This window comes from Triticum dicoccoides, chromosome 3B, assembly GCF_002162155.2.
Source record: "Triticum dicoccoides isolate Atlit2015 ecotype Zavitan chromosome 3B, WEW_v2.0, whole genome shotgun sequence".
Taxonomy (NCBI): Eukaryota; Viridiplantae; Streptophyta; class Magnoliopsida; order Poales; family Poaceae; genus Triticum; species Triticum dicoccoides.
Genome location: NC_041385.1, coordinates 514,884,579 through 514,956,506, shown reverse-complemented (window position 1 = coordinate 514,956,506; position 71,928 = coordinate 514,884,579). Strand labels below are relative to the sequence as shown.

General features: G+C 45.4%; 2 protein-coding genes and 1 non-coding gene across 5 annotated transcripts; 2 read left to right on the top strand and 1 right to left on the bottom strand.

Moving 5' to 3' along the window:
• The first annotated feature begins 23,939 nt into the window (after positions 1 to 23,939).
• Positions 23,940 to 32,427, top strand: LOC119276828 (nuclear pore complex protein NUP85-like). The gene is made up of 18 exons (XM_037557993.1): positions 23,940 to 24,471; positions 24,880 to 24,982; positions 25,089 to 25,199; positions 25,306 to 25,389; positions 25,586 to 25,657; positions 25,739 to 25,795; positions 26,585 to 26,704; positions 28,455 to 28,655; positions 29,338 to 29,448; positions 29,535 to 29,572; positions 29,669 to 29,825; positions 30,713 to 30,814; positions 30,894 to 30,950; positions 31,130 to 31,276; positions 31,411 to 31,481; positions 31,573 to 31,660; positions 31,794 to 31,850; positions 32,006 to 32,427. Exons 1-18 carry the CDS (start codon positions 24,050 to 24,052, stop codon positions 32,201 to 32,203), a joined length of 2,196 nt encoding a protein of 731 aa, XP_037413890.1. The 5' UTR covers positions 23,940 to 24,049; the 3' UTR covers positions 32,204 to 32,427.
• Positions 32,428 to 33,042: 615 nt separating this feature from the next.
• LOC119276827 (dolichyl-diphosphooligosaccharide--protein glycosyltransferase subunit STT3A-like) lies at positions 33,043 to 46,428 on the top strand. 3 transcript variants are annotated; one of them, XM_037557990.1, is made up of 25 exons: positions 33,043 to 33,410; positions 33,484 to 33,546; positions 33,940 to 33,995; positions 34,083 to 34,154; positions 34,249 to 34,354; positions 34,443 to 34,493; positions 35,459 to 35,554; positions 35,650 to 35,709; positions 35,791 to 35,904; positions 41,528 to 41,614; positions 41,859 to 41,962; positions 42,116 to 42,211; positions 43,295 to 43,415; positions 43,499 to 43,579; positions 43,659 to 43,787; positions 43,883 to 44,131; positions 44,208 to 44,351; positions 44,428 to 44,614; positions 44,708 to 44,805; positions 44,977 to 45,056; positions 45,139 to 45,226; positions 45,335 to 45,427; positions 45,556 to 45,722; positions 45,807 to 46,018; positions 46,142 to 46,428. In XM_037557990.1, the coding sequence occupies exons 1-23, from the start codon at positions 33,273 to 33,275 to the stop codon at positions 45,610 to 45,612; spliced, it is 2,370 nt and encodes a 789-aa protein (XP_037413887.1). In that variant the 5' UTR covers positions 33,043 to 33,272; the 3' UTR covers positions 45,613 to 45,722; positions 45,807 to 46,018; positions 46,142 to 46,428. The 3 variants fall into 3 exon arrangements, with proteins under 3 accessions (XP_037413887.1, XP_037413886.1, XP_037413889.1); XM_037557989.1 differs by having other exon boundaries at positions 45,556 to 46,018; XM_037557992.1 differs by lacking the exon at positions 41,528 to 41,614 and having other exon boundaries at positions 45,556 to 46,018.
• Positions 46,264 to 46,460, bottom strand: LOC119282852. The gene has a single exon (XR_005138895.1). It is a non-coding gene; the product is annotated as a U2 spliceosomal RNA (small nuclear RNA).
• Positions 46,461 to 71,928: the final 25,468 nt, after the last annotated feature.

The following is a 71,928-nucleotide window of genomic DNA, read 5'->3' as shown; positions in this document are numbered from 1 at the left end:
CTACACTTCAGTCGACTGAATCGACTGTTGGGTCAGTTGATTTTCGGGGGGGGCTCACCAGAGTTAAGGAAGAACCACCCGCAGAGGGGACGGGGGCTCGTCGGAGAGGTACCCCACTGTCTATCTTAGGGTTCAGGGTGGGGGCAGGGGACCTAGAGGGCTGGCCGGGGCGGCGGCGGACCGGCGGTGGGGAGTTGTTTCGTGGCAGCGAGGCGGCGGTGGGGAGTTGTTTCGTGGCAGCGAGGCGGCGCTGAGGCCAGCGGTTCGGCCGATTGTGGCTGGCGGCTCAGGGGGGTGCAGGTTGAAAATGAACTGCAGGCCCTCCCTAAACTACATGTCAAGTGCCTCTCTGCTACCATTGCATTCAGTTTCAACAGTAACATTCAGATTCCACAGTAAATTTCAGTTTCGACAGTTAAGTTCAGAGTCAACAGTTTTTACCTCATCTGTGTTAGTCAGGTGGTTTTTGGTGATGTAAATTTTACATCTATTTTACATCATCTATTGGAGATGCTATTAGAATCCCACTTGAGATTGACGATGTTTGTCTTGTGCTGCTTCAGCCTTGACGTCTTACGGCTCACCGGAGCTGCTCCAACGACAGAACGATCCATCACAACAGAGCAGTGCCCTGGACTCCGTCTACAGATTCCTCAGATCTTCCTCCACACCTCCGACAGCCACCTCTGCCTCAACTGCTTCAGCGACCAACCCAATGATGCTGAGGTCATCACGGCTACGACAAAGAGGTTGTACACTTGTTGCTTCACTTATTACTATACATTCATGTTGGTCCATTAGGCTATTTTGGTTCAACGGAAAAACATAGCAATAGGGAATTTTCCAATGGCACTCTACTATTCAATTATTCATGCATTTTGTTGAAAGGAATTAAGCAAAACATCCACCTGGACCTAATTTTCAAAATCCTATGCATGAAAACAAGACCAAGTGCATTAGTGACAAAATAACATTCTAACTGTACACGCTTTCATATGGTTTCACTTTATTTTGGCCATGTTTCTTTGCATTCCTATGCTCTTCCAATTCCTATAAACCAAACATCCAAGTTGACAGAAATCCTGTGTTTACAAATGCTCAGTTTACCATGTGCATTCCTATCCTATTCTGATGTTTTTACTATCTCTGGGTTTTTAGAATCATGCAAGCCAAATGAGCCCTTACAGAATTACTTCAGTTACAGGTAGGTGTCGAAGGGAACTTTGTGTGGTTTGTCCTGCTCCTGCCGCAACGTCGTCCACCTCACCTGAGCTGCTCCATCAACAGAAGCATCCACCAAACTAGACATCACGACTCTTGACCGTCTTTCGCCGCCTCAGATCTCCTTCCCTGCGTCCGGCACCCACCGCAACGGCATCACCATCATCGACTCAGCAGATGAACCTGAGGAATAGACGGGTCCACAAGAGAGGTTGCACTCATTTGTTTCTGCTTATGTTATGCATTGCTTAAAATTACCTGCTACTTTATCGTCCTGTTCACCTCTTGGACTCCAAGTCAGGTCCAAATTAATGTTCAAACTTGAGTTCTAAATAGTTGTGGGGCACATATCGAGGCAGCAATGAATAGTATGTCTGTCTAATATCTGGTATGCCTATGTTGTTCATCTTGGGTGGGAAACAAATAGAAAAGCAATCATCATCTCTCTTTTTATTAAATTAAAGCAATCATCAGCCTAATATCATTATTTTTGGATCCATCCACTGGTTGTTACCATCACTCTAAATTTCTTCATGCTCTCCTTATATAATCTCACCATTTTTTTTGTATGCATGTCAGATATTGTACATAGTCATGCTGAACATGTAGAGAAAAAGAGAAGAGTTTTGCGTGGCAATACAATGTCATGCACACATCGCTCCATGGTGGGTTCAATGGCAAACCCTCCCCACCCCTCTCCAGATTGTAATCCAGAGGAAGATATCTATTCTGAGGCGGATTCAAACACCGCTGACCACTCCTATTTACCCCCAAGGTGTTTGCTCTACCTTGCCATGATGATGTTAGTCATATGATGCATATGTTGCCTTGTAGTGCCTACTTTTGACATCATATATGTCATCTGCTTAGTTTAGACATGTTCTGTAATGCCACCTGTTTAGTTTTTGTATCATATATGGGAATTATGCAGTCTCATGTCTTTTAGCCAGCCATAATATATGTGAAATGTGCAATGCCATCTTGTTTAACCAGGCATCATATATTTGAATGATATCTTGCCCATCCTTTTCTTCATTACATTTCCATTTGTCGACAATGTTTGTACATTAAACTACTCTTCCTGTGAATCAGCCATTTGGGTGGGAGATGGAAAAATCTGGAGTGAAAACAAGGCCTTCAGAGCAGACAGTGTTACCTGTCGAAGCAGATCTCTTGTTGGGTCCCGATAGCTCCTTAGAGATGGATTCAAAGACATATGACCAGTCATATTCCCCCACCGAGGTGTATGATTTAACTTGGCACAATTATACTGCTCATATCATGCATATGGTGTCTTGCATTGCATAGTTTAGACATCATATACACAATATTCAACACCATGTTCTTAGTTCAGACATCATATCGAATGCCCTCTGTTTAGCATATAAATCACATATGTGAATTAAATGATGCGGTCCTGATTACTTGGATAACATGTAGGTGAATTATGTCATGCGATCCTGTTTAGTTATTCATCATATCTTTGAATTATGTTATGCTATGCTATCCAGTTTAGATAGACATCATATATGTGAAATTATGTTATGCTATATGTTTTAGTTAAACCATATACATGTCAACTATTTCATGCCCTTTTTTTCCACACTATCTATTGCACCTGTCTCTCATACAATGTCTGTACATTCAACTATGTTTCCTGTTTATCAGCCATTTGAATTGGAGCGGTTGATGCTAGTATCTAGCGGACTAAAAACACGGTCTTCAAATAAAACAGTGCTACCTCTTGGTGGAGATAGCACCCCGGTTGTACATGCACAAGAACCAGCCCTACCACACATAACCCAAACTCTCGCAGATTGTACCCCTACTGCGATGGACAGAGAACCAGCTTCACCCAATCTAACCCCAACCCCAGCAGATAGTAACCCAGTTCCTGTTGACACAACACCATCTCCACCACAGAGCTCCCAAACAAGAGCAGTTAGTAAGGCAGCTCCAGTGCCCAAAGGGCCAGTACTACCACGGCGAACCCCAACTCCACCAGTTAGTATGCCTATTCTTGTGGAGGAAGCACAACCAGCTAGTTGTAGTTTAGCATCTATTGCATTTGATGTTGTTAAATCGTATGTGCGTATCTTCCCATCTTGGAAATATTATATTGAAGATGAAGGAAAATGCCAGTTGCAGGTGTTTGTCTAGGAGTTATGTGTAAGTAATGTTATTCATGGCAATTACTTTGCTTTGTCCCATACATCCTACCTCCATGATGGTTATAATACAACAAATTTTCCCATTTTTCTCTATAGAGAAGGACCGATTTGGAAACTCGGGATGAGGTAACCTGTGCTAATACCTCTGCTATCATCAAGAATGCTTGGTGGCAGTATCAGAATTACCTGAAGAAAACGTACTTCACCGGCAAAGAAACTCATCAAATTCCCTTACGTTCTCCTGAGACACATCTACTGGACGATGACTGGGAACGCCTTGTTCTGTACTGGTCCTGAACCAAGAATGTGGTAAGGTCTATGAGCTCATTTCCTATTTTTAAGTACTATATTCTTGCATCTTACTATACTCTGTTCATCTAGAACAAGTGCCTAAACTTGAAGAACAACTATTCTAATTTAAGATTCCATTGCTATCATAGTTCAAAAAAGCGCTAGGCGTTAATTGTGCGTTTTGCCACCACCTTGCACTTTACTGACCAAAGCGCATGCTTATGCACAGTTATGCACAGATTAAGCGTAGTTATGCGCAATGCGTTTTGCCAACGCCTAGAGCCTAGGCGCGCCTTTTTTAACTATGTTTGATTTGCTCTTGTATCACTGTATTTACTCATACAAACTTATTTTTAAATTGAAGGATCCAATCGAAACTCCAATGGCACAACAGGTATGTTCACACATGTTTCTTTAACAGGTTTGCTCTTATCAATAGCTATGTTGATTTATATAGTTGACTTCTCATATCATGCACATTACTAGCATCACAACAGAGCCAATAGTGTTGTTGTACATGTAGACCCGTGGTACCCATCTGAAATCTTGCTGTGCCGTGTAGTTTCCCACACTTTGTATTCTTTCACTGTTGCTTTATCTTGAACTGATATGATTTGAACCGTGTCTCTATTTTGATTTGGCAAGACAATGTAGTGACCATAGGACATAGATATATGTTTATTTGATGCTTTTATTATGTACTAGTACTTGGCAATAGAAGACGTGGTAGTTTAATCATGTCCACCTTACTAATGAACTGGTTCACCGAAATGAGTTTCATATACTAGTACATGCTAAACTTGTTATGTGTATGCTTGTTTCTTCTTTTAGAATGCTGATAGAATATTGGGGAAGAGTGGCTTATTAAGCAATGGTAAAGGAAGTAATGCAGATAAGGTTCAGAATAGTGACACAGCCTTGTTGGTCTCCAACAAAGCTGATACAATAGCTAAGGAAGACTATCTTGAAGACAGTGAGACAACCCCAAAGTCCTGTCTTGGTTTAGTGTTCGAGTTACTGGCCACTACCGCTTGCACAAGCTATTCAAACTCACTGTCTGAATCAGTTCAGTTTCTTGAGTCTTAACTACAAGCTGAAAGACATCGATCAGCTATGCTGCGATAAGAAGCGGAAGGACTGCGGAAGTCCCTGGAGCATTCAGATGCATACTTTCTGGTGCAACAACAAGCGTTGGAGGATTTTAGCGCCAAACAAGACAAAGCTGATAAGCTTGCTAAGCTTATTGCCAGCATGGTGGATACCCAGGATAACGTTTCTTGAGCTCTTCTGAAGTTGTTTTAGTTATGCTCTTGTTTTGCTGCCGCATTTATTTGCACTGGTGGCCAATTTTGACGGCTAGTGTATGTAATATGCTGCTTTGTTCCCTATATTTGCACTGGTGGCGAACTTTGATGCCCAGTGGATGTAATATGTGTAATAGCGGTAATAGGCTAGCGTTAATTGCTTGCTTATTTATTTCCTTATTGTCTTGTTTAGTTGTTTGCTTGTAGTCATTACAGTTCTTTTTCTGTATTTTTCTAGTGGCCACAGTAACCTATTTTTGGTAACTAGGCCAAAATAATCATGGCAACACACGGACTGTTGTAACCATAGGCCTCCTGCGGGTTGTATGATCCATGGGCCTTCTACGGGTCGTAGGATCCATTGGCCTTCTATACGGGCCGTAGGATCCATGGGGCTTATACGGGTCGTAGGATCCATGGGGCTTCTACGGGCCATACGATCCATGGGCCTTCTACCGGCCGTATGATCCATGGGCCTTCTACGGGTCGTACGATCCATGGGCCTTCTATGGGCCGTACGGTCCATGGGCCTTCTACGGGGCGTATCATCATTTCGCCAATCATGGGTCGTACTATTCGTGGACCATAACGGGCCATTAATAGGCCGTATTTGATAACTCTATGAAAACAGCCCAACGGTTTTTTACATGAAAACGGCCCAACGTATTAACGGGCCACAAACGAGCCAACTGTAACGACGGGCTGAATTGGCCCGCGAGCAGAAAATGACGGTAACGGGTCGGAAGTAACCGAATGCTGGAAATGAGCCCAAGAATAAATGGGCCGTGAGAAGGCCGGAAGATAACTTGGGCTGGAAACGGCCCAATGGAATAATGGGCCGTTAATGGGTATAAAGTGATACACTGTTCATTACGGGCTAGTTTCACCACGGGCCGTTAATGGGCCAAGAGTTACAAAGGGCCTCATATGGGCCGAAAGTCGTCATGGGCCATACATGGGCCGGAAGTTAAAATGGGCTAGAATCATATTGGACGGCCCAAATGACGCTACTGGGCCTGATTCGGATAGGTCCTAACGGGCCCTGGGTTAGTGGGCTGTAAATGGGCTATATGCGAACATGCCGTTAACAGGCTTTCCGTGGGCCGGCCCGCCACCATTTGACCAAGTCAAACGGGCTGGCCTTTTCACATGAATGGGCCTCTATTGGGCTGTGCCACGTGTCGACGTATCATAGGCGCCTTGTGTCCAATGAGTGGACGACATCTGTCCCAGCGGTGAGCCGACACGTGTTTCTTCCAGCCAATGATGATTTTACACATGGAAAATCCCCATTGGTCGGGGCTGTTAACGGGTTATCGGATTCAAAACTAGACTCGATAGCTTAACGGTGTTCCGTTATGGTGGATGCCACGTGTCGGTCACCCTTGATGAAAGCACTTCTGTGACGCGCGATTTATCATCATGGAAGTGGACACTTCCATGATGATAATTTTGGTAATGTCATGGAACACTTCTACGACAGCACATGTATGACTATCTTGATTCTGTCATAAAATTGTCATGGATGTGCATGCATGACAGAAAACGCGACCTACTGTGACAAACACGTATCATCACAGAAGTGTATTTTTTTGTAGTGATAATCCTCAGATCACGTACCTAGTCCGCATCATTGCTACTATCATCTTTCAACTTATTTTTCTCTATGAACATATCGAAAATAGGGAAGCTATATTGCGAGCTATTGATCTACGACATAGATTTGCAAATACTATCAGGACTAAGTTCAATTAATCAAATTACTAATGAACTCCCACTTAAATAAGCAACCCTCAAGTTATCTAAGTGATACGTGATCCAAATCAACTAACCCATGTCCGATCATCACGTGAGATGGGGTAGTCATTAATGGTGAACATCTCTATGTTGATCATATCTACTATATGACTCACGTTCGACCTTTCGGTCTCCAGTGTTCCGAGACCATGTCTGTACATGCTAGGCTCTTCAAGTTTAACCAAAGTATTCTGCATGTGCAAAACTGTCTTACACCCGTTGTATGTGAACGTAGAGTCTATCACACCCGATCATCAAGTGGTGTCTCGAAACGACGAACTGTAGCAATGGTGCATAATCAGGGAGAACACTTTTACCTTGAAATTTAATGAAGGGATCATCTTATAATGCTACTGTCGTACTAAGCAAAATAAGATGCATAAAAGATAAACATCACATGCAATCAAAATATGCGACATGATATGGCCATCATCATCTCGTGCTTTTGATCTCCATCTCCAAAGCATCGTCATGATATCCATTGTCACTGGCTTGACACCTTGATCTCCATCGTTGCGTCGTGTTCGTCTCGCCAACTATTGCTTCTACAACTATTGCTAACGCATAGCGATAAAGTAAAGCAATTACATGGCGTTTGCATTTCATACAATAAAGAGACAAGCATAAGGCTCCTGACGGTTGTCGATAACTTACAAAACATGATCATCTCATACAATAACATATATCACATCATGTATTGACCATACCACATCACAACATACCCCGCAAAAACAAGTTAGACGTCCTCTACTTTGTTCTTGAAGTTTTACGTGTCTGCTACGGGTTTCTAGCAAGAACCATTCTTACCTATGCAAAAACCACAACGGTGATTCATCAAGTTTGCTATTTTAACCTTCTTCAAGGACCGACCGTAGTCAAATTTGATTCAACTAAAGTAGGAGAAACAGACACCCGCCAGCCACCTTTATGCAAAACTAGTTGCATGTCAGTCAGTGGAACCGGTCTCATGTGCGTGGACATGTAAGGTTGGTCCGGACCGCTTCATCCCACAATACCACCGAATCAAAATAAGATGTTGGTGGTAAGAAGTATGACTATCACCGCCCACAACTTCTTTGTGTTCTACTCGTGCATATCATCTACGCATAGACCTAGCTCATGATGCCACTATTGGGGAACGTTGCATGAAAACAAAAAAAATCCTATGCTCACGCAAGATCTATAAAGGAGATGCATAGCAACGAGAGGGGAGAGTGTGTCTGCGTACCCTCGTAGACCATAAGCGGAAGCGTTTCGTAACGCGGTTGATGTAGTTGAACTTTCTTCGCGATCCAATCGACCGAGTACCGAACGTACGACACCTCCGCGTTCAGCACACGTTCAGCTCGGTGACGTCCGTGCCTTGTTAATACAACAAGATGGCGAGGTAGTGGATGAGTTCCGGTAGCACGACGGCATGGTGACGGTGATGGTGAAGTTATCTCTGCAGGGCTTTGCCCAACCACTACGAAAATATGACCGGGGGTGTAAATGGTGGAGGGGGCGCCACACACGGCTAAGCAATTGTCTCTTGTGTGCTAGGATCCCCCTCCCACATATAATATAGGTGTGAGAGAGGGAGGAGCAGCCAAAGGAGGCGCCCAAGTAGGAGGAATCCTACTTGGAGTCCCTCCCAAGCCGCGCCCCCTGCCTTATATAGGTGCGGCGAAAGGCATGGGAGGATGGCGCCCCCCCCTTTCCTTTCTCCCATGAGAGGGAAAGGCAGGAGGGGCTAGCCCTCCCCTTTTCGTTCCCTTAGGGCCTGGTGTCCAAAGAAGGGGCGCACCAGGGGCTGGCATGTTCCCCCTTTGGCCCATTAGCCCCATATCTTTGCCAGGGGTGCCCGAAATCCTTTCCGATGACCCGATAAGTACCATGTACCCTACCGAAACACTTCCGGTGTACGAATACCATCGTACTATATATATCAATCTTTACCTCTCGACCATTTCGAGACTCCTTGTCATGTCCGTGATCTTATCCGGGACTCCGAACAAGATTCGGTCACCAAATCACATAACTTATATACTACTATATCATCATCGAACGTTAAGCGTGCAGACCTACTAGTTCGAGAACTATGTAGACATGACCGAGACACCTCTCTGGTCAATAATCAATAGAGAAACCTGGATGCCCATATTGGTTCCTCATTATACGGAGATCTTTATTGGTTCCTCATTATAATTCCCTTTGCCCATCGGTATGTTACTTGCCCGAGATTCGGTCGTTGGTATCTCTATACCTAGTTCAATCTCATTACCGGCAAGTCTCTTTACTCGTTCCATAATACATCACCTCATAACTAACTCCTAAGTCATTTGCTTGCAAGCTTATGATGTGTATTACCGAGAGGGCCCAGAGATACCTCTTTGATACTTGGAGTGACAAACCCTAATCTCGATCTATGCCAACTCAACAAACACCTTTGGAGATACCTGTAGAGCATCTTTATGATCACCCAGTTACGTTGTGATGTTTGATATCACACAAGGTATTCCTCCGGTATCCGGGAGTTGCATAATCTCATAGTCAAAGGAATATGTATTTGACATGAAGAAAACAAGAGCAATAAAATTGCACAATCATTATGCTAAGCTAACAGGTGGGTCTTGTCCATCACATTATTCTCCTAATGATGTGACCCCGTTATCAAATGACAACACATGTCCATGGTTAGGAAACCTTAACCATCTTTGATCAACAAGCTAGTCTAGTAGAGGCTTACTAGGGACACGGTTTTTGTTTATGTATTCACACATGTATTTAAGTTTTCAATCAATACAATTCTAGCATGAATAATAAACCTTTTTCATGAATAAGGAAATATAAGATAACGACTTTATTATTGCCTCTAGGGCATATTTCCTTCACAACCAAGTGTCATGTGGTATGGCATGCAGAGTACGCAAGAACCGCCAACTATGGTGTCTATCTTCGACACGGGGCGTTCCGTAAAAACTAGCAAATCTCCAATAGGAGAGTTTTGAACTTTGTTACGAACCAAAACATCAATGTGACAAGGATTGAAATTTTTGAGTTCAACAGAAAAATCCTGAGACCAAAAAAGACCAATGTCGCCACTAAGGCCGACACTGTCTACAGCAAAACAACCACCAAAACCTAAGTTATTCTTTAAATCCTATACTCTTTTTGCTTTGATTTTTGTTTCCATTAGGAAGAACAGAGAGCAGGACCTTCCAGCTTCACAATGTTGCGAAGCTCTCGAACTGCCTCGGGGTTCCGAAGCCCCCGGTAGTTCCAACTGATACAACTCATTGGGACGGGTAGGACCGCGTCGCGGTCTCTCCCAAATTTTCAAGAGTAGGTTTCTTCTTCTTAGGATCACGGACAAACTCATCGTCCTCTTCTGTGCTTGATGTTGTTGTATCAATCTTAGTCAGACTAGTCCCACCATCAATAGCCCTTGGTCCTCCATCCGTAAACAGCAAGGTAGACTTTGCCACATGCCGATAGACTTGATTAGGTGCATCCTTCCGCTACTTTGTTGTTTATTTTTGACAGGAGAACCAACTTCCTCACCAGTATCTTTATTAGTGCTCAAGTTCCTGGTAGCACGCTTGGTACTGGCACTTGAGTTTTGTTCTCTGGAGGAATTTTCTAATTACACAGCCTTTCTGAATTCATCCGGCGCGCGCAGTTTAGGTCCAAAAGGGAGCTCTCCTTTCTCATCCCAAGACCCCAACGTTGGATAGTACAATTCAGAGTGTTCCAATCCGCCAGAGGAGAAACAAAAACATGGAACCTGCTCATACTGAATATCATACATGTCTACTTTCTTCCTCCTGGCAAAGTCAATTAGGATCCACCGTCGTAATGGTTTATCAACCTCGACAGTGATCTGAGCTCGCAAGAGACCACCATTATGGTAAAAACCTACAGACTAGGCATTCTTGTCCATCTGTTTATCTATTGGGATCCACCAAGATCCATCCCTCAGGTTGTAGGGTAGATCCACTAGCCTGGCCCAGATTTGGAGCCGGTCGAACTTGAGTTCATCCGGCCACATACATTCATCAAACTCCGCTAACACCATGTCATTCTTACTAACATGCCATGGATATCCATCCCATACTCGATCTCTGTCCCGCTGATTTTCATATTATGCCACAAACTTATTATGACCAGCTAGTCTGAATTTTAGTCCTCGTGGGTTTCCCCACGTGGGCCAGAGGGCATTGGTGATAGTCTAGATATGGAATTGATTTTGATGAAGAATTTTACCAGCCAGTAGCCACTTCATCGGCCCTCCCTTGACGCGATCGTCGATCACCAGGGGGCAGTGGCGGAGCTGGACAAGACATTAGGGGGGGGGGCAAACACGAAATAGGCATGTTTGGGGGGGGGGCAAATGCTATACTTTTTCCTAATCTAAGCAGCCTCCAAAAAAATTCTTCATTACTTTTACCAAGGCCGGGGGGACCATGCTGTTGGAAATATGCCCTAGAGGCAATAATAAAAAAATTATTATTATATTTCCTTGTTCATGATAATTGTCTTTATTCATGCTATAATTGTATTATCCGGAAATCGTAATACACGTGTGAATACATATACCATAATATGTCCCTAGTAAGCCTCTAGTTGACTAGCTCGTTGGTCAACAGATAGTCATGGTTTCCTGACTATGGACATTGGATGTCATTGACAACGGGATCACATCATTAGGAGAATGATGTGATGGACAAGACCCAATCCTAAGCATAGCACAAGATCGTGTAGTTCGTTTTGCTAGAGCTTTTCCAATGTCAAGTATCTCTTCCTTAGACCATGAGATCGTGTAACTCCCGGATACCGTAGGAGTTCTTTGGGTGTACCAAACGTCACAACGTAACTGGGTGACTATAAAGGTGCACTACAGGTATCTCCGAAAGTGTTTGTTGTGTTGACACGGATCGAGACTGGGATTTGTCACTCCGTATTACGGAGAGGTATCACTGGGCCCACTCGGTAGTGCATCATCATAATGAGCTCAAAGTGACCAAGTGTCTGGTCATGGGATCATGCATTACGGTACGAGTAAAGTGACTTGCTGGTAACGAGACTGAACAAGGTATTGGGATACCGACGATCGAGTCTCGGGCAAGTAACATACCGTCTGACAAAGGGAATAGTATACGGGATTGCTTGAATCCTCGACATCGTGGTTCATCCGATGAGATCATCGAGGAGTATGTGGGAGCCAACATGGGTATCTAGATCCCGCTGTTGGTTATTGACCGGAGAGCCGCCTCGGTCATGTCTACATGTCTCCCGAACCCGTAGGGTCTACACACTTAAGGTTCGGTGATGCTAGGGTTGTATGAATATGAGTATGCAGCAAACCGAATGTTGTTCAGAGTCCCGGATGAGATCCCGGACGTCACGAGGAGTTCCGGAATGGTCCGGAGGTAAAGAAAACTATATAGGAAGTGCTGCTTCGACCATCGGGAAAGTTTCAGGGTCACCCGGTATTGTACCGGGACCACCGGAAGGGTCCCGGGGGTCCACCGAGTGGGCCACCTATCCCGGAGGGCCCCGTGGGCTGAAGTGGGAGGGGAACCAGCCCCTAGTGGGCTGGTGCGCCCCCCTTGGGCCCCCCTTGCGCCTAGGTTTGGAAACCCTAGGTGGGGGGGGGGCGCCCCACTTGCCTTGGGGGGCACTCCACCCCCCTGGCCGCCGCCCCCTTGGGAGATTGGATCTCCCAGGGCCGGCGCCCCCCCTTGGGGGCCTATATAAAGGAGGGGGGAGGGAGGGCAGCCGCACCCAAGTCTTGGCACCTCCCTCCCCCTGCTACACCACATCCTCCTCCCGCAGCAGCTTGGCGAAGCCCTGCCGGAGTTCTGCTGCATCCACCACCACGCCGTCGTGCTGCTGGATCATCATCAACCTCTCCTTCCCCCTTGCTGGATCAAGAAGGAGGAGACGTCATTCGCTCCGTACGTGTGTTGAACGCAGAGGTGCTGTCCGTTCGACACTTGGTCATCGGTGATTTGAATCACGGCGAGTACGACTCCATCATCACTGTTCTCTTGAACGCTTCCGCACGCGATCTACAAGTGGTATGTAGATGCAATCTCTCTCCCATGACTCGTTGCTTAGATGAACTCATAGATGGATCTTGGTGAAACCGTAAGAAATTTTTTATTTTCTGCAACGTTCTCCAACAGTGGCATCATGAGCTAGGTCTATGCGTAGTTCTCTATTGCACGAGTAGAACACAATTTTGTTGTGGGCGTAGATCTTGTCAACTTGCTTGCCGCTACTAGTCTTTTCTTGCTTCAGCGGTATTGTGGGATGAAGCGTCCCGGACCGACCTTACACGTACGCTTACGTGAGATAGGTTCCACCGACTGACATGCACTAGTTGCATAAGGTGGCTAGCGGGTGTCTGTCTCTCCTACTTTAGTTGGAGCGGATTCGATGAAAAGGGTCCTTATGAAGGGTAAATAGAAGTTGACAAAATCACGTTGTGGTTATTCGTAGGTAAGAAAACGTTCTTGCTAGAACCCAATTGCAGCCACGTAAAAGATGCAACAACAATTAGAGGACGTCTAACTTGTTTTTGCAGCAATTGTCATGTGATGTGATATGGCCAGAAGTTGTGGTGAATGATGAATGATATATTGTGATGTATGAGATCATGTTCTTGTAATAGGAATCACGACTTGCATGTCGATGAGTATGACAACCGGCAGGAGCCATAGGAGTTGTCTTTATTTTTTGTATGACCTGCGTGTCATTGAAGAACGCCATGTAAATTACTTTACTTTATTGCTAAAAGTGTTAGCCATAGAAGTAGAAGTAGTCGTTGGCGTGACAACCTCATGAAGACACAATGATGGAGATCATGATGATGGAGGTGTCATGCCGGTGACGAAGATGATCATGGAGCCCCGAAGATGGAGATCGAAGGAGCTATATGATATTGGCCATATCATGTCACTACTTTATATAATTGCATGTGATGTTTATTATGTATTATGCATCTTGTTTACTTAGAACGGCGGTAGTAAATAAGATGATCCCTTATAATAATTTCAAGAAAGTGTTCCCCCTAATTGTGCACCGTTGCTAAAGTTCGTCGTTTCGAAGCACCACGTGATGATCGGGTGTGATAGATCCTTACGTTCACATACAACGGGTGTAAGACAGTTTTACACATGCAGAACACTTAGGGTTAACTTGACGAGCCTAGCATGTACAGACATGGCCTCGGAACACAAGAGACCGAAAGGTCGAACATGAGTCGTATGGAAGATACGATCAACATGGAGATGTTCACCGATGATGACTAGTCCGTCTCACATGATGATCGGACACGGCCTAGTCGACTCGGATCGTGTAACACTTAGATGACTAGAGGGATGTCAAATCTGAGTGGGAGTTCATTCAATAATTTGATTAGATGAACTTAATTATCATGAACTTAGTCTAAAACTTTTGCAAAATATGTCTTGTAGATCAAATGGCTAACGCTCATGTCAACATGAACTTCAACGCGTTCCTAGAGAAAACCAAGCTGAAAGATGATGGCAGCAACTATTCAGACTGGGTCCGGAACCTGAGGATCATCCTCATAGCAGCCAAGAAAGCATATGTCCTAGATGAACCGCTAGGTGAAGCACCCATCCCAGAGAACCAAGACGTTATGAACGTTTGGCAATCATGTGTTGATGATTACTCCCTCGTTCAGTGCGGCATGCTTTACAGCTTAGAACCGGGGCTCCAAAAGAGTTTTGAGAAACACGGAGCATATGAGATGTTCGAGGAGCTGAAAATGGTTTTCCAAGCTCATGCCCGGGTCGAGAGATATGAAGTCTCCCACAAGTTCTATAGTTGTAAGATGGAGGAAAACAGTTCTGTCAGTGAGCACAACTCAAAATGTCTGGGTTGCACAACCGCCTGTCCCATCTGGAGATCAACCTCCCGGACGAGGCGGTCATTGACAGAATCCTTCAGTCGCTCCCACCAAGCTACAAGAGCTTTGTGTTGAACTACAATATGCAAGGGATGGTAAAGACCATTCCTGAAGTATTCTCAATGCTGAAGTCAACAGAGGTTGAAATCAAGAAAGAACATCAAGTGTTGATGGTCAATAAGACCACTAAGTTCAAGAAGGGCAAGGGTAAGAAGAACTTCAAGAAGGACGGCAAAGATGTTGCCGCACCCGGTAAGCCAGTTGCCGAGAAGAAGTCAAAGAATGGACCCAAGCCTGAGACTGAGTGCTTTTATTGCAAGGGGAAGGGTCATTGGAAGCGGAACTGCCCCAAATACTTAGCGGACAAGAAGGCAGGCAACACTAAAGGTATATTTGATATACATGTAATTGATGTGTACCTTACCAGTACTCGTAGTAACTCCTGGGTATTTCATACCGGTGCCGTTGCTCACATTTGTAACTCACAACAGGAGCTGCGGAATAAGCGGAGACTGGCGAAGGACGAGGTGACGATGCGCATCGGGAATGGTTCCAAGGTCGATGTGATCGTCGTCGGCACGCTACCTCTACATTTACCCACGGGATTAGTTATGGACCTCAATAATTGTTATTTAGTGCCAAGTTTGAGCATGAACATTGTATCTGGATCTCGTTTAATACGAGATGGCTACTCATTTAAATCCGAGAATAATGGTTGTTCTATTTATATGAGAGATATGTTTTATGGTCATGCCTCGATGGTCAATGGTTTATTCTTAATGAATCTCGAACGTAATGTTACACATATTCATAGCGTGAATACCAAAAGATGTAAAGTTGATAACGATAGTCCCACATACTTGTGGCACTGCCGCCTTGGTCACATTGGTGTCAAGCGCATGAAGAAGCTCCATGCTGATGGACTTTTAGAGTCTCTCGATTATGAATCATTTGACACATGCGAACCATGCCTCACGGGCAAAATGACCAAGACTCCATTCTCCGGAACAATGGAGCGAGCAACCAACTTATTGGAAATCATACATACCGATGTGTGCGGTCCAATGAGCGTTGAGGCTCGCGGAGGATATCGTTATGTTCTCACTCTCACTGATGACTTGAGTAGATATGGGTATGTCTACTTGATGAAACACAAGTCTGAGACCTTTGAAAAGTTCAAGGAATTTTAGAATGAGGTAGAGAATCAACGTGACCGAAAGATAAAGTTCCTACGATCAGATCGTGGAGGAGAATACTTAAGTCACGAATTTGGTACACACTTAAGGAAATGTGGAATCGTTTCACAACTCACGCCGCCTGGAACACCTCAGCGTAATGGTGTGTCCGAACGTCGTAATCGCACTCTATTGGATATGGTGCGGTCTATGATGTCTCTTACCGATTTACCGCTATCATTTTGGGGATACGCTCTAGAGACAGCTACATTCACTTTAAATAGGGCACCGTCTAAATCCGTTGAGACGACACCGTATGAATTATGGTTTGGGAAGAAACCTAAGCTGTCGTTTCTAAAAGTTTGGGGATGCGATGCTTATGTCAAGAAATTACAACCTGAAAAGCTCGAACCCAAGTCGGAAAAATGCGTCTTCATAGGATACCCTAAGGAAACCATTGGGTATACCTTCTACTTAAGATCCAAGGGCAAGACCTTTGTTGCCAAGAATGGATCCTTTCTAGAAAAAGAGTTTCTCTCGAAAGAAGTAAGTGGGAGGAAAGTAGAACTCGATGAAGTACTACCTCTTGAACCGGAAAGTAGTGCAGCTCAGGAAAATGTTCCTGTGGTGCCTACACCAACTGGAGAGGAAATTAATGATTATGATCAAGGTACTTCGGATCAAGTTGCAACTGAACCTCGTAGGTCCACAAGGACACGTTCCACACCAGAGTGGTATGGCAACCCTGTCCTGGAAATCATGTTGTTAGACAACGGTGAACCTTCGAACTATGAAGAAGCGATGGCGGGCCCAGATTCCAACAAATGGCTTGAAGCCATGCAATCCGAGATAGAATCCATGTATGAAAACAAAGTATGGACTTTGACAGACTTGCCCGATGATCGGTGAGCTATAGAAAACAAATGGATCTTTAAGAAGAAGACGGACGCGGATGGTAATATTACCATTTATAAAGCTCGACTTGTCGCTAAGGGTTATCGACAAGTTCAAGCGGGTGACTACGATGAGACTTTCTCTCCCGTAGCGAAGCTGAAGTCCGTCCGAATCATGTTAGCAATTGCTGCATACTATGATTATGAGATATGGAAGATGGACGTCAAAACGGCATTCCTTAACGGGCATCTTAAGGAAGAACTGTATATGATGCAGCCGGAGGGTTTTGTCGATCCTAAGAATGCTAACAAAGTATGCAAGCTCCAGCGATCCATTTATGGGCTGGTGCAAGCATCTTGGAGTTGGAACATTCGTTTTGATGAGATGATCAAAGCGTTTGGGTTTATGCAGACTTATGGAGAAGCCTGCGTTTACAAGAAAGTGAGTGGGAGCTCTGTAGAATTTCTCATATTATATGTAGATGATATACTTTTGATGGGAAATGATATAGAACTTTTGGACAGTATTAAGGCCTACTTGAATAAGTGTTTTTCAATGAAGGACCTTGGAGAAGCTACTTACATATTAGGCATCAAGATCTATAGGGACAGATCGAGACGCCTCATAGGTCTTTCACAAAGCACATACCTTGATAAGATTTTGAAGAAGTTCAAAATGGATCAGTCCAAGAAAGGGTTCTTGCCTGTATTGCAAGGTGTGAGATTGAGCTCAGCTCAATGCCCGACCACGACAAAAGATAAAGAAGAGATGAGTGTCATCCCCTATGCTTCAGCCATAGGATCTATTATGTATGCCATGCTGTGTACCAGACCTAATGTAAACCTTGCCGTAAGTTTGGTAGGAAGGTACCAAAGTAATCTCGGCAAGGAACACTGGATAGCAGTCAAGAATATCCTAAAGTACCTGAAAAGGACAAAGGACATGTTTCTCGTTTATGGAGGTGACGAAGAGCTCGCCGTAAAGGGTTACGTCGACGCTAGCTTCGACACAGATCTGGATGACTCTAAGTCACAAACCGGATACGTGTATATGTTGAATGGTGGAGCAGTAAGCTGGTGCAGCTGCAAGCAGAGCGTAGTGGCGGGATCTACATGTGAAGCGGAGTACATGGCAGCCTCGGAGGTAGCGCATGAAGCTATTTGGGTGAAGGAGTTCATCACCGACCTAGGAGTCATAACCAATGCGTCGGGGCCGATCAAACTCTTTTGTGACAACACTGGAGCTATTGCCCTTGCCAAGGAGCCCAGGTTTCACAAGAAGACCAGGCACATCAAGCGTCGCTTCAATTCCATCCGTGAAAATGTTCAAGATGGAGACATAGATATTTGCAAAGTACATACGGATCTGAATGTCGCATATCCGTTGACTAAACCTCTCTCGCGAGCAAAACATGATCAACACCAGAACTCTATGGGTGTTCGATTCATCACAATGTAACTAGATTATTGACTCTAGTGCAAGTGGGAGACTGTTGGAAATATGCCCTAGAGGCAATAATAAAAGGATTATTATTATATTTCCTTGTTCATGATAATTGTCTTTATTCATGCTATAATTGTATTATCCGGAAATCGTAATACACGTGTGAATACATAGACCATAATACGTCCCTAGTAAGCCTCTAGTTGACTAGCTCGTTGGTCAACAGATATTCATGGTTTCCTGACTATGGACATTGGATGTCATTGACAACGGGATCACATCATTAGGAGAATGATGTGATGGACAAGACCCAATCCTAAGCATAGCACAAGATCGTGTAGTTCGTTTTGCTAGAGCTTTTCCAATGTCAAGTATCTCTTCCTTAGACCATGAGATCGTGTAACTCCCGGATACCGTAGGAGTGCTTTGGGTGTACCAAACGTCACAACGTAACTGGGTGACTATAAAGGTGCACTACAGGTATCTCTGAAAGTGTTTGTTGGGTTGACACGGATCGAGACTGGGATTTGTCACTCCGTATTACGGAGAGGTATCACTGGGCGCACTCGGTAGTGCATCATCATAATGAGCTCAAAGTGACCAAGTGTCTGGTCATGGGATCATGCATTACGGTACGAGTAAAGTGACTTGCCGGTAACGAGACTGAACAAGGTATTGGGATACCGACGATCGAGTCTCGGGCAAGTAACATACCGTCTGACAAAGGGAATAGTATACGGGATTGCTTGAATCCTCGACATCGTGGTTCATCCGATGAGATCATCGAGGAGTATGTGGGAGCCAACATGGGTATCCAGATCCCGCTGTTGGTTATTGACCGGAGAGCCGTCTCGGTCATGTCTACATGTCTCCCGAACCCGTAGGGTCTACACACTTAAGGTTCGGTGATGCTAGGGTTGTATGAATATGAGTATGCAGCAAACCGAATCTTGTTCAGAGTCCCGGATGAGATCCCAGACGTCACGAGGAGTTCTGGAATGGTCCGGAGGTAAAGAAAACTATATAGGAAGTGCTGTTTCGGCCATCGGGGAAGTTTCGGGGTCAACCGGTATTGTACCGGGACCACCGGAAGGGTCCCGGGGGTCCACCGGGTGGGGCCACCTATCCCGAAGGGCCCCGTGGGCTGAAGTGGGAGGGGAACCAGCCCCTAGTGGGCTGGTGCGCCCCCCCTTGAGCCCTTCTTGCGCCTAGGGTTGGAAACCCTAGGTGGGGGGGGGGGGGCGCCCCACTTGCCTTGGGGGGCACTCCACCCCCGTGGCCGCCGCCCCCTTGGGAGATTGGATCTCCCAGCCCCCCCCCTTGGGGCCTATATAAAGGAGGGGGGAGGGAGGGCAGCCGCACCCAAGTCTTGGCGCCTCCCTCCCCCTGCTACACCACGTCCTCCTCCTGCAGCAGCTTGGCGAAGCCCTGCCGGAGTTCTGCTGCATCCACCACCACGCCGTCGTGCTGCTAGATCATCATCAACCTCTCCTTCCCCCTTGCTGGATTAAGAAGGAGGAGACGTCATCCGCTCCGTACATGTGTTGAACGCGGAGGTGCTGTCCGTTCGACACTTGGTCATCGGTGATTTGAAACACGGCGAGTACGACTCCATCATCACTGTTCTCTTGAACACTTCCTCACGCGATCTACAAGTGGTATGTAGATGAAATCTCTCTCCCATGACTCGTTGCTTAGATGAACTCATAGATGGATCTTGGTGAAACCGTAAGAAATTTTTTATTTTCTGCAACGTTCTCCAACACATGCATGGTTGAACGTAGCTCCGCCAGTGCCAGGGGGTAGCCTTTGTTCCAAGATCTCAAGTTTTTCCAAGGCCTCCTCCATCTTCTTCCTGGACACGCGACCCGCCTGATCATCATCTCCTCCCTCCGCTCCCACGGCAACGTTGGGAACAACCATCGGTTTCCGCCTGCAGCGTCGTTAGCTCTCAGCCCCGGCGACGAATCCCTGATGTCTACTACGCAACCTTCTTCTTGTAGACGTTGTTGGGCCTCCAAGTGCAGAGGTTTGTAGGACAGTAGCAAATTTCCCTCAAGTGGATGACCTAAGGTTTATCAATCCGTGAGAGGCGTAGGATGAAGATGGTCTCTCTTAAGCAACCCTACAACCAAATAACAAAGAGTCTCTTGTGTCCCCAACACACCCAATACAATGGTAAATTGTATAGGTGCACTAGTTCGGCGAAGAGATGGTGATACAAGTGCAATATGGATGGTAGATATAGGTTTTTGTAATATGAAAATATAAAAACAGCAAGGTAACTAATGATAAAAGTGAGCGGAAACGGTATTACAATGCTAGGAAACAAGACCTAGGGTTCATACTTTCACTAGTGCAAGTTCTCTCAACAATAATAACATTACTGGATCATATAACTATCCCTCAACATGCAACAAAGAGTCACTCCAAAGTCACTAATAGCGGAGAACAAACGAAGGGATTATCGTAGGGTACGAAACCACCTCAAAGTTATCCTTTCTGATCGATCTATTCAAGATTCCGTAGTAAAATAACACGAAGCTATTCTTTCCGTTCGATCTATCATAGAGTTCGTACTAGAATAACACCTTAAGACACAGATCAACCAAAACCCTAATGTCACCTAGATACTCCAATGTCACCTCAAGTATCCGTGGGTATGATTATACGATATGCATCATACAATCTCAGATTCATCTATTCAACCAACACAAAGTACTTCAAAGAGTGCCTCAAAGTTTCTACCAAAGAGTCAAGACGAAAACGTGTGCCAACCCTATGCAGAAGTTCACAAGGTCACTGAACCCGCAAGTTGATCACCAAAACATACATCAAGTAGATCACGTGAATATCCCATTGTCACCACAGATAAGCACATGCAAGACATACATCAAGTGTTCTCAAATCCTTAAAGACTCAATCCGATAAGATAACTTCAAAGGAAAAACTCAATCCATTACAAGAGAGTAGAGGGAGAGAAACATCATAAGATCCAACTATAATAGCAAAGCTCGCGATACATCAAGATCATGCCAAATCAAGAACATGAGAGAGAGAGTTCAAACACATAGCTACTGGTACATACCTCAACCCCGAGGATGAACTACTCCCTCCTCGTCATGGAGAGCGTCGGGATGATGAAGATGGCCACCGGTGAGGGATCCCCCCTCCGACAGGGTGCCGGAATAGGGTCCCGATTGGTTTTTGGTGGCTACAGAGGCTTGCGGCGGCGGAACTCCCGATCTATTGTGCTCTCGGATGTTTTCAGGGTATATGAGTATATATAGGCGAAAGAAGTCGGTCAGCGGAGCCACGAGGGCCCCACGAGGGTGGGGGGGGGGGCGCCCTCCTACCTCGTGTCCGCCTCGTTGCTTTCCTGACGTCCATTCCAAGTCTCCTGGATTGCGTTTGTTCCAAAAACGATTCTCCCGAAGGTTTCATTCCGTTTGGACTTTGTTTGATATTCCTTTTCTGCGAAACACTCAAATAGGCAAAAAATAGCAAATTGCACTGGGCCTCCGGTTAATAGGTTAGTCCCAAAAATAATATATAAGTGCATAATAAAGCCCATTAAACATCCAAAACAGATAATATAATAGCATGGAATAATAAAAAATTATAGATATGTTGGAGATGTGTCAATCCCCGGGCGAAAGGCGACTTCCACGGTCAAAACCCTAATCACCATAGGCACCGCCAGAGGTTTTAGGGTTTTGGGGAAAAAGATGCCGGTGTTGATGGTTGCGAAGATGACGAGGGCTTAGGCGCCGTTAAGCAACGTCCCTTCTTCTGATATACTCCCTCCGTACCTAAATATTTGTCTTTTTAGATATTTTAAATGGACTACCACATATGAATGTATATAGACATATTTTAGAGTGTAGATTCACTCATTTTCCTCCATATGTAATCACTTGTTGAAATATCTAGAAAGACAAATATTTAGAAAGTACCGCAAAAGCGTAATTCGAGATCTACGTACCCATATGGACAATGCGGTAGGAGACAATTTTTTTTCGGGCAAGAATAAGAGTCGTATTTCATTTTGTACCACCGAATAAGATAGCAAGAAATCAGATCAAGAATGGAACCTGTGGACCCTCCGACAGTACGAGCCCTTGTTCGCTTGGTTGCTCAACCCCTATCTCCCAGGCTACAACCTATCGCCATACTGTACTTCACTTATCTATGCTTCAGGCATTCCACTTTCATCTTGTGATACCCCAGACCTGTTTCTTTGGATCCTTAACTAAAAAAGTAAGCACCTCCCCTAACTAATTAGTTAGTATCGAGAGACTAAAAAATCATTAAAGTTGAGAAAGGTACTCTTGCCGATGGAAGAAATTCTCCTCCAGCCACTTTGACAGTAAACAAATGTTTCTGACTCTCATATCAGTGAAGCCCACACCACCATAATCTTTAGGGGTGCATAGGTGTTCCCATCTGACCGAGCTATGAAGCTGTCCCGGGTAGGAAAGAATCCCTTTGAGTTCATATTGCTGCAGGAGAAAGAGAAGGGCACAAAGCTCTTTCATTTCAAAAAAGTTATTCTTCTTAAGAAGCAAATAGCGAACATTTGTTCGCTTTCTAGGTACCCCCGGATCTACTAGTCATCACCTTTGAGCTGGGAAAAGCATTTACCCTGAGTCGGCTATTCCTGATTCAGAAAGGAAAGGACTTTTCTCGCGGAATGCTATTAATGTTGGAAAAAAACACAGCTCTCAAACTCACCCTCCGGGTGATAGGTAGAAGCATTAGTACCTAACGGAGCGGTATCTAACCAAAAAGGGAGGTGATGTTCTTTTTAGAAACAGGATGTAGCATGGCTTCCTTTCTTCTTAGATACATTTCATTCATTCCATTTCTCTATAGTTTACACCAGAACATCTTGCTAATCCTGACAGATCTCGAAAAGGGCGGGGGCGTAGCGCAACGGCTTTCGCGCTCATCCCTTGCTTCAAAACTACAGGTTTTAGCCCCCCGTTTGCTGGTCGCCAAAGACGAGAGCTTCGCCTTTGGAAGCGCCAGGAAAGGGATTTTCTAATGCTATCCGAAGACGAATCGGAATACGGAACCGGAAGCCGTAGCCCAGAACCTTTAGCTTGAGCGGAAGGGGAGGAAACCGGCTATTCGAACTGGCGGGTGGGTGGATACCCTAGTCAAAAGTGCCGGGGTTTGGGTTTATGTCATGCTAGACTCACGTTTCTCGTTCTTACGCCGGGTCCGTGACCTTACAAGGGCATAGAGATAAAGCATGCTCTTATATTTAGATAAGAGAGATATTTTTCTCAGTGCTTCCCCTTATCGGCTTGATCTTCTTCTGCCCCTCGGTAGAGTGAGTCTACTTAGCGAACTGGCAGGAAAAGGCTAGTGGAATGAGGCTGGAACCCATCAATATCGCTAAACCGGGAGAGTTGCTTGTGTTGGGTTCAAATTTTCGCTCTACCAAGGCAAGATATAATATGCATCCAGCTTTAGCCGAATATCGTGAGTGTTCAGCGAAGTCCGCTAGCCATTGGCCTTACGTTCAGGATACTCCTCTCTGTCTTTGCGATGTTTGGTTATAAGAGAATGTTGCTCTCACCATCAACCCGTCAAAAGTTAGTACACACTGCTAGATTCTGGAAATAGCTCATTATCTGGTAAGCACACGAGGATGCATCACATATATATGTGACATCCGCAACCTCAGATTTGGGTTTAGCATTTACCTGCTTTTTTTTTTTGATAACGGTAGGAGACGGAGCTTGGTTGTTTCTTCCCCACGCCGCCCCAAATCCTCCCCGCCTTGCCCCTCCCCCCCAAAACCCTAGCTCCTTCTCGCCGACGATGCCGGGCATGCCGGCCGACAGCGGGGGCGCCATAGTCCCTTTCTCGGGGGAGCCAAAGCACGCGGCGTCGGCACCGCCTGTGCGGCCCATCCGCCACGGCGTGCCGCCGCCCATCTCCCGCGTCTACATCTCCTGGTCAAGCGGCAACCTCCTGCAGGTCGCCTGCCTCCGGCCTCCGGGTCCAGAGGAAGGCGCCAGACGCGGCCCGGAGGAGGTCGGTGGGAGGGTGGTGGAAGTGAACCTCGGCGTCGGCGCTGGCAATGGCAGCACGGAGGTCGAGGAGGAGGTCGATGAGGCAGAGATGCGGCGGATCGAGTACGGTTCGGTACCGGCCTTTGCGCTGCTGCAGAGCAGGAAGAACGCCCTCGCAGATGCTGCTGCTATGCAGCACATGCACTCAGTCTCAGAGCACGCAGAATGGTGAGCATTTTGGTTTTCATTTGGTCGCTGCTTAACGCAATTTGGTTTTGATTAGGGATTGATTTGAGTACCAATTGTAACAGTGAGCTCTATTTCACATTTCTTACGGTTCAGAGGTCCAAATCGCTTGAGTTTGTTTCACAACTTATGCTTATATAGGAAATGGGCATTACATGTCTATTCAAAATCTTTAACTTTCGCAACCAATGTTACAATTGTAATGACTTTGGCAGCTATCCATGTGCTATAGAAGCTGTAGTTGTACCTCTCAGACGTCCGGTCTGAATTCCGATGCATATATTCATCATGCCTGCAAAAATAAACCTTACTGGGCAGTCGTATCACAGGTAGAACCTTACAAGTTACTGTAAAATCTGCTCATGTTCTTATTGATTCTTTTTTTATTAGGTGGCAATATGTGCTCGAATACAGCAAAACCATCGGTAATCTTCTTGGCAACCAAGATTGTCTTCCTGCTCTCATGATTGAAAATCCGAGGGCAATTCTTAAGGTGACCGTCTATATGTGTTACAAACTTAGAATGCTTTCTTATCATTTAAGTTCACTTATATTTTTATTGTTTCCAGTAAGGAGTAACTGTTATATTTAATTTATAGGTCAGAGAGAAGTCTACTAGTTTAAAGGCTGCCTGGGAATTGCTAGAAATATTTTATGTTGACAAAGAGTTACACAGCTGGCTTCCGGAGCGGCTCGTTGATTGGTTAGCCGTAATGCTCTTTCTGTCAACAATTGCCTTGTTATACCTTATTAAGTCCTATTTACTGTCAGATGCCTGGACTTATATCTCTCTTATTATTCCTCTTTTGGTATTAGGATTACGACAGCCTCTTGACCAAGACGGATGGCACGGTGTATTTCAAGCTCAACAATTTCCAGAAAAAGCTAATCAACCTGCAGGTTGATTCTTCTATTCTTTGTGATAGTATATAGGGGCCATTCTGGTATACAAACTTTAATAACTGGCCGCACTGTTGAGTTGATGCTCTGTTATATTTTATCTATTTACTTCTGTTAATATGTATTACTTCCATGGTCCAACCCTTGTACCTTAATATTGGTGAGAGTGAACTGACAATAAGAGGTATTTTTGTAGATTGTTGAAAATGATGATGATTACTGGAATGGATTATCAGCAGCACTGTCAGTTGGATGGCTTGATGTCGTGGTATGTCTATATGTTTTGCATGTCTTTCATAGGTTTATACTCTTGTGTGTAGCTTGCCATCTGAAGTTGTTTTTCTTGCAGGTGAATATGCTACGTTTTCATGGATCATACCAATTGGATCAGATGGACAACCGTGAGGTACTTAGGTTGTTGCTACTTTCAGGCCATTCTTGATTTCTTTGTCACTTTGTCAGTGATATTGATCTTGCAAAAAAATATCATTCTGGTTTGATAAGGGCCTAGATCATCGATAATTGTATTGCCCTATTTGCCTTCTCCTTTTACCAAATTAGAATTTAAAACTACCCCGATTTTCAAGTGCAGAATTGCAATGAAAAATGCGCACTCAGTTTGTTCCTTTTTTTTTTCTGTGAAGTTCATGTGGTTCAGCTATTGCAGCAAGTGCAGTTATGTTATATTGTTAGCCGTATACATTAAAAGTTTAATCCTATTTAAAATATTGAACAGTAGCCTAGAAATAGTATGCTCCCACCGCCCTCCTGTCGATACAGCTATGAAGAGAACAATTAGGTGGCAATGATGAATGGATCCATTCTAATGCATAATTTTGTTAACATGATTGTGGGAAGAGAGTGATCTGTAATGCAAGGACTCGTAATTTCTCTGCTCTGGGATTTGACTTACCTTCATATTTTGCTCGAATAATTTTGATTCATGAATAAGATAGAACAAGAAAGTTACTCTGCTATATTTTCCTGATCCATTCTTTGATTTTGATATCATTTGTGCTAATTTACTTGCGGTTATCACTCGGACATAGTATTTTATTTATACTTTTGCAAGTTACTTGTATATGGGGCATGTATTTCCTTGTAGCTTTGCCCATATAATATGAAATTATCTGCTGTCAGTATGTTTTATACAACTAAACCTAACATAAACGGCTTTCGTCCTTTGGTCCATCAGACAGAAAACGGGTTGGTTGAGGCTGTTGCAGTTCTTGTCTCAACAATGCCGCGCATGAGACCGGATTTACCAAAGGGTAAATTAGGCCAGTGCTGTAAAACAAGACCTGATTTCATCAAGGTATGCTTTATAAATGTTGCCATCTTTTTGAGCACTTTACCATTTCTTCTGTACCCCTATGAAAGTTGGATAGATCTAAGCCACTAATGACATGATCATTTTCCCCTTATCCTCGCAAAATCATAACAATGTTAATTATCCTGTTTTTACCCTCATTGCTGCTGCACAGTACAAGCTATGCCTTGCATGACCACCATGATGACTGGTTACTGCTGCTCATTAGAGTGCCTCCGTACCACAATGTTATAATTATACTTCTGCTTTCTCATGTTCAATTTCCACATGATGGTGCTGCTTGTACTGTTAGGTAGCACCATCGCTACTTTCCATGCTGCCAAACTTATTTTGCATTTTTTTATTCTACTGTTTGCAAATGATTGCTGGTGCTTTTGGCTCCCTCTTCATTACTTGCTGCTGCTTCCTTGGGCTGCAACTTGCTTTGTGCCCACTGTTGAAATATGAGTGCATTACCACCTTTCCTCTAATGTCTGGCGAACTGTTTTGTGCATGAAAGTTTATAGTATCAGAAATAAAAGCGACCTGGCGAGCACTGAATATAAAAAATTCCAGCCCATGTCGAGTCCATGTCATAGGCCCAAGGGAGCCTATATGTGTGGGTTGAGTATTAAGGGGCTGTTTGGTTCTAGGCCTAGCATTGCCACACTTTGCCACATATTTTTGCCAAGTTTGCCTAAGGTTAGTTCATCAAAATGAGAGCTACAAGTTGGCAAGCCTAAGGGAATCTTGCCACATTTTTTATGTGTATGCCACGTGGGGCCCAAGTGGGCTTGCCTAAGATGTGGCTTCAACCAAACACTCACCTAAGTTGGTCAAACTTGCCTAACTTTTGGTGTGGCAATCTTTGGCAAAGTTAGTCACAAACCAAACAGGCCCTAAGTATGAGTATATTCCTCACCATTTGCCACTACCTTTAAGTTTTGGGAGAACTGATTGCTGCTCGAAACTCATTATCCACCGAGGTTCAAGGAGAATTATTTGGGGACAACTCTCTAAATGGTGTAAAAAACACAAATACTTGCTGGGGGTGGCGTGTCTGTATTGGATACCGTATCGCACATGGATTTGTCCCCGATACATATCAAGGGAGTATCAGCTGATTATGCATTAAAATTACCCAGCCCAATGACTAGCGTATGTCTCAACCCTACCTGTAGCGAAACACATCCCCGATCCCTCCCTCTCCCAGATCCAAAATGTCACAACCTAACAATCAGAACAACTATCCAAAACACACTACCATAGCTCGGACAGTCCCGAAAACAAAACAGAAGGGAAAACGAACGCAGCTGTCTCTCATAGCCCTGTCTTCAAAATGCTATCTTGCACCCATCCTCTGAAGCTGAATAATGAGGCTCTGGATCTTATCTTGCATGTCCCACACGTTTCCCGTCGTCCTTCTGCACATCTTTTAATGTGGCACATATGCTCTTTTATTGGAGTTTCATTCCTGCATTCGGTACCCTGAGATGCAAATCTTGACCTTAATGGTAATATGACACATGGTTCAAAGTGAAATATGTGATTCCTTGGTAATACTTCTAATTGAAACGGTTTTACCTTGTTACTCATCTGTGAAACTGGGTAGTGTACTGGTTGGGCTTGGTGAAATTGTTATGTCAATCTTCCATAGTCATTCTTTTTGCCTTCATAAGCTTTAAACTTGTGTGTTAAAAAAAGTTGTCCCAGTTGAAGTTCACAGAAAGATTTGATGAGCTACTTGTATTTGCAGGCATGGGAAAAATGGCGAGGTCAAGTAAGTAAACTGGAGTGTAGTGCATTTTGGATTCAGTGCAGTCACCAAAAAACTCGTGATGGTTTGAAGAATCTGCTTCACATCATGATGGGAAACATAAAGGATCTCACTGCTGCTACATCCCATTGGCTGGAGCTATTCGCTTCTCATTTTCTTTATATAAGGCCATTTACGGTGGTTCGTCTCATACCCATGCACTTGCCTCTTGTATTGTCAGTTCCAATGCTTTGTGGTTCATTTGCGTGAGTAATTCTCAGTTTTCCTAAATACTTCTCTGACATTCCTTGATTCCTAATGCTTGCGTAAAGATGTCCCAGATGCCCTTATTTCCCTATTACCTAAGGATTTGCATGCAGTTTCCTCCCATGGTTTTCAGTTTCATGATTGCTATTAGAGCAACCCCTTGTCGACAAGATCATTTTACAATTGAATGTGTGCTCTAATCTGTTACATGACCCCAGGACCCATTGTATGAATGCCACCACCTGCTCTAAACAATGGCCAGCTATTATGGTTACTTAGAGCTCTCACTGTCACAGTTCTACTGGCTAGGGCCTAGGGCACAACAACTGCATCTAGCTAACATGGGCTCGAGTCCTCATCTTCTTTGGAATGAAAAGCTGGGGAATGTGGTCACACCTCTCGGTCTCATTCTTTTATTATGGTTATTGATTTTGAATTGTCTTTGTGCAATAATTTGTGCTTTTAAGATGGCTAAATATTTGCCCTGACCGAATTTCCTGAAACCTCTTATCTCTCGTATGATGCAACAGTTAGCTTTTAATTTAATATATACATGTGAACAGTAAATCAAGGAGTCTTTGTGCAACAGTTTAGCCTTTTCTCTCCATTGTTTCAGGGCTTTGAAGGGATGCATCACTTAGCACAGAAATGCATACAGCTTAAGCCGTCTTTCGACACTAATGGATTAACAGGCCTCCTTAACGGCATCCTTTCAGAAAATCCAGAGGTTGGCAAGCAACATTATCCTGGCGGACTCCATATAACCCTTGTCTTTCCTTTCTTGGTGATGTAACATTTCTTTTTCATGGTTAGGTTGTCTTGGCGGAATGCACAAAAAAATTTGGGCCTTGGTAAATGGACAATCTGTTACTCGGAGTATTTGATTTCTACTTACTGTCAACATTGAAACACTGTGGCCTAATAGATTTTGCCATCTGTGACCACAGGATGGTTACACACTGTATGGAGCTGTTGGCAGCTGATAATGACTATGCAGATATTATGTTGCATGAAGAACGACCTAACTTTGGTGGCATAAGCATAGAAGAACTGCACCGGCTAGTCTATGCTCAAGTTTTGTGTTCTCATTCTTTAACTTGGCAGGTGAGTTTTATGTACTCAATGCACTACCAAATGACTAGAGCAGCTTCTGCTCTGTTCTGTGGTTTTAAATATTGAGAAAAGTCCATTTTGAACCTTGAACTATTGTGCCTGGTATGACTTGAACCCCAAACTTTCGAACTGTCTATTAAATCCTGAACTTTCTAAAAACCATTGAAATCAAACCCTAGAACGATTTTGAAAAATGGTTTTGTGTTAGTCTTCTAAAAAAGTATGAAAACAATTCATGGATGTCATAAGAAAATCATAAAAATACTATCTATATCATGTGAAAAATGACGAGAGAAATTCATTTATCTTATCCAGTGAGTATCCCCACCGTATTCCTATTTTTTCGAAGTCAGGAAAAGGGAATTATCGGGGATATGTGTAGCCGAGTGTATCTCCGCGTCGCCTGCTTCATGGGGTTACGGCTGACCCAGCCGTATTGGTGCTTTCTAGTTTTCACATTTTTCGAAAACAGCAAAATGTAAAACTACTATCTAAAGCCAGGGTAGGGTTTGTTGAAGTGTATATGTGGATTGCCTAGCCCTTTCCATCAGTTTGGACTTTTGGTTGCGTTGGCTAGTGCATGAAGCTTAACAGGGTTGAAGTTAAATGGCGTTTAATATGGATGGTTTCATAGTTCAGGGCTTTATCGGACTTTCAGCCATGGTTCAGGGTTTACAGTAGACTTCTTTCTTGAATAATATTCTGATGTATGTGGGTCTGAATGTTCTAGTGTATGTATGTGTATTGTGTAGTTTGCTACCATCCGTTGTCCACTTTGTTGTATCAGATCTATAGAACCGATGTTGTCTATCTATGCTAGGCGAAATGTCTTATTTTGATGTTGTTGGTAATGGCCATCTTGCATGTTTGGTACTCAGATTGCACCGACTTATCTGTCCTCGTGTCTGAACCAAGGCCTAGGGCTGCTGGAGATTCTACTTCTCAAGCAACCCATACAAGATAACCGTCTAGTGCTGAAGGTACGTTTATTCAACTTGATATTTACTTGTGGCGTTTCTGTATTTTTGTTTGTCACCTAAAACTCGTTTCTGTGAGCAGACTTTGGAACTTTGTCGTTTGTATGAACTGGAGAATGTTGGTACAAACATCATGAAGGTAAAATGTGGTTGGTAATACACGCGTGACTTTATTTTTAAGATAAACACAATTTTTCATGAGCATCTTGGGTTCTAGAATGGCTTATTCTTCAACTAAATATTCAAACTTAACTTTGGAATTCTGTATTTAACTGGCTCAAGATGTCCTGTCTAATAAAATTTTCTTTTTGGTTTCAGATTGCAGGCATTTACCATTGGAAGCATGGTAGAAAAGGAACTGGGGTTTACTGGTTTCAGCAAGCTCATGATAAAGTACGACTTGATAGAATTGCTCAACAATTGTTTGAACGCATTGGGAAGTCAGTCGCAGATGATAATTTTAAGGTGTCAAATTCTTCCCTCCTCCCCTACAGTTAGTTTGGTCTTCAGTATTAACCAAGTAAAATGGATCAAAATATGCAGACAATTTAGTAGCTATATTATTCTTGACAGTATCTAATAGTGATTTGCTTGGTCAGCAATGGGAAGGGTTGCTCGAGTTACTAGGTTCAGACATTGGTAGTGCAGGTGGTCTTGAGTTCCTTCACAGGTATTTATTTCTTTTTTGATTTTTTTCATCAAATTATTGTTTCTTTTCTATACACAAGTGTGACATCAGCTTAATGTATGCTTTTGCAAAGGTACCGGGATTTCAAGAGATCCCTTCAACAGGCACTAGAAGGAAGGACTGGCGAGGCTGCTCGGCAGACCGTGGAGTTTCTTATACAGGTAAAAATGTTCCTGCAGTTCAATACTTCAATTTAAGCCCACTGGTAGAAGATGTGCAAAAAAGCATGCACCTTGTAGAAATAATTATGTTCTCGTTTTTTTTTCGTATACACATGTAATTTGTCTTTTGCAGCTAATGAGAAATCCTTCTACACCACAACGTTTCTGGCTGCCCCTTCTACATGACTCGGTAAGCTCCCGCTGGTTTGATTAGTATAGCACTAAGGATCTTCATTCAGCGAAGTAGCTTAGCTAAATCATATTTCTTCATCTTATCTTAATCTGAATTAACATTTAAGAAGTTTGGAGTTTTGATTCCATTTTCTGTCGCCACCTTTTCTACAGGTGAAACTACTCAACTGCAAACCCTGCCCTTTACTGAATGTTGCTGAGACGACCTTGTTGCTCAATAAACTACAAGAGTTGTCCATGGCCAAGCTGCGTCCTGACTTCTGCAGTAATCACCTACCAAGCCATGCACTGAGCTCTGTCAGATTGGCTCTGGGATCAAATCTTGCCCGTGCCATTCTTGAAGAAGCTTGAACTCTGGTTGTATCTGGTGGAGTGTCAGCTCCAGTTTGGTGGCGTTGCTCCGCAGTTACATTGTCAGGCTCCATATTTTGTTGCTGAGAAAGTTCAGCGGCTCTGCTATAGATGTATCACATATTGTTTTTAGCTTTGGTGATCTCATCTGTCTGTTGTTTTTTTATACGAATCGGTGCTTGTAACTGTATTCTTGGGTAAAAAAACCAGCATGTTGTTGCATACTCCCTCCATTCTACTAAAATATAGTGCGCCCGCGCTTCCCGAGGTCCAACTTTGACCATAAATTCAACCAACAAGACCGACTGCGGCGGGAGAAAAAAATTATATAATTGAAAACTTCTTTTGAATAGGAATTCACTGGTATAACTTTTGCTACTGTCGTAGTCGGCCTTGTTGGTTAAATTTATGGTTAAAGTTAAAGCACGGGAATAGAGGAAGCACTATATTTTGGAACTTGTTGGTTAAATTTATGGTTAAAGTTAAAGCACGGGAATAGAGGAAGCACTATATTTTGGAACGGAGGAAGTAAAATCTAGTGTGCTTATTTTTAACATGCACAGTGGACCTGTGGAAAAGAAAGTATTCCTTCCGTTCCATAATTTTTGTGTGGTTCTTGTTCAATGGAGTATATCTGCTAAAAAAAATTTAATCTGAACGACTTGGAATGTTTCTTCCTCCATAAATGTTTTTATAATTGGATAGAGCAAATCTTCTAAATTTGACTGGTTGTCTGGTGTGATTGTGAATACCATTTTTGTTTGTGTAGACAAAAGTCCAACGAATTCACTGGACTGAAGGCCAAGACATTAGCCACTTTTTGGTGAGCTTTAGCAACTCGTAGCCAGCCAGCATATAATCGGATGGGCGTTTTCTTTTCTTTCTTTCTACATATAATCATGATGATCACCGGTGAATTCGATCTGAAAACTTGGTAGCGCCAAATCGCCCAAACAAGTTCACTACTCCACTGCTACGGTACGCAGCGGCCGACGGCAGGGCACCAACACAGCAGCTACTCCAACAGCCTTCGTCTGCTCCCCCAACTCCACTGCTCTGCTGAGCCGCCATGGCGGAGCTCGAGGCCGGGTCCATCTCCATGGCGGCCGGCGGCGGCGGCCGACTACGGAACGCCCTGAGCGGCGTGCTGTGTGCTTTCACCCTCCTCCTTATCGGCGTCCTCGCCTTCTCCATCCGCCTCTTCTCCGTAAGATCCACTCCAACGTTCTCTAGATCCTATGGCCAACTTCATGCCCGCCTCACATGTTGGTGTGCCGCAGGTGATCAAGTACGAGAGCGTGATCCACGAGTTCGATCCCTACTTCAACTACCGCGTCACTCAGGTCAGTTTTGGCGGCGTCACATTGCTGCCCACTGTCCGTTGCTCAGGTGCCTGTGGAGTGTAGCAGCACTGTGAAACTGAGCTCAAAGCGTAGCAGCACGCGTTGCTGTGTTTGCTCGGAGCGTTATTACATTCGAATTTTGGTAACTACGGCTGTAGGAAGCTTCGTTTACTTTCACATGGTAGTGGTATTAAGCGGCGAGAAAATTGGGACGAATATTGGTTTTATTTTCCCCAATGGGAAGGGCAAAGCATCCTGGCCTCTGCATATGATTGGGGACTTGGGATGTACTATTCTTTTGTGTAATTTGCTGCTTACGTTTTCGTACAAGTATTGGTGTTCCATAATGTGTATGTATTTTTAATCTCTATATGTTTCCCTGCCTTGTCTCAGTTTTTGTCAAAGAGTGGAATCTACGAGTTTTGGAACTGGTTTGACGATCGAACATGGTATGGTTGCCACTTGCCGGGACACATGAATCATTCAGTATGCGTTATGAATGTTCGTCGTTTCATACTGTTATTTGTATGTTATAGGTACCCCCTCGGACGTGTTATTGGCGGCACCGTCTATCCTGGTTTGACACTGACGGCAGGCACGATATGGGGGTGTGTAAAATGTTTGATTCCATAGCATAGAGCAACGCGTTGTCGGACAGCTCTGAAAAACCGCGATTGCGCCTCAAGTGTTTTGCTTGTATAGGTTGCTAAACTCCCTCAACATCCCATTGTCGGTGGAGACTGTCTGTGTGTTCACTGCTCCGATTTTTTCGGCAAATGCTTCCTGGGCAACTTATCTGTTGACAAAGGTTGTTTTCCTGATATAAGAATCACATGTGCTTACACTAGTTCTACAACCACAGAAGTTCTGTAGTAACTATGTACTTTACCTTCCAGGAAGCGAAGGGTCATGGGGCTGGTTTAATGGCAGCAACTATCTTAGCGATGGTATTCTCTGTTTCTTTTATCTTTTCTTTATGGAGGGACTGCTCAGTTTGGCCATGAGAAAATTAAGTTTTTTTATATGCCTACCTGATTTATATTTCTCATTTTATACCTTGCTGCTTACACTTGTGTATTGGTACTTTGCTGTGAGTTCCAATGGACAAATGTAGGCTAGGTCTGTTCATCCATTCGTTTGTGGGTAAATTAGAGAATGGGGATACTTTGATGCGATATTTCTGTTAGCTTTGTAAAAATTGCTTCCATATCTCCAACTGTATGAGCAAAAGCTTTTGATTTGTGTCTTCATTCTTCCTAGCCGAATAACTTTTTCACATCCCAATCCTCATTTGTTAGGTTATTCTCAGTTATCTCTTTTCTGGAGTAGTTGTCAAATCACTTCTCAGCCGATCAATGTTTAGGAGTTGAATTTGGCATTTCCAAACAATGGAGTCATATTTTGGTCCTCTGGTTTGAGCTCCAGATGATTTTACGTCCTAATCATTTCAAGTGAGCTTATTTGGTTCTTCGACTTCACTATTTATCCGAAAAGCCTTCTGTAACCGACAAGGTTCATTTCTTACATGTCAAAAACAGGAAAATTCAGAGAGATTTTACAACTGTTTAATCAGAAGAATCAGTATCTAAAAACTGAGAGCTGAATGATCGAAGCAGCTTCATTAAAAAAGTTGAGGTCCAAGAATGGCCTGGCCTGGGAAAATATGAAAAATAGGGACTGGAACACAAAGCTGAGAACCAAAATATTTCTTAATTATGAAAGTTGAAATTTCCTGTGAATAAAAATCCTAATGATCATAAGGCTGTGTTTTTCTCATTTATTTGGGATCTGCGACCATGAGACATCATTTTTTTTATATAAATATGCCTACCTACTGCTACTATAGCCTTATACACTATCTTGTAAATAGCACTTGATCGAGAAACTACTTATCATTCCTCCTAATACGCAGGTTCCCTCATACATCTCAAGATCTGTTGCAGGCAGCTACGATAACGAAGCTGTAGCAATATTTGCTTTAATATTCACATTTTATCTATATGTAAAGGTTAGGTTCTCAAAGCGTCCTTCGAATTTTAGGCCTTGTTCATTTTAACCTTCTCTTTGTGCCTTCAAGAAGATAACATAATGATGACTGTGCAGACACTAAACACGGGGTCACTCTTTTATGCAACACTTAATGCTCTCTCTTACTTTTACATGGTAAGTTTTTCTTCGAAAATGTTTAGAATAGCTACAAGTCTCAGAAAATTCTTCACATTATACTGCATTTCCGCTTTTCAGGTCTGTTCCTGGGGAGGCTACACATTCATCATCAACCTTATCCCAATGCATGTTCTCCTGTGTATTGTAACTGGTCATTATTCTTCACGACTTTACGTTGCTTATGCTCCCCTTGTAAGTCGATAAGTCTAATGGCTTACCAATTGGTTATGCACAAATGAACAGCACAGATTCTCATTATCATGATTAGCACCATGCAGGTTGTGTTAAGAATGGTTTAAGCGTCTCAATCACCGTAACATGGTGACCCGCATGTATTTGTATTGATATGACTTGGAGTACAAGGGAACCGATGGTTACAGCCTAACCATACGGGAGAGATATACAAGGGATCTAGATAGAGATAGAATACAGAGATAAGTTATCTAACTAACTACCTCCCTTGATACGCTTGACAACAATATTGGTTAACACCCTCCCTTAATCTGAACGTCTCAAGTTCAGATTACGCTTGAACTCCTCAAATTGTTTTGTAGCCAAGGCCTTTGTAAAGCCATCTGCAATTTGGTCTCTGGAAGGAACAAACCGAATTTCCAGTTCCTTGCTAGCAACCCTTTCTCTGACAAAGTGATAATCAATTTCAATGTGTTTGGTTCTTGCATGGAAAACAGGGTTAGCAGAAAGATATGTTGCTCCAATATTGTCACACCAAAGACATGGAGTTTGTGTATGACGTATCCCAAGCTCCTTGAGCATAGCCTTAACCCATATAATTTCTGCTGTAGCATTTGCCAATGCCTTGTATTCTGCCTCAGTGCTAGAACGTGACACAGTTGCCTGTTTCTTTGCACACCAAGAAATCAAGTTAGGACCAAAGAAAATAGCAAAGCCTCCTGTGGACCTCCTGTCATCCAAGCAACCTGCCCAGTCAGAGTCAGAGAACGCACTGACAAGAGTAGATGATGACTTGGTAAATGTTAGTCCAACATTCAAAGTATGTTTCACATATCTCAGTATACGTTTGGCAGCAGTCCAGTGAGCTGAGGTAGGTGCATGGAGAAACTGACATACTTTATTAACTGCAAATGAAATATCAGGCCTGGTGAGTGTGAGATACTGAAGTGCACCCACCAAACTCCTATACTTAGTGCCATCCTCCTGACTCAAGGGCACACCTTCTGTAAGAGAAAGTTTTTCTGAACTAGATAAAAGTGTGAGTGATGGTTTGCAACTCTGCATCCCTGCCTTGCTCAAAAGATCAGTGGTATACTTTGCCTGAGAAAGATGAAGACCACCCTCATTGGTCGGCCTGACCTCAATTCCAAGAAAATAATGCAAATCACCAAGATCTTTAAGGGCAAATTCAGAATTTAAATCTTTCAAAAGAGCCATGACTGCGGCATGAGAGGAACTTGTGACAATGATGTCATCAACATAGACAAGAACAAAGATGACTGTGGCATGCTGATTGTAAATGAACAAGGAAGTGTCAGACTTGGATGGAACAAAGCCAAGAGCCTGCAACTTAAAACTCAAGCGAGAATACCATGCTCGTGGAGCCTGTTTCAGTCCATACAAAGATTTGTCCAGTCGACAGATATGAGACGGCTTGTGGGGATCTACAAACCCAGGAGGTTGTTTCATATAGACTTCCTCTTCCAGAACGCCATGAAGAAACGCATTCTTTACGTCTAGCTGACGAAGCGTCCAGCCTCTAGATACAGCAATAGAGAGAACAAGACGAATAGTGGCAGCTTTAACAACCGGACTAAAAGTGTCCTCATAGTCAAGCCCATACCTCTGTTTGAACCCTTTGGCAACCAAGCGTGCTTTATAGCGGTCAATAGTGCCATCTGACTTGTTCTTGATACGGAACACCCATTTGCAGTCAATCACATTAAGACCTGGACGAGAAGGAACAAGATGCCAGGTACGGTTTGTCTGGAGAGCAAAAAATTCATCATCCATGGCTTGTTTCCACTTGGGATCTGCAAGAGCCTCATGAACAGTGCGGGGTTCACCTGTAGGAACAGCAGCAACCAGCCCATATTTGGTTTTATAATTAACAGGTTGTAGTGTACCACTTTGAAGACGTGTACGCGGAAGAACGGAGTGAGCCGGAGCGGGCGCAGAAGATCCCATAGGGGCAGTCTCCAGCGAAGCAGCAGATCCCAGCGATCCCGAGGAGGAGACAGCAACGTCAAGGGGATCGTCTGCGGCGCGCGACTCATCAGGTGAAGAAGAGCCAGGCGCAGACAATCCAGAGGAGCCGGGCGCAGCCGACTGGAGGCGCCGCATGCACGGGATCGGCACGATGCAGGTCCCGCCTCGTGTAGACGCGGGTGACAGGCGCGAAGCGAGCGGGAGACTGGTCCCCCGGCGTTGGTTGGCTGGTTGTGCGGGTGGGGACCGACCCCACATCCTGGCGGCACGCGTCGTGAGTGGGTTGGCGTGGGGGGGAATCAGCCTGGGAGGCGCGGGCCTCCTGACAAGGCGGTGATCCCGGCGTAGATACGCCCGGACCTGACGCGGTCGGGCGCACAGATCCCGAGGCGGATCGCCCCTGGTCTCTTATGCCTGCGACATAATCCTCCTGGACAGGGTTTGCGTCAAAACAAGCATGGTTTCCTGCACCGTTTGCGCTGCAAGTTGTTCCTGTAACACCAGACTCAGGTAAAGGATTAGGAGAGTTAGTCAAAACTGGAGCATCACAGTTATCATTACCCATACGATCAACTCTAGAAAGATGAGAAGGAAAAAGAAGGATCTCTTTGCGAAGGAGAGCACCGGCATTAGGATGGAGTGAGGCAAAAGGAAATTGTGTCTCATCAAATACCACATCACGAGAAATATAGACGCGACCAGTCGCAACATCAAGACATTTAACGCCCTTGTGTTGAGCACTGTATCCAAGAAAAACACATTGCTTGGAACGAAACATAAGTTTACGAGTGTTATAAGGGCGAAGATTGGGCCAGCATGCGCAACCAAAGACTCGAAGAGTGGTGTAGTCCGGTGTGATATGCAAAAGGCGCTCAGTGGGAGTCTCGTTAGAGATGACACGACTAGGCCACATGTTGATGAGATGCACAGCGGTAAGAAACGCTTCATCCCAGAATTTTAGTGGCATGGAGGCGGAAGCAAGGAGAGCTAGTCCTACTTCAACGATGTGACGGTGCTTGCGTTCGGCTGACCCATTTTGCTGATGCGCATGGGGGCATGAGACATGATGGGAAATGCCAATCTTTTGGAAAAAGGAATTGAGCTTCTCGTATTCCCCACCCCAGTCAGATTGCATAGCAATGATTTTACTATCAAACTTGCGTTCTACAAGAGCTTGAAAATTATGAAACACTTGAAAGACATTAGAACGCTTTTTGAGCAAATAGATCCATGTGTACTTACTGAAATCATCAATAAAACTTACATAGTAAGAATGTCGACCAACAGAAGTAGGGGCTGGACCCCATACATCAGAAAAGATAAGCTGCAAGGGCTTGGTTGACACACTAGTGGATACAAAATATGGCAATTGATGACTTTTTGCTCGCTGGCATGAATCACAAATAGTCTCTAAATTTCTCTCACCAACAACTGGGAGTTTATTTTTACTAAGGATTTGATGAACAGTAGCAAATGATGGATGACCTAAGCGACTGTGCCACCTTTCAGCGGAAAGCTTGATGGCACCATAAACTCTTTTATTGTATGAGCAATACTTAGGAAGTAATGCATAGAGTCCTTCCACACAGACACCCCTATGGAGAATTTCCTTCGTGACCTGATCCTTGATCAAAAAGAAGAAAGGGTGAAATTCTAGAAAGACATTGTTATCAAGGGCAATGCGATGAACAGATAAGAGAGTTTTGGAAGCATTGGGCACATGCAAGATATCTTTTATTTCAAGGTTTTTGTATGGGGTTTTGATATGTGATTGACCAATATGACTTATCTCCATACCTGCACCGTTTGCTGCAGTGTAGACTTGATCATTGCCACGATACTTCTCATGCATTGTTAGCTTCTCCAATTCTCCCGTGATATGATTTGTTGCACCGGTATCCATATACCAGTTGGTATCGACACCGTATGACGTATCAGCTGCAGCAGCAATTTTTTTCTTTTGGGACGTATCATCGGCATAACGCCAATCACAGTCCTTAGCAATATGATTAGTTTTTTTTGCAGATTTGACATTTACCCTCATATCCTTCGTAGCCTTGGAAGTTTCGGCCCCTGTTGCCGTTGGAGGAGGAGCGTCGGCCGTTGTTGTTGCTGGGATTCCCCTGGTGATAATAGCCTCCGCCACCACCACCATGAAGGGATCCACCACCGCCGCCGTAGTTGTTCTGGTGGTAGCCTCCAGCACCACCGTTCGGGTAGCCGCTGCTGCCGCCGCCACCATGGCCACCTCCACCGTAGCCGGAGCCGCCACTGGATCCACCACCGTTAGGATGGCCACCGCCGCCATAGCCAGGGCCACCACGAGGGCCGCCACCGTTGCCCTTCTGGTTTGTGTTGCCGCGGTAGCCGCCCTTGTTGCCTCCTTGTCGCCCGCCACCGCGGGAGATGGAGTTTGCCGAAGATTTGAACCCGCCGGCTCCGTTTCCATGGAACATCTCGACCCTCTGGTCGAAGTTGGCCACAAGAGAGAAGAGAGCGTCGACGGTGGTAGGCTCCGTGCGCACATCCAGCGCGGAGACAATCGGTTGGTACTCCATGTCGAGTCCAGCAACGATGAAGGAGATGTGTTCTCCCTCCCCGATCGGTTTGCCCGCCGCTGCAAGCTCGTCGGAGAGAGATCTCATGTACCCGAAGTAGGCCGAAGCCGACTGGGATCCCTTCTGCGCATTCGTGAGAGAGGCTCGGATGTTGTTGACGCGAGATAGGGACACATCAGCAAACATGTTCGCCAGCGCATCCCAGATTGCATGTGATGTCTCAAGGGGGGCGACTTGGATGAGAACTTCTTTGGATAGGTTTCGGAGGAGATAGGCAACTATTTGCTGATCTTGAATAAGCCATGGGGAGTAGGCAGGATTTGGGACAACCTGATCCTTCCCATCGGCGCCTTTGGAGGTGGTGGTTTTGGAGGGTTCTTGGATAGTTTTATCAAGATAGCCAAAAAGGCCAGCGCCCATGATCTGTGATCTGGCCTGGGCGCGCCATAGGACATAGTTGGTACGGGAAAGTGGTTCAGAGGTGTTGTTGTTCAGGCCGGAGAAGATGGCCGAGCTAGAGGAGGACATGGTTCCTGGGATGATCGGTGGAAGGTAGGATCTGTCGATGGAGGATGGGTAGAGGCGAGCTGGGGATGGGTTTCTGTCGATGAAGGGTAGATGGGAACAAGCTAGACGAGGTGGAAGAGTCCTGCTCTGATACCATATTGAATTCATGCTCCAGCCAACTCCTTCAAAAGTCCGAACTGATGGAGGGAGGCGGGCAATATATCTCAACACTCCCCCTCATGTCTAGGCTATTTTAGTCCTTAGACGTGGGATCGGTGTAGGCCGCAGAATCGTTTTTATTTAATATTAATACTGCATTGGCAGGGTCTTGAACTCAAGACCTCTTGGCTCTGATACCATGTTAAGAATGGTTTAAGCGTCTCAATCACCGTAACATGGTGACCCGCATGTATTTGTATTGATATGACTTGGAGTACAAGGGAACCGATGGTTACAGCCTAACCATACGGGAGAGATATACAAGGGATCTAGATAGAGATAGAATACAGAGATAAGTTATCTAACTAACTACCTCCCTTGATACGCTTGACAACAATATTGGTTAACAGGTTGTACTGGGAACACTTCTGGCAGCATTGGTACCTGTGGTTGGTTTTAATGCAATATTGACATCAGAGCACTTTGCATCATTTCTGGTACACCAATTGATTATCTACCTACGCATGTGTTCCTTTCCCCCCCTTAAATTGTCTGATTTCACCCAATTTTTGTATATCTGTTAAAAAATTGCTACTCCCTCCAATCCATATTACTTGTCGCTCAAATGGATGTATTTAGCACTGAAATACGTCTAGATACATCCGTTTGAGTGACAAGTAATATGGATCGGAGGGAGTAATTGCTTTCTCTTTATTTCTGAAAATGATGATTGAATTCCAGGTGTTTATAATCCTCCATGTGGTTGCTCTTGTGTATTACATCAAAGGACTTTTAACTCCTCGGCTGTTCAAAGTGGCCATGACATTTGTACTAACGGTTGGCTTGTAAGTTTCTGATGTCAAAACCAGTTAATGTGCGTTAAAAGACGTGTTACACTTGATACTGGTTCATAATATTGACAGACCAAACATTTGTTTCTCATAAGTCAAAACAAAGTAGATGTTCTGTACACATTCTAATATCAAGGATTCCTGCAGAGCCCTTTGTTTCGCTGTAGTAGCGGTACTTGCTGCATTGGTCGCATCTAGCCCAACAAAAGGTTGGAGTGGGCGCAGTTTGAGTCTACTTGACCCGTAAGTTCTCATAAAGTATTTGTTTGGCGCAAGACTTGTTCTTGTTTTTGTTTCACTGATAACAAAGCCTTCACTCTGGTTAACAATAAACATGACAATTTTAATTGGAACCACCTTTCCTCTGGATTTGGAGTTTCTAAAGAGATATGCTACCTTCTAGGTTTCCGCATTAGTACAAAAGAATTGTGATTTCTATTAGAGTGAATTCCAGTTTTTACTCCATACTCTGACATTTTTGACACAAATTACCCCATTTAACAGTTTTTCATCCGGATTACCCCATTTAGTAAAAGTTTTGCCCCCATTTAAAAAAATTACGAGTTTTTATCCCATTTAGTGATCTATCAGGTGAGCCCTGGTCATCAGGCACACATGGCGTGCCACATCGCATTTTTTTTCTGGCATCTTTTCCCGTGCCTGAACCGGTCAAATGGCTTAGCCGAACACAGTTTTTTCTCACGGTCGGCAGATGTACACACGTACCACTTTGCCTTGATAAATTACTTCTTCATGTCACGCAGCTCCTTGTTCATTGTTTCCACCTCATTCTTCTTCATGGCATTTGCTTCTGGAGCACTGATATATGTACGACAGGCCTTATCCGATATTTGTATGATGATTTGGATCTGACTTTGCAGCATTTGGGCAAAGGAAATAAAGACCATTGGATTTAGCATCGTGCTAGTATCGTACAAGCAATTATCATATGTGCAGTAGTTCCGTTGCTTCTGGGTGTTGCATCGTACTAGGCATAATTCCATTGATGCTTTGTATGGCAAAAGAACCACTGGAGAAGCTGTCCACAACCTAAAATACTTTAAATGGGGTAAAACTGGCAAAACTTTTGTCGCATGGGGTAATTCGAATGAAAAGCTATTAAATGGGGGTAATTAGCGTAAAAATATCAAAGTAGGGGGTAAAAAATGGAATTCACTCTTTCTATTACCTACGATGTACTGATAACTTGAAATTTATTCTGTATACAGGATGGACATAATTCTGATTCCTGTTTATGATGAATTCTTCTTCTGTTTCTATATAAGTTGATGCCTTGAATTCCTTCGCTTTGTTCCATTCTGACAGAACATATGCAAGCAAGTACATCCCTATCATTGCTAGCGTGAGCGAACATCAACCACCTACCTGGCCTTCTTACTTTATGGCTATCAATGTGCTAGCCTTCTTAGTTCCTGCTGGGATCATAGTAAGCATTCATGTTTTGTTGGAAAATGATTTTACTTTGTGTTTAGCATGGTTTTAATTAATTTGTTGCAACACAACCTGCAGTCATGCTTCTTACCTTTATCTGATGCAAGCTCATTTTTGGTCTTGTACTTGGTAACTTCAGTATATTTCTCTGGGGTAATGGTAAGTCATCACTGCTAAGACATTTACAGTACCGTATTGCTTTATTTATCAGTTGATAGTGATGTTAGTGCAATGTTAGGTACGACTGATGCTTGTTCTTGCCCCTGCTGTGTGCATTTTGTCTGGGATTGCTCTGTCAGAAGCTTTTAATGTCCTCACACGATCAATGAAATTTCAGCGCCCAATATCAGATGATACCCTTCCAACTGTATGATTATTTCATTAGTACTATTTTTCTAATTTTCTTATCCAGATTTAGTTTCAACAAAAGGTTTACTGATGTACTGTCCTGTCAAATTTAAGGGAGGAGATAGTACCCCAGGGAGTTCCAGTACAGCCACTATCACAACTTCCACGAAAAATGCGAACATAAAAAAAGAAAAAATGGGGACTATTTCAAAGGAAAGATCATCAAAGAAGAGTCGGAAGGAAACAGAATTGGTGGGAAGTTCTCCTGTTAGGCCCGAAAAGGAGGAGAAGCTTTGTGTACTGCCTTCTGAAGCATCTGCCATGGGTATACTGTTCCTGATCATGCTTTGTGGACTTTATGTGGTAAGGTATCTGTTCTCACTGGAAGCAGCATTCTCATTAAAAGTGACGCTATTACTTAACGATGCCATTTTTGCAGATCCATTGTGTATGGGCAGCTGCAGAAGCATACTCTGCACCCTCAATTGTGCTGACATCACGTTCACACAACGAGTTGCATGTTTATGACGATTTCCGTGAATCTTATGCATGGCTGCGCCATAACACAGAAGTAGACGATAAGGTATGCCTTCGAATAGACCTACTCTGATCACTTGAATTGCATCATTCTGATAGAAAGATGGCAATGATTGCTGTAGGTTGCGTCATGGTGGGACTATGGTTATCAGACAACTGCAATGGCCAACAGGACTGTGATTGTAGACAATAATACCTGGAATAACACGCACATAGCGACAGTTGGGACAGCAATGTCATCCCCAGAAAAAGGAGCATGGGAGATCTTCAATTCCTTAGATGTCAAATATGTGCTTGTGGTCTTTGGAGGTTGATGTGTTTTGGACTTGCAGAAATAACAATATTCTAAGCAAAGTGCTTCCTGAATCCCGACGCCATAAAACCTGACGATTTTATTTTCAGGGCTTAGTGGCTACCCAAGTGATGATATTAATAAGTTCCTCTGGATGGTTCGAATCGGAGGTGGTGAATTCCCTCACATCAAGGAACAGGATTACCTTGTGAGTGGTGAACTTGTGTTCTGCAACTATCGTGCATATCATTTGGTAGTGTCGTGGTAGAAAACTAAAAATATCAGTTTGCATTCTAGTATAACATGTGGAAGAAAAGCACCATCAACTATGTGAAATTTCAGACTTCTTCTGAGTTATTATGTTATATTATTTCTATAGAGGGATGGCAACTACCGTGTTGATGCTCAGGGCACTCCAACAATGCTGAATTGCCTCATGTACAAGCTTTGTTATTACAGGTCTGTCAGTGCAAGGAAGTTACCATGCTGAGGTATCACAATCATGGATTTTCTTTTGACATTTGTTCTCCTTTGCATCTAGATTCGCTGAGACTGATGGCAAGGGGTTTGACAGAGCGAGAAAATATGAAATAGGAAGGAAGCATTTTAAACTGACCCATTTTGAGGAGGTACAGTGCTATTACTCTTCCCTCCAATCATTTAGAAACCAGAATCCCCCTCACAGCTTTGCTTGACTGCACCTGCAACGTGTTCATGTACCATATTGCTTAATGCAGGTTTTTACAACCCAGCACTGGATGGTTAGGATTTACAAACTGAAACCGCAAAAGAACAGGGTCCGAGGAAAGTTGAAACTGAAATTGAAATCTGTAAGCCAAACAACACTACAGCTTGCCTACAATCATGTATCCGTCCGATCCAAATTAATTGATGCAGCTTCAGTACAACTTTAGTACTTTTGAATCTTTAGCATCTTTTCCTTTCTTCTTGACTGCAGAGTTCGAAAACAAGTTTAATGCGCAAAGGGGCTGGAAAGAAGAACCCATGGCAGTAGTCGAATAGAGAACACATGCCCACTATTACCCTTAAAGAACACAAACTCACTATTTGGCTTGCCCAAAGTTCACGATCTCGGGAAAATTACACGCTAACGAGAAGAACTTGGTTAGAGATATCCACATTTTTGTATACTTTGCCGCGTGTCACATTTCTCTCTCTTACACCTCCAGTGTGGTTCTGTGGTGCAAGGAGAGGAAAGAGGTATCCCGGATGCAGGAGATTCCATTTCCCATGTAGCAATTGAGTGAACAACAGAAATTTTGAATTATGTCAAGGAGTGAACAACTTGCTGTGTGCTGTATACAACGTTGCACCTCGGCATCATCGTCACCACTTCTCCCTGAGCAAAGCAAGTGCCTATGATACCTTGAAATGGTATGATTGGCACTATGTTACAAAAGGTATTGTTGGCACTCAGTTTTAGAGTTGGCCATCAAACTTCTGGATTAACTTCACAGCTTATCCAGTTCATCTCTCGGCTTATTTTAGATAATCATTCCTATCTGACCTTTTTTTACCTGCAGTTATATTTGAAGCAGTGAGGTCCAAAAATATGAACCCTTTTATCAAAGGGAAGGAATTATTCTGTATGCAGCCTGGATAAGCTGGAAGCCTTGACATTATGTAGAGTTTGAATTAGTTTTGGTTGGGGTGTGCCAGGCCAGGGCAGTTGTGCAACGCCCAGACGACACATGTGAGCCCCAGTAGCAAGCTACTATTGTGGACCCACCCCCATAAAAAATAAATTTAATATCATTGTAAGCACATGGCCCACATATCAGATATTAAACTGATAAGAACAGATACTACACTTGATCTTAGCCAAAAGGCCGAGAAAGGTATGAGTTCTCTTGGTGCGCTGCCTCTCGTTTTATACACCTCTCCCGGCTCGCTCCGTTCAGCGCAGGCGAGGTGGTACTAAACTAGCATCACGCGCATGCTCTATGCGGGATTGGCGTGGTTTTTCATTTTTTCTGAAGGCTGGGATCGGCGTAGCTGGGCTCTTCGTAACCAAATCTCCCAAGGCCAAGGCCCAGACCGTAACGCAACGACGACCTTGCTGCGAGTAAACGATAAAGCCCAAACTACACGCTTTGCGTGGCCTGAAAACAAAGCTACGTCGGAGGAAACGGACCGAAAAAATGGCTCAACCGGTGGGTACCATCGAGACCCAGGTATTGTGCGTCTCGTGTCTTAAAAAAAGAAAGGTATTGTGCGTATCGTTTCTCAAAAAGAAGAAGGTATTGACCAAAACTATCCATGCTGTTTAGGTAGTTAAAAAAAACTATCTATGTTGTTTAGGTAGTTCCAGTGAGCTCTACGTGTTGCATAGCTCGAAAAAAAAATCTCTATGTGTTGCAAAAATATATGTTGTTTCATGAGGAATCAACTTGTCAAGGATGCTACTTGTAAGTTATGTGCTGCAAAGTTCGCCGGTGCCTGGCAAGTATCCAATGTGGGTACTTGCAAATTCTAGCTTTGTGCAGCCCCACCTTCTGATTTCAAAAGGAAAACAGTGCAGTAGAATTTTGTACTCCCAAAATAACTATCTCAAGCTTAGTACAACTTTATACTAGAGCTAGTATAAAATTAAGGCACTTATTTTGGGATGGAGGAAGTATATGAGAGGCTACTTGGTTTGGTCCCAATACTTGGCATTTGTAGGCAAGTCTAAAATACAGACTACCAAATTTTCGTGCAATTCTCTACAAAAGCTAAACGTTGGCTTCCTAAAAGTTAACATTGCCAAATGTTGACATCAAACCAAGTAGAGGCTCATAGTTTTGTTAGTTCTCACTCGCCTCAACAACAACAACAAAAGCCACCCAAACAGGTTGGAGTAGGCTAAAGTTGAAACACATAAGATACTAAAATCAAGTCATGATTCTTCCACACGTTCATGTCCATGACTAGTTCTTTGATGATATTGTAAGTGCATCTAGTGTCACCCCTAATTAGTTTTGAAGTATTGACGACAATGTGGTTGAGGACTAATGTGTTTGTGAGATTTGTAGGAGAACACAGGTAGAAGTCCCTCACTGATTCGGTTTACCTATCGGAGATGACCCCTAAAAATGCATGAAGACATTGAAAACAATTGTGGTTCGTGAAGACATTCATGTCGAAGATAATGACGTGTGAAGACATTCACTTGAAGACAATGGAGTGCGAAGACATATTTTCTTTCGTAGTTTCATTTTCTTCTTTCTTGAGTCATAAGAACCATCGAACTGTCAAGTGGGGTCCAAGTGAACACAGTCAGAAAACTGATGTGATGCTCAACCCAACTCCTATGTCTTCGAGTGAAGACACTGGGAGAAAATCTTATCCAGAGTTGGATGAGTCAGCTTTACTTGTAGCCCAAGTCTAACTGTCGCGTGTGTTTGAAATCCGACCGTTGGACACGTGTCGGTTCCTTAGTGACCCAGAGTCATTTCAGACATATCATGTCGGGTTGCCTCCTAGCTATAAATAGCCCACCCCCTACACCATAAATTGGTGGCTGCTTAGAGTTAGTGCACGGCTTTTATCGTTTGAGAGCAACCCACCTCCAAAGCCTTTGAGAGAAAATCTTTGCGAGGACAAACCCAAACACCCAAAGCCCAAAGAGTGTTGGCATCACTGAAGTCTTTCTGTCCGCGTGATATGAAGACTTATTACACTTGAAGACTGTGTATCTTCCAGTCGGTTAGGCATCACGTTCTGAGGATCCAAGAGTCATTGTGGATTGCCGGTGAACGAAGTCTGTGAAGGTTTGGAAGTCTATCTTGAAGACTTACCAGAGTGATTGGGCGAGTGTCGGTGTCAAAACCGGCGGATCTCGTGCAGGGGGTCCCGAACTGTGCATCTAAGGCTAATGGTAACAGGAGGCTGGGGACATGATGTTTACCCAGGTTCGGGCCCTCTTGATGGAGGTAATACCCTACTTCCTGCTTGATTGATCTTGATGATATGAGTATTACAAGAGTTGATCTACCACGAGATCATAGAGGCTAAACCCTAGAAGCTAGCCTATGATTATGATTGTTGTCGTCCTATGGACTAAACCCTAGAAGCTAGGGTTACACAGAGTCGGTTACAGAGAAGGAGATCTACATATCTGAATCGCCAAGCTTGCCTTCCACGCAAAGGAGAGTCCCATCCGGACACGGGACGAAGTCTTCAATCTTGTATCTTCATAGTCCAACAGTCCGGCCAAAGTATATAGTCCGGCTGTCCGGATACCCCCTAATCCAGGACTCCCTCAGTAGCCCCTGAACCGGGATTCAATGACGATGAGTCCGGCGCACAGGTTGTCTTCGGCATTGCCAGGCGGGTTCCTCCTCCGAATACTCCATAGAAGATTTTGAACACGAGAATCGTGTCCGACTCTGCAAAACAAACTCCACATACCACCCACTTCATAGCCACTGTCAGTGACTTAACCGACATGCTAGACTTCGACTCCGAAGACATCGATGGTATGGACGACGATGCCGGAGACGACCAAGAACCAGCGCTTACAGGGCACTGGAAGGCCACCTCAACTCACGATGTATATATGGTGGATACACCTAAAGGAAGCAATAATGAGGAACAACGGGACGCCGCGAAGGATAATTCCCTCGAAAAACAGTCAAAACGGCGGCGTAAGCACCGCCCAAAGTCCCGCCTCGACAACGACAACACCCACACAGACCCAGCCATAGTGCAGGATGAACTGGTGGACGACGAACATGCCCTCGAGCAACCATCCGAACAGGATAACTTGGATAAGCATCCCGTCCACGGCGAAGATAACAGTCCGAACGATCTCACACCGGACAAGTTTTTGGAGCAGAAGAACCTCCACAAAAGGCTCGTTGCCACTGCGCGTAGCCTGAAAAAGCAGAAGCAGAAGCTCAAAACAGCGGAAGATGCACTCAGAATCAGATGGAGCAAAGTACTTAACACCGCAGACAAATACGGCGACAGTCGCCAAACAAAGAGCTACCCGAAGCGCAAACTACTACCCGAATTCGATGAGGAGGCCTTAGAGCCCCCGCAACAAAAGAACAATGAAGCCGCCCGGTCGGATGGACGACCACATGACAAGCATAGAGCGGCAAGCGGTGCCGCACACAATCCGGCACGCGAACCGCATAAGGATTCGCATCAAAAGGATGGCCCAGTTAGGTCCATCTACGGGCCAAGAAAGCAAGCTCTTTTAAGCAATGCAACATGCCAAGTATCCGAACATAACGGCACACCCAAATACAGGGGAGCCGCACACCCCTTATGTTTCGCCGATGAGGTGCTGGGTCATGAATTTCCAGCGGGATTTAAACCCGTAAACATAGAGGCATACGACGGAACAACAGACCTAGGAGTCTGGATAGAGGATTACATCCTCCACATACACATGGCTAGAGGAGACGATCTCCACACCATAAAATACCTACCTCTCAAGCTCAAAGGGCCAGCACGACACTGGCTTAAAAGCCTCCCCGAAAATACCATTGGAAGTTGGGAAGAGCTCGAGGATGCTTTTCGGGCAAATTTTCAAGGGACTTATGTCCGCCCTCCGGATGCAGACGATTTAAGTCACATAACTCAACAATCCGGAGAGTCAGCCCACAAATTCTAGAACAGGTTCCTCACCAAAAAGAACCAAATAGTCGACTGTCCGGACGCCGAAGCCTTAGCAGCTTTCAAACACAACGTCCGAGACGAATGGCTCGCCAGGCACCTTGGCCAGGAAAAGCCAAGAACAATGGCCGCACTAACAAGCCTCATGACCTGCTTTTGCGCGGGAGAGGATAGCTGGCTGGCAAGATGCAACACCAGCGACCCAAGTACATCCAAGGTCAGGGATGGAAACGGGAAACCACGACGCAGCAAGGACCAGCGCTGGACCAAGGGAAATGGTCCAAAGAGCACGACAGTCAACGCCGTATTCAAAAGCTCTCGGCAGAACAACACAAAACTGCCTCTCAAGGACAACAGCGACGAGCTATCCAACCTAAAAAAAATCTTGGACAAGATATGCCAAATCCACAGTACCTCCGGGAGGCCTGCAAACCACACCCACAGAGATTGTTGGGTCTTCAAGCAGTCCGGCCGACTCAATGCCGAACAGAAGGGGCTTGACACACCAAGCGAGGACGATGACGAACCCCACAAGCAGAGCACCGGAAAACAAAGGAATTTCCCACAAGAGGTCAAAACAGTAAACTCACTTCAAGTGACAACAGGAAAAAATAGAGCGGCGCCCATTAAAGTACGCACCGCACGGTCCACCCCAGCGGAGTCCCGACACTGGATGTCAAAACCAATCACTTCGACCATCAGGATTACTCCGGAAGTATCCGGAACGCAGGATGGACTGCTTTGATATTAAATCCTATAGTCGACGGACTACAATTTACACAGGTCCTAATGGACGGCGACAGTGACCTAAACTTGCTATATCAGGATACAATCCGCAGAATGGGGATAGACCCAACCAAAATATGCCATAGCAACACTTCCTTCAAAGGAGTGATGCCAGGCCCATATGCCCATTGCATGGGCTCTCTACTACTAGAAGTTATGTTCGGCTCATCTGACAACTTCCGTCGCGAAAAGTTAGTCTTCCACATCGCCCCATTTAAAAGTAGCTATCAAGCACTATTGGGACGTGAAGCTTTCGCCCTCTTTAACGCAATACCGCATTATGCATCCCTTACACTCAAAATGCCCGGTCCACGCGGCATCATCTCATTAAAGGGAAACTTCGAGTCTTCCTTGAAAACAAAAGAAAGTGAGACTGCCTTGACAGCCACACACTAATCCGGCTTTGCTGATCAAAGCACCTTAACAGGTCATTTATATCCCGGACACGGTTAGGCGAGTCCGGCATAAATAAACAAGGGGCTTAATAGCCGCGTACCCCCTCACAAGGGGCTGCACGCATGTACAATAAGAGACAATATGTCTCAATTTTATTTTATGAATCATACTCTGTTTATACATTTTTCGCACGATCCTTTTTTCCAACTAAGTTCTTCCCTTTTACAGACGAACACCGTGCTACACCCGTCCAGGATACGGCACAACGGAGACACAGGCGCAGACGTGCAGTAGGGACCCGTTGCAAGGATTCTTTTCAGATTAAGACCCCGCGTAAACCTTTCTTACTGTCTCTTGTTGATACACATCCCCCGGTTTCTTACTATAACCAAAGAGGAGGCTGGCGCTTTGGCATCGGCCGCGTCAGAAATTTTTGCGCGTACCTGGACACTAGGGGCTTAGGGCATTGTTCTGCCTGTTTTCATAAAGACCGAATACCTTAGGGAGTGTTCGGCGTCTCGAGTTAGGCCTTATATGCATCAGCTCCGAATCATGTCTTTGGTCAAATGTTGGTTTTGCCCGGCTCCTGTGTTTTGCTGCCTTACGTTCCATTTTAACGGCTAACGCGGCACCAGGAGAACTACTGCGATTGTGCCCCGGTTCGTCCTGGCGAGCACCTCAGTAGAGAAAGCCGAAAACTGACTGTCATGATATAGCGTGAGACTGGTCAACCACTCGATGACCCACAGGAATGTTTAGAATTCCTCCGCATTAACGAAGGACCATTTCCCGGTCAGGCACATACGCACCCCGAATTAGGGAGAGCGTGGTGCCCCCAGGGGCTATATAGTAGCCCCACCATCGAACTCCTATGGCTAAGTGAAAGTGATAAAGCATTATAGTCCGGTTGCCTAGTTTGCTACGCTATCACCTCCTTCACAGGACCAAGACATTGGATAAAGTGTGAAAATGCACCTTTTGCAAACACCCCCGCACTCTATGCGTGGGGGCTGAAGCCAAGGACTGCCATCTTTCAGGTTATATACATATACATTAACGGCCGCACAAGAGGTACTTTACTACTTGAACGCACAAGTATAAAAAGCCTTTATATTATATTGCAACATTGTTTTACAAATCACACATGTCATTCGAACATAATATCCTTCGAGCACTGCATCTCTATTACACGAGCGCCCTGAAGGACTTCCTCAAAGTAGTGCTCGGCAGGTAATCGGCTTCGGTCCGAATCCTGGGATGCAACGTCGGTGGCCTTCATCTCCGCCCAGTATGTCTTGACATGGGCGAGAGCCATCCGCGCACCCTCTACGCATGCTGACCGCTGTTGGAAATATGCCTAGAGGCAATAATAAATTGATTATTATTATATTTCCTTGTTCATGATAATCGTTTATTATCCATGCTAGAATTGTATTGATAGGAAACTCAGATACATGTGTGGATACATAGACAACACCATGTCCCTAGTAAGCCTCTAGTTGACTAGCTCGTTAATCAATAGATGGTTACGGTTTCCTGACCATGGACATTGGATGTCATTGATAACGGGATCACATCATTAGGAGAATGATGTGATGGACAAGACCCAATCCTAAGCCTAGCACAAGATCATGTAGTTCGTATGCTAAAGCTTTTCTAATGTCAAGTATCATTTCCTTAGACCATGAGATTGTGCAACTCCCGGATACCGTAGGAGTGCTTTCGGTGTGCCAAACGTCACAACGTAACTGGGTGGCTATAAAGGTACACTACGGGTATCTCTGAAAGTGTCTGTTGGGTTGGCACGAATCGAGATTGGGATTTTGTCACTCCGTGTAAACGGAGAGGTATCTCTGGGCCCACTCGGTAGGACATCATCATAATGTGCACAATGTGACCAAGGGGTTGATCACGGGATGATGTGTATACGGAACGAGTAAAGAGACTTGCCGGTAACGAGATTGAACAAGGTATCGGTATACCGACGATCGAATCTCGGGCAAGTACCATACTGCTAGACAAAGGGAATTGTATACGGGATCGATTGAGTCCTTGACATCGTGGTTAATCCGATGAGATCATCGTGGAACATGTGGGAGCCAACATGGGTATCCAGATCCCGCTGTTGGTTATTGACCGGAGAACGTCTCGGTCATGTCTGCATGTCTCCCGAACCCGTAGGGTCTACACACTTAAGGTTCGATGACGCTAGGGTTATAAAGGAAGTTTGTATGTGGTTACCGAATGTTGTTCGGAGTCCCGGATGAGATCCCGGACGTCACGAGGAGTTCCGGAATGGTCCGGAGGTAAAGATTTATATATAGGAAGTCCTGTTTCGGCCATCGGGACAAGTTTCGGGGTCATCGGTATTGTACCGGGACCACCGGAAGGGTCCCGGGGGCCCACCGGGTGGGGCCACCTGCCCCGGGGGGCCACATGGGCTGTAGGGGGTGCGCCTTGGCCTACATGGGCCAAGGGCACCAGCCCCAAGAGGCCCATGCGCCTAGGGAACCCTAGAGGGAAGAGTCCTCAAGGGGGAAGGCACCTCCGAGGTGCCTTGGGGAGGATGGACTCCTCCCCCCCTCTTAGCCGCACCCCTTCCTTGGAGGAAGGGGCAAGGCTGCGCCTCCCCCCCTCTCCCCTGCCCCTATATATAGTGGAGGGGAGGGAGGGCATCCATACCTGAGCCCTTGGCGCCTCCCTCCCTCCCGTGACACCTCCTCCTCTCCCGTAGGTGCTTGGCGAAGCCCTGCAGGATTGCCACGCTCCTCCATCACCACCACGCCGTTGTGCTGCTGCTGGATGGAGTCTTCCTCAACCTCTCCCTCTCTCCTTGCTGGATCAAGGCGTGGGAGACATCGTCGAGCTGTACGTGTGTTGAACGCGGAGGTGCCGTCCGTTCGGCACTAGGATCATCGGTGATCTGAATCACGACGAGTACGACTCCATCAACCCCGTTCACTTGAACGCTTCCGCTTAGCGATCTAAAAGGGTATGTAGATGCACTCTCCTTCCCCTCGTTGCTAGTCTCTCCATAGATAGATCTTGGTGACACGTAGGAAAATTTTGAATTTCTACTATGTTCCCCTACAGTGGCATCATGAGCTAGGTCTATTGCGTAGATTCTTTGCACGAGTAGAACACAAAGTAGTTGTGGGCGTCGATATTGTTCAATATGCTTGCCGTTACTAGTCTTATCTTGATTCGGCGGCATTGTGGGATGAAGCGGCCCGGACCAACCTTACACGTACGCTTACGTGAGACCGGTTCCACCGACAAACATGCACTAGTTGCATAAGGTGGCTGGCGGGTGTCTGTCTCTCCCACTTTAGTCGGATCGGATTCGATGAAAAGGGTCCTTATGAAGGGTAAATAGCAATTGGCATATCACGTTGTGGTTCATGCGTAGGTAAGAAACGTTCTTGCTAGAAACCCATAGCAGCCACGTAAAACATGCAAACAACAATTAGAGGACGTCTAACTTGTTTTTGCAGGGTATGCTATGTGATGTGATATGGCCAAAAAGGATGTGATGAATGATATATGTGATGTATGAGATTGATCATGTTCTTGTAATAGGAATCACGACTTGCATGTCGATGAGTATGACAACCGGCAGGAGCCATAGGAGTTGTCTTTATTTTTTTGTGACCTGCGTGTCAACTTAAACGTCATGTAATTACTTTACTTTATTGCTAACCGTTAGCCATAGTAGTAGAAGTAATAGTTGGCGAGGCAACTTCATGAAGACACGATGATGGAGATCATGGTGTCATGCCGGTGACGATGATGATCATGGAGCCCCGAAGATGGAGATCAAAAGGAGCAAAGTGATGATGGCCATATCATGTCACTATTTGATTGCATGTGATGTTTATCATGTTTATACATCTTATTTGCTTAGAACGACGGTAGTAAATAAGATGATCCCTTACAACAATTTCAAGAAGTGTTCTCCCCTAACTGTGCACCGTTGCGACAGTTCGTGTTTCGAAGCACCACGTGATGATCGGGTGTTAGATTCTAACGTTCACATACAACGGGTGTAAGACAGATTTACACACGCGAAACACTTAGGGTTAACTTGATGAGCCTAGCATGTACAGACATGGCCTCGGAACACGGAGACCGAAAGGTCGAACATGAGTCGTATAGAAGATACGATCAACATGAAGATGTTCACCGATGATGACTAGTCCGTCTCACGTGATGATCGGACACGGCCTAGTTTGACTCGGATCATGTAATCACTTAGATGACTAGAGGGATGTCTATCTGAGTGGGAGTTCATAAGATGAACTTAATTATCCTGAACATAGTCAAAAGGTTTTTGCAAATTATGTCGTAGCTCACGCTATAGTTCTACTGTTTAGATATGTTCCTAGAGAAAAATTAGTTGAAAGTTGATAGTAGCAATTATGCGGACTAGGTCCGTAAACTGAGGATTGTCCTCATTGCTTCATAGAAGGCTTATGTCCTTAATGCACCGCTTAGTGTGCTGAACCTCGAACGTTGTCTGTGGTTGTTGCGAACACCTGACATACACGTTTTGATAACTACGTGATAGTTCAGTTAAACGGTTTAGAGTTGAGGCACCAAGGACGTTTTTGAAACATCGCGAAACATATGAGATGTTTTGAGGGCTGAAATTGGGATTTCAGGCTCGTGCCCATGTCAAGAGGTATAAGACCTCCGATGACTTTCTTAACCTGCAAACTAAGGAGAAAAGCTCAATTGTTGAGCTTGTGCTCAGATTGTCTGAGTACAACAATCATTTGAATCGAGTGGGAGTTGATCTTCCAGATAAGACAGTGATGGTTCTCCAAAGTCATTGCCACCAAGCTGTTAGAGCTTCGTGATGAACTATAACATATCAGGGATAGATATGATGATCCTTGAGGTATTCGTGATGTTTGACACCGCGAAAGTAGAAATCAAGAAGGAGCATCAATTGTTGATGGTTGGTGAAACCACTAGTTTCAAGAAGGGCAAGGGAACAAAGGGATACTTCATGAAACGGCAATTCAGCTGCTGCTCTAGTGAAGAAACCCAAGGTTGAACCCAAACCTGAGACTAAGTGCTTCTGTAATAAGGGGAATAGTCACTAGAGCAGAATTACCCTAGATACTTGGTAGATGAGAAGGCTGGCAAGGTCGATAGAAGTATATTGGATATACATTATGTTAATGTGTACTTTACTAGTACTCCTAGTAGCACCAGGGTATTAGATAACGGTTCGGTTGCTAAGTGTTAGTAACTCGAAATAAAAGCTACGGAATAAACGGAGACTGGCTAAAGGTGAGCTGACGATATGTGTTGGAAGTTTTTCCAAACTTGATATGATCAAGCATCGCACGCTCCCTCTACCAAAGAGATTGGTGTTAAACCTAAATAATTGTTATTTGGTGTTTGCGTTGAGCATAGACATGATTGGATTACGTCTATTGCAATACGGTTATTCATTTAAGGAGAATAATGGTTACTCTGTTTATTTGAATAATACCTTCAATGGTCTTACACCTAAAATGAATGGTTTATTAAATCTCGATCGTAGTGATACACATGTTCATGCCAAAAGATAGTAATGATAGTACCACCTACTTGTGGCACTGCCACGTAAGTCATATCGGTATAAAACGCATGAAGAAGCTCCATATTGATGGATCTTTGGGCTCACTCATTTTTGAAAAGTTTGAGACGTGCGAACCATGTCTATTGGTGTATATGCATGAAGAAACTCCATGCAAATGGACCGTTTTGACTCACTTGATTTTGAATCACTTGGGACATGCAAATCATACCACATGGGCAAGATGACTGAAAAGCCTCGTTTTCAGTAAGATGGAACAAGATAGCAACTTGTTGGAAGTAACACATTTTGATGTGTGCAGTCCAATGAGTGCTGAGGCATGCAGTGAATATCGTTATGTTCTTACTTCACAGATGATTCGAGTAGATGTTGAGAATATTTACTTGATAAAACACAAGTCTGAATTATTGAATGGTTCAAGTAATTTCAGAGTGAAGTAGAAGATCATTGTGACAAGAGGATAAAATGTCTATGATATGATCATAGAGATGAGTATCTGAGTTACGAGTTTTGGCACACAATTAAGACATTGTGGAAATTGTTTCACAATTAATACCGCCTGGAACACCATAGTGTGATGGTGTGTCCGAACATCATAGTTGCACCCTATTGGATATGATGCATACCATGATGTCTCTTATCGAACTGCCACGATAGTTTATGGGTTAGGCATTAGAGACAACCACATTCACTTTAAATAGGGCACCACATAATTCCGTTGAGATGACACCGTATGAATTATGGTTTAGAGAAACCTAAGCTGTCATTTCTTAGAAGTTTGGGATGCGACGCTTATGTGAAAAAATTTCAGGTTGATAAGCTCGAACCCAAAGCGGATAAAATGCATCTTCATAGGACACCCAAAACAGTTGGGTATACCTCCTAATTCAGATCCGAAAGCAATATGGATTGTTTCTTGAATCGGGTCCTTTCTCGAGGAAAAGTTTCTCTCGAAAGAATTGAGTGGGAGGATGGTGGAGACTTGATATGGTTATTGAACCGTCACTTCAACAAGTGTGTAGCAGGACACAAGAAGTTGTTCCTGTGGCACGTACACCAATTGAAGTGGAAGCTTATGATAGTGATCATGAGACTTCGGATCAAGTCACTTCCAAACCTCGTGGGATGACAAGGATGCGTACTACTTCAGAGTGGTACGTAATCCTGTCTTGGAAGTCATGTTGCTAGACAACAATGAACCTACGAGCTATGGAGAAGCGATGGTGGGCCCGGATTCCGATAAATGGCTCAAGGCCATAAAACCCGAGAGAGGATCCATGTATGAAAACAAAGTGTAGACTTTGGAAGAACTACTTGATGGTCGTAAGGCTGTTAGGTACATATGGATTTTGAAAGGAAGACAGACAATGATGGTAAGTGTCACCATTGAGAAAGCTCGACTTGTCGTTAAGATGTTTTCGACAAGTTCAAGGAGTTGACTACGATGAGACTTTCTCACTCGTAGCGATGCTAAGAGTCTGTTGGAATTATATTAGCAATTACTGCATTATTTATGAAATCTTGCAGATAGGAAGTCAAAAAATTGTTTCCTCGACGATTCTTGAGGATACAACCGGAAGGTTTTGTCTATCCTGAAATATGCTAATAAGTATGCAAAGCTCCAGCAATCCTTCTAAGGACTGGAGTGAGCATCTCGGAGTTGGAATGTATGCTTTGATGATGATCAAAGATTTTGGGTGTATACAAAGTTTATGAGAAACTTGTATTTCCAAAAGAAGTGAGTGGGAGCACTATAGAATTTCTGATGAGTATATGTTGTTGACATATTAATGATCAGAAATGACGTAGAATTTCTGGAAAGCATATAGGGTTATTTGGAAAGTGTTTTCAATGGAAAACCTGGATTAAGCTACTTGAACATTGAGCATCAAGATCTATGAGGATAGATCAAAACGCTTAATAGTACTTTCAAATGAGCACGTGCCTTGATGTGATCTTGAAGGTGTTCAAGATGGATCAGTCAAAGAAGGAGTTCTTGCCTGAGTTGTAAGGTATGAAGTTAAGACTTAATGCTCGACCATGGCAGAATAGAGAGAAAGGAACGAAGGTCGTCCCCTATGCTTAAGATATAGGCTCTACAGTATGCTATGCTGTGTACCGCACCTGAAGTGTGCTTTACCATGAGTCAGTCAAGGGGTACAAGAGTGATCCAAGAATGGATCACAGGACAGCGGTCAAAGTTATCCTTAGTAACTAGTGGACTAAGGAATTTTCTCAATTATGGAGGTGGTAAAAGAGTTCGTCGTAAAGGGTTACGTCGATACAAGCTTAACACCTATCCGGATAGCTCTGAGTAGAGATACCGGATACGTATAATGGAGCAACAATTTAGAATAGCTCCAAGTAGAACAATTATTTGGAATAGCTCCAAATAGAACGTGGTAGCTGCATCTAGGAGATGACATAGAGATTTGTAAAGCACACACGGATCTGAAAGGTTCAGACCCGTTGACTATAACCTCTCTCACAAGCATAACATGATCAAACCCAGAACTCATCGAGTGTTAATCACATGGTAAATGTGAACTAGATTATTGACTCTAGTAAACTCTTTGGGTGTTAGTCACATGGGGATGTGACCTTGAGTGTTAATCACATATCGATGTGAACTAGATTATTGACTCTAGTGCAAGTGGGAGACTGTTGGAAATATGCCCTAGAGGCAATAATAAATTGATTATTATTATATTTCCTTGTTCATGATAGTCGTTTATTATCCATGCTAGAATTGTATTGATAGGAAACTCAGATACATGTGTGGATACATAGACAACACCATGTCCCTAGTAAGCCTCTAGTTGACTAGCTCGTTAATCAATAGATGGTTACGGTTTCCTGACCATGGACATTGGATGTCGTTGATAACGGGATCACATCATTAGGAGAATGATGTGATGGACAAGACCCAATCCTAAGCCTAGCACAAGATCATGTAGTTCGTATGCTAAAGCTTTTCTAATGTCAAGTATCATTTCCTTAGACCATGAGATTGTGCAACTCCCGGATACCGTAGGAGTGCTTTCGGTGTGCCAAACGTCACAACGTAACTGGGTGGCTATAAAGGTACACTACGGGTATCTCTGAAAGTGTCTGTTGGGTTGGCACGAATCGAGATTGGGATTTTGTCACTCCGTGTAAACGGAGAGGTATCTCTGGGCCCACTCGGTAGGACATCATCATAATGTGCACAATGTGACCAAGGGGTTGATCACGGGATGATGTGTATACGGAACGAGTAAAGAGACTTGCCGGTAACGAGATTGAACAAGGTATCGGTATACCGACGATCGAATCTCGGGCAAGTACCATACCGCTAGACAAAGGGAATTGTATACGGGATCGATTGAGTCCTGGACATCGTGGTTCATCCGATGAGATCATCATGGAACATGTGGGAGCCAACATGGGTATCCAGATCCCGCTGTTGGTTATTGACCGGAGAACGTCTCGGTCATGTCTGCATGTCTCCCGAACCCGTAGGGTCTACACACTTAAGGTTCGATGACGCTAGGGTTATAAAGGAAGTTTGTATGTGGTTACCGAATGTTGTTCGGAGTCCCGGATGAGATCCCGGACGTCACGAGGAGTTCCGGAATGGTCCGGAGGTAAAGATTTATATATAGGAAGTCCTGTTTCGGCCATCGGGACAAGTTTCGGGGTCATCGGTATTGTACCGGGACCACCGGAAGGGTCCCGGGGGCCCACCGGGTGGGGCCACCTGCCCCGGGGGGCCACATGGGCTGTAGGGGGTGCGCCTTGGCCTACATGGGCCAAGGGCACCAGCCCCTAGAGGCCCATGCGCCAAGATATAGGAAAAAGGGGAGAGTCCTAAAGGGGGAAGGCACCTCCGAGGTGCCTTGGGGAGGATGGACTCCTCCCCCCCTCTTAGACGCACCCTTTCCTTGGAGGAAGGGGCAAGGCTGCGCCTTCCCCCTCTCCCCTGCCCCTATATATAGTGGAGGGGAGGGAGGGCATCCATACCTGAGCCCTTGGCGCCTCCCTCCCTCCCGTGACACCTCCTCCTCTCCCGTAGGTGCTTGGCGAAGCCCTGCAGGATTGCCACGCTCCTCCATCACCACCACGCCGTTGTGCTGCTGCTGGATGGAGTCTTCCTCAACCTCTCCCTCTCTCCTTGCTGGATCAAGGCGTGGGAGACATCGTCGAGCTGTACGTGTGTTGAACGCGGAGGTGCCGTCCGTTCGGCACTAGGATCATCGGTGATCTGAATCACGACGAGTACGACTCCATCAACCCCGTTCACTTGAACGCTTCCGCTTAGCGATCTACAAGGGTATGTAGATGCACTCTCTTTCTACTCGTTGCTGGTCTCTCCATAGATAGATCTTGGTGATTCGTAGGAAAATTTTTGAATTTCTGCTACGTTCCCCAACAACCGCTTCATTGCACTAATATGCGGCACCGCACCAAGGAACTGCTACACCAAGCCAAAATAACTCTTCGGCTTGGGCCTCTTTGGCCACAAATGAGTCACGACAGACTTCATGGCAAGTCCGGACAACCTATTCAGCTCATCCCATTCGGCCAAACGATCGGTCAATGGAAGCGGACGCTCTGGACTATGGAACTGCGACCAAAACAGCTCTTCCATTCGGTGATCCTTTTGGCCTCGGAAGTGTTCGGCCGCATCCGTGGCACTCGCCGCCAAATCCAGATAAGCATCCTCCGCACCCCACAGCTGTCCCAATTGAGCATACTTGGGATCCGTGAACTTCCTCCGCAGCAGAAAAGGCTTTCCAGCCACAATATCTCCGGCATGGCGTAGCTCCTCCTTCATAGCTCTCATCGCAGAGCGAGCATCCTTGGCCTCGGCAGTGGCCTTCTTAAGGTCCTCTTGCACCACTCAGTCTTCTTTTTCAAGAAGCTGGCAGCGGTCGGCAGCATTCTTCAATTTCACGGCCATCTCGGCCATTTCCTCCCTACTTCGGTAGTGAGCAGCCTGTTCGGCTTTTAGCTCTTCAGCCGCCTTCAAGGCAGCCGCATTACTTTTTCTGGCTTGCTCCTTGGCTCGGGCGAGCTCCACCCGAAGCTCCTCCATAGCAGCGGCACCATCTGCATTATGCATACATACTGTAAGGCATGGGCGTCAAGCTCCCTTACCAGGTGTCCGCAGGGAAGGCACATACCTTGTGACTCGTCAAGTCGCTTATTGACCAGCGTGATGTCCGCATCCGCAACGTCAAGTTGCCGCTTCAGTTCGGCAAATCCATCAGTCCGGCTGGCCACCGAACGCTCCGCCACATATATAGGAAGGGCGGCATCTTACAACTGAGATTATGATCCTTGGCACGCTGTCACCTTTGACAACGTACCGAGTCTCAGGGGCTACTATCTATACAGGGCGCATTCTATATGCAAAACTGTCAGAAGGTATATCATTTTTGCGTACCTCAAACCCCATCAGTAAACTTCTGACGGCTTCATGCAATCCGCTCTCAGTGGATGAAATCCTTTCAATCACCGTACCCATTAACGTACGGTGATCTTCCAAGATAGACGCTCGCCCGAGCAGATCCTCAGCTCCGCCGACCGTACACCAGTTGGCGCCGAACCTTCCGGCCCCGCTGGGCTCAAGGAAGCCCTCCGCGACGACACCTCAGGGTCATCCGCCCCGCCTGATGGTGCAGCAGATGGAGGCGTTTCGCTCTCCATCATCTCCGGATGAAGATCCCCCGAAGATGAGCTCTGCTGAGAAGGGCTGAGATCCGAACTACAAGGTAAAACTTCGTTTATCTTCAGAAATAAAAATAGGGATATCCCTTATTACAAAACTCCCCTTTCTACTTACGACTCGCTAGAGGGCTGATTTCCTTGGGGAAATAGTGCGGCCGGGGCCTCTCCCGGCGCAGGACCCTCTGGTGAGGATTTCTTCCCCCGCTTTGAGGCTTTGGCCTCCGGATCTTCGGAAGCGGTCCTCTTCCCCCCCTGGAGGGAGGGATTCTTGATCCCCCCTTTCTTGAGAGCCTCCTTAGCGGAGGCAGTAGTTTTCTTGTTCCCCCCTTCGCCCTCTTCCAAAGGCGCGGCCTCCAGCATCTTGGTTAACACAGGATCCGGCGTGGTCTCGGGAAGGGGGGCCGGACACCTTATTAGTTTTGCTTTTGCTATCCACTCCTGTTCAAGGGACAGCTCTTTAAAGGGCAAGTTTATGATAAACATAGGGACAGCGTGTCCAGGCACAGAACTACTTACTTGAGCATCCGGGCGATTGCAGCTCAGACCTGCGTCCTCGGTCAAGACCGGACACATCTCTTGTGATCCGAAGAACAGTTTATACATCTCCACGGGCGTCGCACCCATGAAGTGTTGGAGAGCTCGCGGTCCCTCCGGATTGAATTCCCACAGGCGGAGAGGGCAACGTTTGCAGGGCAAAAGGCGCCGAATTAGCTTGACCTACGCCACTACAACTAGGTTGATCTCCCTCTCTTGGAGGTCTCGAATACGGCCCTGCAATAGTGGTACGTCCTTGGACGGCCCCCAGTCAAGCCCCTTGTTGACCCATGACGCCAGCCGTTGTGGAGGGCCCGAGCGAAAGGCAGGTGGCGCCACCCATCTGGTACCCCTGGGAGCGGTGATGTAGAACCACTCCTGTTGCCACAAACCAAGCTCCTCTTGAAAAGAGCCCTCGGGCCATGGAGCGTCAACATTCTTGCTTATGGCAGCCCCTCCGCACTCTGCCAGCTGCCCCCTGATCATCTTCGGTTCCACTTTGAAGGTTTTGAGCCACAACTCGAAGTGAGGGGTAATGCGGAGGAAGGCTTCGCATACGACAATAAACGATAGATGTGGAGGATAGACTCCGGATCCAAATCATGAAATTCCAGCCCATAATAAAACATGAGCCCCCTCGCGAAGGGGTCCATCGGGAAGCCTAACCCCCGAAGGAAGTGAGACATGAACACCACGCTCTCTCCAGGCTTGGGAGTGGGAGTAACCTGCCCTTAGGCAGGCATCCTGTGCACAATTTCGCCGGTCAGATACCGGGCGTCTCTCAGCTTTAGCACGTCTTCCTCCGCGACGGAGGAAGGCATCCACCGGCCTTGCAGGTCGGAGCCGTACATCCTCGGAGGTCCGAAGCGCCTGAATCTAGAGCTTTGGGTGTTGGAACTCGAGGCGAGGGGCGGATTCGATTGAGATTGAAAGAGAAGGAACGGGCCTTGGTCTCGTTATAAAGAGGTTGGATACCAAGAGCCCTCCCCGTGACCGTTCGGGACTCGCCTTCGATAGGGGGGGGGGGGCGCCAACGGGCACGACTGGGTTACCCACGCCCGTATTGATGAGAATCCCGGAATAAGGGGACACGATCTCTGCTTCGACAAGACGTGCCGAGGAAACCGCTTCGCTAAACGTGCTGAGGTGGAACAATAAAAACAATTCGCATAAAGGCTTGGCCGTGGTATGACGTCATGCCACGAAATGCGTCAGCAGATTAAATTTGTGTAAAGATTATTCTCTCTATGGTGGTATGTGGAACTTACTTTGCAGAGCCGGACACTATCCTGGTGTTCAAAATCTTCTATGAAGTATTCGGAGGAGGAACCCTCCTTGCAATGCCGAAGACAATATGCGCGCCGGACTCGTCGTCGTTGAATCCTGGTTCAGGGGCTACTGAGGGAGTCCTGGATTAGGGGGTGTCCGGATAGCCGAACTATCACCGTTGGCCGGACTCCAAGACTATGAAGATACAAGATTGAAGACTTCGTCCCGTGTCCGGATGGGACTTTCCTTGGCGTGGAAGGCAAGGTTGGCGATATGGATATGTAGATCTCCTACCATTGTAACCGACTCTGTGTAACCCTAGCCCTCTCTGGTGTCTATATAAACCGGAGGGTTTTAGTCCGTAGGATGAACAACAATCATACCATAGGCTAGCTTCTAGGTTTAGCCTCTCTGATCTCGTGGTAGATCTACTCTTGTACTACCCATATCATCAATATTAATCAAGCAGGAGTAGGGTTTTACCTCCACCGAGAGGGCCCGAACCTGGGTAAAAACATCCTGTCCCTTGTCTCCTGTTACCATCCGCCTAGACGCACAGTTCGGGACCCCCTACCCGAGATCTGCCGGTTTTGACACCGACACCCTTGTTAACAGAGCTCGTCATCGGGGGATCTTCTTCCAGAGATGATGGAGAGTGAAACGCCTCCCCTTGCCTCCCCGCCCCATGGGGCGGATGACCCCTAAGTGTCGTCACGGAGGATTTCTCCTGATCCACCAAGGCTAGAAGTTAATACTTCGAGCCCGAAGCCCAAAGTATTCGGCTCCCAAGAAGAGCGATAGGAAGAGTCCAGGTGTGTCCGACACACAGCCGGACACACTGATGGGTCTTATGGAGCAAGCGGCTATCCCAGAGGCGCATCGTACCTTAATGGGTACGGTTTTGAGAGGATTTCGTTCGCCAAAAGCAGATTGGATGAAGCTTTTACGAGCCTGCTCAAAGGCTTTGAGGTACATAAAATAATATGTATATTTTCAGCTGTACTGCACATGCTAGGTGTGCTCTGTGTAGATAGTAGCCCCTGAGACTCCGGTTGCCATCCAGAGGTGGCAAACAGAGGATCATAATCCCAGGTAATGACCGCACAACTTTTATGTACATGCGACTAAGGGTCCGGCGGGTGACCGAACTACTGATTTTGCCGAACTAAAGCGGCAAGTTGACGTGGCGGATGTCTACATCGCGCTTGTGAACAAGCGGCTTGACGAGGCCCAGGGTATGTATTTTTGGCTTTGTCAGCAAATATTAAGAGGAGCATAATGCTAGTATCTATAATATGCTGTGACTGTAGATGGAGCTGCTGCCGTGGAGACCCTTAGGGCGGAGCTTGCCCTAGCCAAGGAGCAAGCCAGGAGAAGTGATGCGGCTGCCCTAAAGGCAGCCAAGGAGTTGAGAGCCGAACAGGTTGCTCATTGTCAGAGCAAAGAAAAAATGGCCAAGATGGCTGTTGAGCTTAAGGATGCCGCCGGCCGTTATGAGCTCCTTGAAAAGGAAAATCAAGTGAAAGCGGCTGACCTGAATAAGGCCTTGGAAGCAGCTAAGGATACTCGCTCTAAGATCAGAGCGGCAAAGGAGGAGCTTCATCAAGCCGGAGATATCATGACTGGGAAGCCCTTTCTGTTGCGGACGAAGTTCGGAGATCTGAAGTATGCCCCTCTGGATCAATTATGGAGTGCTGAGGACGCATACTTGGACTTGGCCAAGAGTGTTGCTGATGCAACTCAATATTTCAAGGATCAGAAAGATCAAGAGGCAGAACGGTTGTTCTGGTCGCAGTTCAGTGCTCCAAAGCGTCCGCTGCTATTAAACGAACAAATGGCCGAGTGGGCCGAGCTCCATAGGTTATCCGGGCTTGCCATGAGGTCTGTCGTGGATCATCTTTGGCCGGAGGGACCAAGGCCGGACAATTACTTTGGTTTAGTGCAACAATTCCTTGGTGCTGTTTCGCATATCAATGCTGTGAAGAGGTCGGCATGCATAGAGGGTGCGCGGATGGCTCTTGCCCGTGTCAAGACATACTGGGTAGGGATGGAGGCCACTGCTATTGCGACCCGGGGTCCGGCAGGAGGCCATGACCCAGCCGAGCACTATTTTGAAGAAGTCCTAGAAGGTGCCCGCTTAATAGAGGCGTAGTGCTCGAAGAGTACCGTGTTTGAGTGACATGTATCTGAATTGTAAGAACAATGCGATATTGATTAAAAAGGTTGTGTTTATACTTTTGCCTAGAAGTATTATAGTGCCTCCTGTGCAGCCGTTTATGTATGTATGTATATAACCTGAAAGTTAGCAGTCATCAGCTTCCGCCCCCACGCATATAATGCGGGGGTGTTCAAAAAACACGTAATCACACTTGATCCAACGTCTTGGTCCATTAAGGAGGTGATAGCGTACGAACCAGGCAATCGGACTATATAGCTTTAACACTTTCACTTAGCCATAGGAGTTTGACGGTGGGGCTACTATATAGCCCGTGGTACATTTGCGTTCATCCGAATACGGTGCACGTACATACGTGACCGGGAAACCGGTCCTTTGTTAATGTGGAGGAATCACGAAGATTCCGCTGAGTTATCGAGTGGTTGACCAGTCTCTCGCTTTATCATGACAGTCAGTTTTCGGCTTTCTGTGCTGAGGTGCTCATCCAGATGAACCAGGGCACAATCGTAGTAGTTCTCCTGGTGCCGCCTTAGCCGATAGAGTGGAACGTAAGGCAGCAAAACACGGGAGCTGGGCAAACCCAACATTTGACCAAAGACAATGATTCGGAGCTGATGCATATAACGCCAAACTTGCGACGCTGAACACTCCCTGAGGTATTCGAACTTTATGACATATACTGGGCTGATTAACGCCCTCGATAATGAGCCCTGTGTTTCCAGATACATGCATTAATCTGGCGTGACGAAATGTCAAGAACGCCAGTATCCCTTTCCGTTAAGTGTCCGGAGGGTATGAAGCAACAAGAGATAGTAAAAAAGGTTTATGCAGGGTCTTAATCTAAAAATAAACCTTTGAGCGGGGCCCTGCTGCACGTCTGCGTCTTTATCTCCGTTGTGCCGTATTCTGGAAGGGTGTAGCACGATGATCATCTGTAAAAAGGGAAAACCTTTGTGAAAAAGTTCATGCAAAGAGGTGGTTAATCTAAACAAACCATGAGAATGCATTATGTTATTATAATAATAGGGTTGAGCCGAACTATATGCTTCTTCTTGTGAGCAACCCCTAGCACCACCTATAGGGGTATATCTATCAACCCAAGCTTAGGTTCATCTAAGGTGTTACACCTGGTGGGGCGCCGGACTCATCTAACCGTGTTCGTGGTCCTGACGACCAATTCTGGTTGGAGGGGCCGCTCAGTGTTCGGCTGCTAGAGCCGCCACATATTCTTCCGCACGTAAGGAGCGCTTGGTATTTCCGCTAACTGTAATGACGCCACGTGGACCGGGCATCTTAAGTTTAAGATAGGTGTAGTGCGGTACTGCTTAAAATGAGCAAAGGTCGTTCTCCCAAGTAATGCGTGATAGCCACTTCGAAATGGAGCGATGTCGAAGATTAGTTCTTCGCTTCTGAAGTTGTCGGGAGAACCGAATACAACCTCTAGTATTAGAGAGCCCGTGCAGCGGGCCTCGACGCCTGGTATCACTCCTTTAAAGGTAGTATTACTTTGGCTGATTCTTGACGGGTCTATCCCCATTTTGCGGACAGTGTCCTGATATATCACGGTAAGACTACTGCCGCCATCCATGAGGACTCAAGTGAGATGGTATCCATCAATGACTGGGTCAAGCACTAAGGCAGCCGATCCTCCGTGACGAATACTAGTCGGATGATCCCTGCGATCAAAGGTGATTGAGCAGGCCAACCAGGGATTCTATTTGGGGGCAACGGGTTCTGCAGCGTATATGTCTCGAAGTGCGGGTTTGCGCCTTCTCTTTGGAATGTGAGTTGTGTATATCATATTCACTGTTTTGACTGCTGGTGGGAATTTTTTTGTCCCCCAGTATTCGGCTGGCGGGGCTCATCCTCGTCTTCACTTGGTGTCTCCCCCCCTTGTGTTCGGCATTTAGCTTGCCGGCCTGCTTAAAAACCCATCACTCTCTGTGGGTGTGGTTTGCAGGTTTTTCGGGGGTGCCATGAATCTAACATAACTTGTCTAGAATCTTATTTAGGCTGGACGGTCCATCCCTAATGCCTTTAAATGGCTTCTTCCGTTGACCGGGTCGAGAGCCCCTGAATCCGGCATTGACCGTTGTGTTATCTGGGCTGTCTTCATTGTTTCGACGCTTGTTTTTATTGCGTCACGGCTTCCCGTTGCCATCCCTAACTTCGGATGTGCCTGGGTCGCTGGTGCTGCTACGGGCCAACCAGCTGTCCTCGCCCGCGCAAAAGCGGGTCATAAGGCTTGTAAGGGCTGCCATTGTCCTCGGCTTTTCTTGGCTGAGGTGTCTAGCGAGCCATTCGTCTCGGATACTATGTTTGAAAGCCGCCAAGGCTTCGGCATCCGGACAATCGACGATTTGATTCTTCTTAGTAAGAAATCTGTTCCAAAGTTTTCGGTCTGACTCTCTGGGCTGTTGAATTATGTGACTTAAATCGTCTGCATCCGAAGGTCAGACATAGGTCCCTTGAAAATTGGCCCTGAAAGCATCCTCAAGTTCCTCCCAACTTCCAATGGAGTTTTCGGGGAGGCTTTTCAACTAATGCCGAGCTGGCCCTCTTAACTTGAGGGGCAGGTATTTAATGGCGTGGAGATCGTCTCCGCGAGCCATGTGGATATGGAGGATAAAGTCCTCAATCCAGACCCCAGGGTCTGTCATTCCGTCGTATGCCTCTATATTTACGGGCTTAAATCCCTCTAGAAATTCATGATCCAGCACCTCATCGGTGAAGCACAGGGGGTGCACGGCTCCCCTGTATTTGGATGTGTCATGGCATGCTGTCGACGGTTGTTGTGTTTAGTGTTGATTCCGAGCTGGTATTCCATCGGTACAATCATTTTGGTGGCCATGATCCTACGCCACGAGCTCACGTAAATCGTGTGCTGACTTGTGTGCGACATCAGTAGTCGCTTTGTCGCAGCCACGGGGTGGTCGGTCCGGCTGATCGACCATATTGTTTTTCGGCGGAATGGTATCTATGGCCTCATCGTCGAATTCGGGTAGTAGCTTGCGCTTTGGGTAGCTCTTTGTGTGGTGGTTATCACCATATTTGTCTTCATTATCAAGCACTTTGTTCCATCTGCGGTTGAGCGTATCCTGCGCGGCTTTAAGCCTTTGCTTCTGCTTCTTCAAGCTCCTCGCCGTGGCAATAAGCCTTTGATGGAGGTTCTCTTGTTCCAAGTGTTTTCCGGGATGATGAATGCGTCATCGTCCGAACTGTTCTCTTCTCCGGGGACAGGTTGCTGAATTTTACCCTCGGGATCGGCGTCATCTAACGTCGGCTCTGGACTATGTTCATCGTCCCCTGGCTCATCCTGCTCCATCGTTGGGTCCATGGGGTCGTCGTTTCCATTGGAGTCGACCGGGGTGTTATTCTTTCTTGTGCTGTTTTTACTCTGGCTGGATTTAGAGCGGCGCCTACAACGTCGCTTTGGTGGCTTATCGAGGGGTTTATCCTTTGTTGTGTCCTCACCATCGCCTTCTTTTGGCGTGTCCACCATATATATATATATATATATATATATATATATATATATATATATATATATATCATATGATGAGGTGGCAGTCCAGCGCCCGGTGGGCGGTGGTTCCTGTTCTTCTCCTACATCGCTGTAAGTACCATCAATGTCTTCGGAGTCGAAATCCAACGTGTTGGTTAAGTCGTCGACAGTGGCTATTAAGTGGGTGGTGGGTGGGGAACGAATTTCTTCGTCGTCCGCTTCCCACTTGAGCCGGACATAGTTCGGCCAAGAGTCTCCTGACAAAGAGAGATACCTTAATGAGTTTAGCACGTCGCCCAAGGGCGAGTGCTGAAAGATATCCGCGGAGGTGAACTCCATGACCGGTGCCCAATCAGACTTGATAGGCCCGGGCGTACGCGGTTTGGATCCTGTAGCCAGAGACGAGTCCGAAGGTCCGATGGCACTGACCTCATAGGAGGTGGAATGAGTGTTCGACTCCAAGGTTGATGAGTGTGCGGCCTCCGGGGCGGCGTCCATCCACCCGCCCTCGGATGGCACAATCTGCTCCGGATTATTTCCCGGGGCAGCCGCAGACGCGACCCCCCGAATACTGTCCGATGACAGATGTAAGTCATGCTCAGGTTCGGGCCCTCTCGATGGAGGTAATACCCTACTTCCTGCTTGATTGATCTTGATGATATGAGTATTACAAGAGTTGATCTACCACGAGATCATAGAGGCTAAACCCTAGAAGCTAGCCTATGATTATGATTGTTGTCGTCCTACGAACTAAACCCTTCGGTTTATATAGACACCGGAGAGGGCTAGGGTGACACAGAGTCGGTTACAAAGAAGGAGATCTACATATCCGAATCGCCAAGCTTGCCTTCCACGCAAAGGAGAGTCCCATCCGGACACGAGACGAAGTCTTCAATCTTGTATCTTCATAGTCCAACAGTCCGGCTGTCCGGATACCCCCTAATCCAGGACTCCCTCAGCGAGGACTAAGTGTCCTTAGCTCAAGGGGAATAAGGTGAAGATGCGGTCTTCTGAGTTCAATCTCAGTCTCCCTAATCAGATGTACAGTTGTCACAGCAACTGGAACTGGTCTACCAAATCCATGTCTTCGTCAAGCAACTGGTTCTATCACTTTACCCTTTACTTACAGTTTTGCTTCGTGAAGTCGTTGCTTGCCTGCTCTGTTGACTTCACTGTGTGAAGACATTCTTTCTGTTTGCATGTTTGGCTTCATACTATCTTCCTAGTCTGGTCCACTCTACCTAGCTGTTGTTTGTCTTCGTGTTTACTCTGTACTATTTACTAGACTATGGCCTGGCTAGTGTAGTTTATCTTCCGTTGCATACTGTGTAGGTTGTATTTGGTTATCTGTCTTTAAAGACATTGTCTGTCTTGAAGACTTTCATAAAATCGCCTATTCACCCCTCTAGTCAATAACTAGCACTTTCAATTGGTATCAGAGCAAGGTGCTCCCTTATCCTATGTGATTCAGTTTAATCACATGGAGTTTTAGCTATATCGACTTTAGGGATAATCAAGGTCTCCGCTACTTGCCCCGTCTTTGATGGCACCTATTACGCCTACCGAAAGAATAAGATGCGCATGCATCTTGAAGCCATTGACAATGACCTCTGGTATGTCATCAAGACTGGAGTTCCCAAAGTTTGTGAAGGTGTCACCGCGGCTGATGTGAAGAGATTCGCGCAACTGGACTCAACTGGCAAGAACATCATTTGTGTGGTCATCTGACCAAAGG

Excerpts from the sequence above, each read along its gene's own strand:
- LOC119276828 (XM_037557993.1), top strand. The coding sequence starts at position 24,050 with ATGCCGGGCATGCCGGCCGACAGCGGGGGCGCCATAGTCCCTTTCTCG. Across the intron at positions 24,472-24,879 it reads GTCTCAGAGCACGCAGAATG|GTGGCAATATGTGCTCGAAT; the intron begins GTGAGCATTTTG and ends TTTTTTTATTAG. Across the intron at positions 31,851-32,005 it reads TGCCCCTTCTACATGACTCG|GTGAAACTACTCAACTGCAA; the intron begins GTAAGCTCCCGC and ends CCTTTTCTACAG.
- LOC119276827 (XM_037557990.1), top strand. The coding sequence starts at position 33,273 with ATGGCGGAGCTCGAGGCCGGGTCCATCTCCATGGCGGCCGGCGGCGGC. Across the intron at positions 34,355-34,442 it reads CAACTTATCTGTTGACAAAG|GAAGCGAAGGGTCATGGGGC; the intron begins GTTGTTTTCCTG and ends TTTACCTTCCAG. Across the intron at positions 45,057-45,138 it reads TACAAGCTTTGTTATTACAG|ATTCGCTGAGACTGATGGCA; the intron begins GTCTGTCAGTGC and ends CTTTGCATCTAG.